The following is a 72,089-nucleotide window of genomic DNA, read 5'->3' as shown; positions in this document are numbered from 1 at the left end:
TTTCACAGCATCAGAAGTTTTTCTCTTATACAAGCCTCATTTTTAGCTGCACAGAGGAAAACTGCCCGGGCATTTTTCCCCTGATGCTGTGCAAAGCATGATGGGATTTCTGATGTTGTTCTCCTGCTGTTTTGGTGCAATTTTTTTTTTTTACATTTTGAATTTTACATTTGAAGCCTAGCATGTGCAGCTGGGAGGGGTAATCAGGACACAGGACAGTTGGAACTGTGTCTCCTGCTCCTTGCTTTCAACCAAAAAGATGGCTGCCCCCATGAATCACAAACATTTGCCTGTTCTTTTAAAACAGGGTGGGTAAAATATTATATTACCTATCTATTCTAATTAACATAACTAATGTAACTTAACAGTATGTTTGTTTAGGCTGAAGTTCCCCTTTAAGAAAGCCACAACTGTTGAGGCAGGAGCAGTCAGTATGTAATATCATTACACTCTATCTCCTCGATCATGAGATGAGTCCTGGTGAAAGTGCAGGGAGAAGGGAAAAATTCCATTCCTTACTTTTCAATTAGATCAAACAGTAAAGTGTTGTACCGTGTTAGCCATGAGTAAAAGCAAGAAGTTTTGAATCAGGATGATACCATTTATTGGCTAACTTAGAGATGGATAAACAGTAAGCTTTCGACTTATAAAAAGCCTTCGTCAGACTGGTTCCTACAATTAGATCAAAGACCCAGTTGAGTCATCAGGAGGTGGAAGATGAAGATACATTTTGGGTAAGCTGTACAGGACAGATACAACACAGGCCATGTTTGAACCCCCTCTTCCCCCGCATGTCTGCTGCCATTCCACAGGCATTGTGCTGCTGCTTGAGGAGGATGAGCTCCGGGGATACCCATTTCAAATGTCTATGCACATGTTGCAATGTGTACTCTGAGACACCCATATCTACAGTATCAAAGAGTACTATTGTGTTGGCCACCCTTCTTGATTAGGGATGCTCATTTGGATTCCACGGAATTTATATTTCCAAACTAAAATCTGCATTTTCATTCGGAAAATGGAAATCAGAAATCCGATTTACCACAACTTGGTAATTTTAGCCCAGTCACAGAACTTGGAAGCATTGGACCAATTCGAGTTCAGAATTTTTCTGCAAATTTTTTATTTGAGACCAGTTTTTTTTTTTATAATAGATTCTTGCCTTCTCCGACACAAAACAAATACTAACACTCAAAAATGGGAAAAAAGTAAAACTTGGTAAAACAGAAAATCAGAATTTCCACAGAATTGGCATTTCTAACCTCCCTATTCTTCATTCTGCTACAAAGGGAATTCACCCAGGAATTCAAACAGGATTCAACTTCCACAGGACTCTGCTGGAAACAACTACTCTGCATCCAGAACTACCTCCAATGCTGTTGCTCAAAATGCCACTGCTGGACATATGTTGCACAACCAAGTAGACTCTTTATGTACACAGGTTTGCTTGCACTAACTGCCTACTCATATAAACGGTTTAGGGGTTGGAAATTTCCTGCTGATAATCATTGACACTTACCATGTTTACTGCAATTTTTCTTATGTTCTGCCTTTCTGCAAACATCTACAAGTTGCATTGCAACATGCATTCTCCCAGTGCAGGGGTCAGCAACCCATGGCTCCAGAGCCGCATGCGGCTCTTTTTCACCTTTGCCGCGGCTCCGGTAGGCTGCGGCGCGCGTGTGACGTGTGCTACCGCTGGCCGGCAGCCTATCAGAGAGTCCGCCGGACCGGTGCAGTGCAGGGCTTTGGGCGGCCATTTTCCCGTAGCCCTGCAGTGTAATGCAAGCAGGACGTGACGTCGGGAAGGAAGAGGATCATGGGATTTGCGCGCCACAAGGAGGTCAGGACAGGAGGAGATTGTGACAGGAGGTCTTCTGACTAGGTGAGTAAATGGGTTTTCCTTTTCATATCTGCTGAAGGATTGTGCATATTGGGGCCAGCTCTGCTAACGATTTGTGCATATTGGGGTCAGATCTGATCCTGTATATAGCATTAAAGGTAAAAAATAATATCTGCCGTGTTAGATTTGTTTTATAATGGTTTTGCAGCTCCCAGTTTTTTTTCTCTTTTCGGAAGTCCAAGTAGCTCTTTATGTCGTAAAGGTTGCAAACCCCTGTCCTAGTGTATCACACTCCATATTAATTTCACCTGCTCTGCTTTCCTCACCTTATTCAGCTTCACATGAACTGTTAGCTCTCTTGAAATCTCTCTCCCTCCAGCAACTCAAAAACCACACAAACATTTAAATCTCATTCACATTTGCTTAGTGTCTCTCTCTCTCTCTCTCCCCCCCTCCCCTACTCTTACTTGCAGCTGGTGATATATCACCTAACCCTGAGCCACAGCCTGCTGCCAGACAAGCATCCCCTGCTGACCTGCTTCACTGCTCTCTGTCCACAAATAACTTCAACATCCATCCTTGGCCCCAACCTTATTTCCATCCATCCCACTCACAAACACATGCTCCCCCTACCCTGCGGTCTCTGGAATGCCAGATCCGTCCGCAATAAACTTACAGCGGTCCACGACCTCTTCCTCTACAAATCCTTCACCATCCTCCCACTCACTGAGACATGGCTCACCCCCTCTGACTGCCACAGAGGCTGCCCTCTTCAACGGGAAGCTTCACCTCAGTCACACCCCCAGACCAGTCAACAGGCCAGGAGGAGGGGTGGGTCTGCTCCTCTCCCCGTCCTGCACATTCCGTGACCTCACTCCACCTTCCTCCCTACAATTCACATCATTTGAGGCCCACACTATCCACCTCCACCACCCCCTCCCAGCCATTGTTGCAGTCTTATACCGCCCTCAGGGCTTCACACAATTTCTCGACAACCTTGCCTCCTGGCTCCCACACATCCTCTCCTCTGACCTCCCCACCATCATCCTCGGGGATTTCAATATTCCCATCGATGAACCCAAGAACTGTTATAAACCGGCTACTTACCATAGCCAACTCACATGGCCTAGTACAACACACCAACGCCCCCACTCACACTGCAGGTCACACTCTCGACCTTATATTCACTAAATCCACCACCATTTCCACCCTCAGACCATTACCTTCTCACCTTCAACCTCCTCACGGAAGGCACCTCCAAACTACCCGCCCACCCGGTCGATGGCAGCGAGACCTACACAAGCTCAACCCTGGCGTCCTTGCTGACTCCCTCCATTCCCTCTCCTCCACTCTCCCCACCCTAACCTATCCTAATCTTGCTGCAGCTCGGTATCACCAAACTCTCATCAGCCCTAGAGAAAGCTGCTCCGCCAATATTTCGCCGCAACCGACCCCCTAACCCCCAGCCCTGGTGCACTACCCATACTCGCAACCTCCAGAGGGAAACACGTGCCAATGAACGAAAATGGAGAAAAACTCAACTAAACCAGGATTTCCTACAGTACAAGACTAACCTGCTGCAGTTCCACACTGCCCTTGCTCATTCGAAACAGGAATACTTTACCAAGCTCAAGGGAGCACAAGCTTCCAATCCCCAACGTCTTTTTGGCACTTTCAACTCCCTGCTTAACCCCCCCCCCCCCCCCCCCCAACCTTCCGTTTCCTCCCTCTCTGCCACAGATTTAGCCACCCACTTCACCAACAAAATAGTCTCCATCCGTCAGGAAATATCCAATCTTCACCTCCCACCCGCTCACAACCAACTCCCCCTTCACCCTATCCTCCCCTCACCTCCTTCACTCCTACTACCATTGAGGAAGTCAACCACCTACTGCAGCCTTCCCATACCACTACCTCCTCCCTTGACCCTATCCCTTCTGATCTACTTCAGCCTCACTTCACGGATTTAGCCCCAGTCCTCACTACCCTGTTTAACCTCTTCCTATCCACAGGCATTTTCCCCTTAGACTTCAAGCAAGCCACAGTACTGCCCCTGCTCAAGAAACCCTCCCTCGACCCCTTGCTACCCTCCAACTCCCACCCGATCTTCCTCCTACCCTTTGCCTCAAAACTCCTTGAGCGTCTGGTTCACAAACGCCTGACCCAGTACCTCAATGCCAACTCACTACTAGACCCACTACAATCTTGATTTCGGCCTGCCCACTCAACCGAAACGGCTCTCAAAGTGGTCAATGACCTTGCCTTAGCTAAAGCTGAAGGTAAATACTCCATTCTCCTCCTCCTTGACCTTTCAGCAGCTTTTGATACAGTAGATCATCCCCTACTCCTCCAGTCTATGGGCATTCACGATCTCGCCCTGACCTGGCTTTCATCCAACCTCTCCTTCACGAACTCCTTCAATGAGTACTCGTCCACCCCCAACCACCTCTCAGTGGGAGTCCCCCAAGGCTCGGTCCTTGGCCCCTTCTGTTCTCCCTATACACATCCTCCATTAGCAAGGTTATCTCCTCCATGGGTTTTAACTATCATCTGTATGCAGATGACACCCAAATCTACCTCCACACCCCTGACATATCCACCACTACCATGGACAAGGTCTCCTCCTGCCTATCTGCCATCTCCTCCTGGATGTCCGCCAGGTTCCTGAAACTAAATCTAGACAAAACGGAATTTATGATCTTCCCGCCCCGGTCATCCCTGGACCTCCCAGATGTGCAGGTCACTGTTAACCACACTACCATTCGCCCTACCTCTAAAGCACGCTGTCTGGGTGTCACCCTGGACTCCGCACTCCCCACATCCAAAACCTTACTAAGTCCTGCAACTTCCACCTTCGTAACATCTGTAAGATTCGCCCTTTCCTGACCTCTGCCACCACCAAACTCCTCATCCATGCCCTCATAATTCCCACCTCGACTACTGCAATGCCCTTCTGTCTGGTCTCCCTATGACCCGAATAGCCCCACTGCAGTCCATCATGAATGCGGCAGCCAGAATTATCCACTCCTCCCACCAGAGCGGCTCCCCTCTGAATCCCTCCACTGTCTTCATATCCAGTCCAGAATCAGATTCAAGATAGTGTCTGACCTACAAATCCGTCCAACCTACATTTCTCATCTTACTCAAAGATACACACACCAAGCCGCTCACTTCACTCCTCCAATGAACTTCGCCTGACCGTCCCCCGCATCACCCAGTCCCATGCACGCCTCCAGGACTTCTCAAGAGCTGCTCCAACACTATGAAACTCTCTACCTCCACCCATTAGAGCAGCCCCCTCCAACACCTTCAAGAAGGCCCTCAAAACTCACCTTTTCACTCTGGCTTACCACCCCTCACAATTGCTCTAAACCCACAGCTGAACTCTAGTCCCCTACCTCTCCCTCTAGATTGTAAGCCTTTGGGTAGGGTCCTCCTTTTGTGTCCTACCTGATCATGCACCTCCATTACTGTAAACCCAGGCTATGCACTTGAGTGAACCTAACTTGCCTAATCTCCATGCTCCATCCAGTGACTGACTAAGCATTACCTTGTACTCATACTGTGCTGTGTGATCTGGTTTTCTTGTATTCCTATATTGTCATATTGCTGTATGTGACCCCTAAATATTGTCTGTAACCTAAATTAATGTCCAGCGCTGCATAATATGTTGGCGCTTTATAAATACAATAAATAATAATAATAATGGGAACATCTCTCAGGAAGAAGTAGAGCTCAGTCTCCTTAACAGTATTAAAAACAGCACAGTGCAGATCCCACCCTCCTCCACCACAATCCACACAGGGAGATCAGGCTGGCGCCACCACCACCTCCTCCTCCTCCTGGTTAGCAGATAAATCTGCTCATTTCTGGTCCTGTCAGTTTTCAATCAGTCTTACCTGACTGGACCAGAAACATACACCTTTTCTGTGTTAACACAGCCATAGAAACGCTCAGTGTAATTTGCCTTCTTAAAGAAAACCTGTACTAAAAAAAAAAAATTTCCCCTGGGGGGTACTCACCTCAGTAAGGGGAAGCCTCTGGACCCCATCGATGTTTCCCCCGTCCTCCTGTGTCCCACGGCGGTCTCGCTGCAGCCCCCGGAACGCACAGGCGACAAATCCGACAGCCTGTGCAATATTTACCTTTTCGGGCTCCAGCGGGGGCGCTGTTGCAGCTCTTCTGACGGAGATAGGTGAAAATAGACAATCTCCGTCGGGTCCGCTCTACTGCGCAGGAGACATGCGCCTGCGCAGTAGAGCGGCCTGACTGAGATCGGCTATTTCCGCCTATCTCCTGGGAAGAGTGGATACTGCGCTGGAGCCAAAAGGTAAATACTTACATCGCCGCCACTCCGGCGAACATGGTAAATCCAGCGCTGGAGACTTGGGCGCAGCAGCGTAGGAGACTTGGGCGCAGCCGGCGCCACCATAGGCCGTAATAGGAACTACGGCTATCGTAGGCACAGGGAGTAACTTCAGCGCCATCAGAAGACGGACCTGAAGTTGATTTTAAAACAATAATTCGGATTCCAGCGATTGCTGGAAGCCGAATCATTTCATTCCCCCACTATCCATGTCGGCCTGGAGGTGGAATAGTAATTAACACGGCCCGGACTTGTGCGGCAGCAGGATCAGCCATATACTGGCTGTGTCCTGCCCCCAAGTCTCCGGCGCCGTTCTCTCTCATACGCCGCTCCGGGAGGATTTTCTCCGCCGCTGTGGAACCGAGGAGGACGGGGGAAGCCTCAATAGGATCCGGAGGCTTTCCCCACCCGAGGTGAGTACCCCCCAGGGGAGTTTTTTTCACTACAGATTTTCTTTGATACAGAAGGTATTTGTGTTAATTCAGCTTTAAGTAGGCAGCTGTGGTTACCTACAATGCATCACAACTGAATATGCAAATAATCTTTATGCCCCTTAAGCCAGGCTTACATCCAGAACTGCTGGCATCTCGCAAGCCTATAGCTTATACATTTTACAGAGCCACATCAACCCAACATGGACACGGCCTGTTTTGGACTTTTAGTCATCAGTACGTGGCAGGGATTGATATGGGATAGGGATTGCACCAGTACAACAGCCATAGAACTGAAGCAACTGTCAAACACTGACAGGACGACACTTTTTAGTGTGAACTAAGCCTAAAGGTGGCCACTAACAATGCAATCCTTTTCATCCAATTTTACCAAATCTATGTACATCAGGCAATAACGTTGTTATTGCCTGATGAAGCGTGATCAAACCTGCGAAACGCGTTGCATATTTGGAGTTCATAAATAATATATTGACTGTCTTTACTACAGTCGTGTGTTTACTTGGAGGAGGCAAGTTTATCACTACCCTCTATTTACAAGAATTTGGTTTTTAAGCTCATTTAGCTTCCTTTTATCCTTTTGGCGCCACTGACAAAGCAACAAGTGTGGGTTGCTTGAGTCTGGCAAGAATAATCCAATGCAACCTCCAAAGGCAGGGAGATGGGCAAGGTGTGACAAATGCTACTTATCCAAAAGCCAACAGAAATCCTGCACTGGAAACAAAAGAGCTTCCTTCAAAGCTGGTGTGTTTAAAAAGGCAGAAGTTTCTTTCTGAACTGAAAATTCCAGGTCCCCTTACAAAGACGAGTGGGCAAAGCACTGATCACCAAATATGTGTTTATCCTTCTGTAGGGGGCAATAAACTCTTCCTGTATCCCCAAAAGAGTGGTTCTAGGGTTGTGGACAGCCAGTTGTGGGATTCGGAGTAGGGCGCAGCAGAAGTTACAGTGCAGCAGCAAGAAGAGCACTTAGATTTTGTCTTTGCTTTGTGACATTATATCATCATATGCGGAGAATAACTTCAGAGGATTGATATCAGGAGCTTTCATGATCGCAGGACGTGGAAGTTATTGATCGGTGGGGAGATTGACCACACGCTCAAGCCATATAATTTGGGTCTTTTAGGAAGCTGGTAAGCCTGCACTTTGAAGGGTGTTGGATTCCTAATATAAGAGACCTTGTAGCGCTGACGTTTTGGGGATACATGTTATAAAGTCATTCTGAGGACTTTTTAACTTCTGGGCAGCTCAAGGAACTTTTTATAACTCTTTGCGCGGAGATTGTTACACAATAAACTCTTCCTGCAGCAGAGCTAGCTGCCCGACAAGCTAGAGCCATCTACATCTTTTTTTTATACAGTGATCAGAGAGGAAAGAATAATCAAAAGCAGAGCTTGAGTCGTAAATCTCTTCCACTAACACCATGAAAAGAAGGACCAATGTTAGTGAAGGCATCTTCTCTTGGGTTACATAAAAAAAGATAATACAGTTATCAACCGCCCAGCAAGTTCATGGTGAACCTGAACTACAAATGTAAAGGGCAAGACCAAAAAGCCCTATAACTAAAATGCTATCTAAAGCAGAAAGTTCCCTCAAAGTGATACTGGAGAGGGGGGGGGGGGGGAATGAGTTGAAGTTAACCAGGGCTTTTAATGATCCCTTAGACATCCTGTGCCCCGGCAGCCGCTCACCGATGCCCCACCTCCGGTTCACTTCTGGAATTTGACTTTAAAGTCTGAAAACTATTGTGCCTGCGTTGCCGTATCCTCACTCCCGCTGATGTCACCAGGAGCGTACTGCGCAGGCCCAGTATAGTCTGTGCCTGCGCCGTATGCTCCTAGTGACAGGGGGAGTGAGGACACAGCAATGCAGGCGCAGTGGTTTTCAGACTTTAAAGTCAAATTCCAGAAGTGAACCAGAGGCGGGACATCGGTGAGTGGCTGCGCGGGCACAGGATGTCTGTGGGGGACCATTAGAAGCCCCAGGTAAGTTCAACTCATTTTCCCCCCCGACCCCCCTACAGTATCCCTTTAAAACAGAAGGTATTTGCAATTATTCAGGTTGGAGTGTGCATCTGGATGTGTGCCACAGTGCATCACTGCTGAAAATACAAATCACTCTTTTGCTGTACCTGTAAGCTCACCACACCTCCAGAACTGCTTGACTGCAACGATATGCCAGGTTGTCAACTACCTTACGACTGCCTAACACCGATTGGCAGCCACGAGGTGGCTCCCCCAGGACCAAACGCCAATTGGCATAAAGTCCCGGGGGAAGGTTTTGCAGGGGATTGTGCATGCCGCTAGCAGACTGTTAGACAGCAAAACCGCTGTCTATTTAGAATGTACAGCGCTGCAATCGAATGCATCGCTGTACTGGGGACAACCCTGTCACTCTGCCATCCACTGGAGACGCTCCAAACGCAATCTCCTCTCATAGGCTGATGCCTATGAGAGAGGTTCACTGATTGGCCGTCAGGGGAGGGAGGGAAAATTAAAAAATAAAAACCCGCAGCAGCGAGCAGAGCCCACCAACAGAAAGTTCTGTTGATGGGCAGAAAAAGGGGGGGAGGGGGGGGGAAATCTGTTTGTGTGCCGCTTTATATGGCTCTGCAGCAAGCTATTAAAGCTATATATCTATATCTTGGTCACTTGGGGGGGGGGGGGGGTGTAAGCCTATGGTCCTTAAAGTGAACCTCCAGACTAAAAATTGACTCAGCAGCACTGAAAAGGCTTGGTGTTTCTTTAACAGTTTCACAGCATCAGAACTTTGTTTCTCTTATATAAGCCTCATTTTTAGCTGCACAGAAGAAAACTGCCCGGGCTTTTTTTCCCCTGATGCTGTGCAAAGCATGATGGGATTTCTGATGTTCTCATTCTGGTGCAATTTTTGCGCATGCAGCTAGGAGAAGTGATCAGGACACAGGACAGTTGGAACTGTGTCTTATGCTCACTGTCACCTCCTTTCAACCAAAAAGATGGCTTCCCCCATGACAAAGATGGCAGCCCCCATGAATCACAAACATTTGCCTGTTCTTTTAAAACAGGGTGGGTAAAAAATGTTACCTCTATTCTAATTAACATAACTAATGTAACTTAATGACAGTATGTTTGTTTAGGCTGAAGTTCCCCTTTAAAGGGAACCTGAAGAGAGTAAAATTTAAAATAAACACATGCAGTAGCAACAAATTAATATTACATACTAACCTCACTGTTCGTTCCTCTCAGAAGCTCATCATTTTCTTCTTACAGTGAGCCCTTCCAGTTCTGACAAAATTTTGTCAGAGCTGAAATATCAGTTGCTGTCAGTTACAACGGAATATGCAAGGTAATATCCATGTTTCCCTATGGCTCAAGTTGGTGATATTACAGTTTAACAGTGTGCTGACCAGGAAGCTGTTATGGGGTAATATTCATTTTCGAAATGGTGGGCGGAGAATTCCATTGATCACAGTGCACAAATGGGATGCAGGAGAGGAGAAAGATTGAGGAGTAGACTACACAGGAGGTAAGTATGACCTGTGTATGGTTATTTTTACTTTTATTTTCAGTTCAGGTTCTCTTTAAGTGGTTAATATCAGAGCCACAATTCAACATGCATTCTGAAAGTGTGATTTTTTTTTATTTAGACAAAGAGGCAATTTGCATATTCAGCACCTCAGATGCACACTCCAAACTGAATATGCACAAATTCTTTCTGTTTTACGAAGGCAAGTTTCTGCTTTACATAGCATTTCAATAAGAGGGCCTTTTGGTTCATTTTGGCCCCTTACACACTCCTAGGAGTTCTGGTTCACCATGAGTTTGCTGGGCAATCTAACTCTGGGTGCTTCAAGTCCTACTCCATAGAGCCATATTATTCCATGCCATGCACTGGTGAGGATCAACCAATCCGAAAGTCTGTATGTATGTTGGATTATTGTGGCTCCATACAGTTAACAAGTTGACATTGCATTCTAGCAGTTCTGGATGTGTTAAGCTATCAGGAACAAAGATGATTTGCATATTTAGCAGTGATGCCCTGTGGGACAGAGCTCACTCCAACTCGATCACATAATACCTTCTGTTTTAAAGTGGATCCGAGATAAACTTTCTCATTGCATAATTATGTCCCTTTATATAGTTCATAGGGCATTCCTCAAGCCAAAGTACTTTTGTTTTAATACTCAAATTCCCTATAAACTAAAGAAGCCTTGCCCACAGCTCCTTTTGTGCCTTGGCACCGTAGCAAGGGGTTATGGGAGCTCAGTCTGGGCAGGAGGAGGTTACTAAGCATTGATTTCAGAGGAGAGGAGGAAAGGAGACTGAATTTACACACAGGCAAGCTGATAGCATTTCCAGCCCTCAGCCTCTGACAATGTGACAAACAGAACATGGTTGCCCTCGTATCACAGGAATAAATAATCATACACTTTTGAAGCAGTTTACAGCTACATATGCTGTCCTTTAGATAAGATATAGACAAGTTACTTGTTATAGTTTTAAATTTGGATTAATTTCTTAAATATGAAATGCAGTGGGATGCAAAAGTTTGGGCAATCTTGTTAATCGTCATGATTTTCCTGTATAAAATCGGTTGTTACGATAAAAAAAAAAGGGTCAGTTAAATATATCATATAGGAGACACACTGATATTTGAGAATGAAATTATATTGCATTTACAGAAAGTGCACAATAATTGTTTAAATAAAATTAGCCAGGTGCATACATTTGGCCACTGTTGTCATTTTATTGATTCCAAAACCTTTAGAATTAATTATTCGAACTCAAATTGGCTTGGTAAGCTCAGTGACACCCAACCTACATACACAGTGGAATCAAATGAGTGAGAGAGTGTATTTAAGGAGGTCAATTTTAAGTTTCCCTCTTAATTTTCTCTGAAGAGTAACAAAATGGGGGTGTCAAAACAACTCTCAAATTACCTGAAGACAAAGATTGTTTACCATCATGGTTTAGGGGAAGGATACAGAAAGCTGTCTGAGATTGCAGCTGTCTGTTTCCACAGTTAGGAAATGGAAGACCACAGGCTCAGTTAAAGTTAAAAAGGAGTTGTCAGGCATATTTTAATAAAATAAACGATACTTACCAGGGCTTCCTCCAGCCCCAAGCTCCCAGGACCTGCCTCGCCGCAGCTCTACCCGCAGCCTTTTGCTAGAGCTCCAACCCAGTCCCCAGCGATGACGTCAGAGCAAACTGGAGGTTGCTCTGTACTACGCCATCAATCACCGCCACATGGGCCGGAGCGGACTGTGCAGGCGCAGAACTACTGCGCCTGCGCAATCCGCTCAGGCCCACGTGGCGTTGATCGACAGCACCGATCGTGCAGGCACAGTACAGAGCAACCTCCAGGTCGCTCTGACGTCATTGCCAGGGAGCGGGTCGGAGCTCCGGCAAACGGCGGCGAGGGAGGTCCTGGGAGCTTGGGGCTGGAGGAAGCCCCCGGTAAGTATCGTTTATTTTATTAAAATATAACTGACAACTCCTTTAAGGCTCAAAGTGGCAGACCAAGAAAAATCTCAGATAAACAGAAGCAACAAATGGTGAGAACAGTCGAGTCAACCCACAAACCATCTGCAGCAAGATGATGTAGGTATTTGGTAGTGGAGTCACTCACTGAGCATCATTCAACCATTAGGCGCACTTTACACAAGGAGATACTGTATGCAGAGGAAGCCTTTTCTCCATCCACGGCACAAGGAAAGCTGCTTGAGGTATGCTTAAGCACATTTGGACAAGCCAGCATAATTTTGGAATAAGGTGCTGTGGACTGATGAAACTAAAATTTAGTTATTTGGGAACAAGTGGCTATATCCATGGAGGAAAAAACACAGCATTCCAAGAAACACACTTGCTACCTACAGTAAAATATAGTAGTGGTTCCATCATGCTGTGTGGCCAGTGCAGGGACTGGGAATCTTGTCAAAGTTGAGGGACGCATGGATTCCACTCAGTATCAGCAGATTCTGTAGACCAATGTCCAGCAATCAGTGACAAAGCAGAAGCTGCGCCTGGGCTGGATTTTTCAACAAGACAACGACCCTAAACACGGCTCAAAATCCACTAAGGCATTCATGCAGAGGAACAAGTACAACGTTCTTGAATGGCCATCTCAGTCCCCAGACCTGAATATAATAGAAATTCTGTGGTGTGAATTAAAGGGAGAGCTGTCCATGCTCGGAAACCATCAAACCTGAATGAACTAGAGATGTTTTGTAAAGAGGAATGGTCCAAAATACCTTCAACCAGCATCCAGACTCATTGGAACCTACATGAAGCATTTAGAGCAGTGATGGCTAACCTTGGCACTCCAGCTGTGACAAAACTACAAATCCCATCATGCCTCTGCCTCACCGAGTTATGCTTAGAGCTGTCAGAGTATTGCAATGCCTCACGGGACTTGTAGTTCCACCACAGCTGGAGTGCCAAGGTTAGCCATCACTGATTTAGAGGCTGTAATTTCTGCAAAAGGAGGATCTACTAAATATTGATTTCATTTCTTTTTTGTGGTGCCCAAATTTATGCACCTGCCTAATTGTGTTTAAACAATTATTGCACACTTTCTGTAAATCCAATAAACTTCATTTCACTTCTCAAATATCCCCGTGTGTCTCCTTATAAGATAAATTTAACTGACTTTTTTTATCGTAACAACCAACGATAAAAATCATGACGATTAACAATGTTGCCCAAAACTTTTTCATCCCACTGTAAAACTCACATTTATGATACCTGTGCACTCGGGTGACTTATGCTTCCGGTGTAAGCTGCTGCCAGATTACTGAGGGAATGGTGATCTGTGACTTGCTTGTGCACAGCTGCAATTCTACAGTATCTTCCAGGCTGCAGAGAAATGTGGACAGAGGAGCACACTATCAGTACTGTACCTGCATTAACTGGTGAGACCTATGCTTCCGGTGCATGCTGTTGCGCGATTATTGCATGCAAATCCCTGCATACTGAGCACTGTGCTTACTTGAAGCACTGAAAAAGGAAAAATGACTTCCAATTCTTGACGGAATTAAGATACAGCACTATAGTATACTTTTTTCTGCTATATGTATGACAATTTCTGATATAGTTAACTACTTTTCCTGGTGCTTTAGAGTTTACAATAAAGGGATTCTAGCGCATTGTTATATGGATATGCCTAGTGAGCTTGTCTGAAATAAACTTCTCTCCTACAAGAATATTTAGGTTATAGAGTCCTCACACTGTTGTGAACTGGTGGCAGTGACACCGAATAGCTCTCAGGCCTGGAACCCACTGCAGTCACAAATAGTTATCGGTTTGAATTAGCGCTTTGTAAGAGATTTCATGAGCGTTTTCTGGCATTGGTAGCGATTTTAATAAGTATAAGCTTTTAGTCAGCGATTTTTTTATTTTATTCTTCTACAGCTTGCAAGTAATTTAAAAATCGCACACAAAATGTGTAGCGATTCATGAGCTAGCGCTTTACAGTGAAGTGCAAATGCTCCCAAAATGCTGCATTTCTTGCGGTTGCGATTTTGCTAATCGTAATCGCTACTGTGGAATTTGTCCCATCCATTTACATTAGCTGAGCATTTAGGCAAATCATTAGCAATTTAAAGTGATGCCTAAATGCTCAAAAAAAGCTCTCTAGTGAGTTCCAGCCCTTAACAACATCACAGATTGTATTAAGCCTCATCTACACGGTACAATTTTCTGTCAGATTGGATTAGATCATTTCCAACCGGTCCAATCGGATTGCAATAAAATTTGCAATAGATTTTGGGTACTTACATGATGCAATTTCTTGGTACAATTTTACATCATATCGACTGGTGATCTGTGTAGATAAGGCTTTAGGTTGATCATACAACCAAAGATTGTATTGTGTAGGGAACTCCAATCAATCCAAAAATGTTACTTTGTACACTGAGAAAAGCATTCTAGGGACTCCTAGTGACTTGGGATGGAATTTCAGCTTTGACAAGGAACAGGATTGAGTGGAGCTGTCACATGGCTCCAGTCATCTAATCACCATTCATCAATCACCTGGGAGTAATGAACCAGACAACCATCCAATCATCTGGCGGCAGTAGAGAATATCACACAAATAGCAGCTCAGAATTGTGCACAAAAAGATACATTTATTGAAAGTTTTTTTTTTCCTTATTTTATACAAAAAGATTATGTACACAGTACTGTGTCTGACTTCCACAACTTCTCCTGGAAACAATCCCTGGAAAATTTCAATAATAAAAAAAAAAATGCACACAAGCACAACAAAAAAGATAAAATCAGATGAAGTCAAAAGCTGGAGAAGGAAGTGAAGCCACCTCACTAGGTCACGTCTCCCTGAGCACAGGAGCAGCAAAACGAGAGCCTTCCAACTCCCCCCCCCCCCCCCATCACCACCACCCCCCGTGTGCAATACTTTGGTTTCTTCCCTCTCTCTCCTCTATCGTACAGGCTTAGCGCACATCCTCAGCCTGATGGAGGCCGCAGCACCCAGCACAGCATATAACAGACTCGGGTAGCTAGTCCTTCCAAGAGGGGGCACAATCTTCCTGAGAACATTGAAAAGTGACATGGCTGGGCACCACTGAGAGGTACCTTGGCACATGACGCTGGCAGCCTTATTATGTACACCAACTATGGAGTTCTGGCAGCTTTCTCCTCGTCCTGGATCCTCGCAGGGAAGAACCAGACTCCGCACACATGTGAAGATCACATACCGCCCCAATCTGCAGATTACTTGAAGTGTGAGTATCAGAATTTATCCAAAAGGATAAGGCACCAATTACTTCATACTTATCCTGTATTGTACTGTCCAACTCCAGTCCTCAAGGTCAATAGCCATGTCAGGGTTTACGATGGACAGAGAAATGTGTTCAACTTGATGGACCACACCTTTCCTGATTCAGTCCTATCAATTTGAGCTGTGCCAAAAATGTGTGAGGACCTTGGCCCTAGAGGACTGGAATTGGCCAGCCCTCCTCTAGAAGACATGTGGCAAGGTAGAAGCTACTCTGAAACAGGGCTAGTAACACCACTTATCCACATCAGTAGCCCTGTAGTTTATATAAAAACACACACACAAAAAATACCTTTAGCTGCAAAAACTGAAATATTAGCAGCTGTGTAGTGAGCAAAGGGCAGATAAGTGGTGAATAGTTCCCTCCTTCCTCATCTGATTAAAAAATAGACAGACTACCTGGAGAACCCATGAAAACAAATGCTGGTCTTTAGACCAAGTGGTTTCCTCAGAATATAGAGGTGTAGCTTTGAGGGTAGGGTCACACTTGAGGCCACAGGAAAAATGGCAGCAGTCTGCAGTGGGGGGTAAGAAAATCGCACATGCCGTGCGATAAAAAGCAGCAGTGTCGGCTTTTTTTCCCCCGCTGCGGAAAGCCACATATTGCTCCCAGTGCACGGAGATTGTGCATTAAGAGGCACTATGAGTTTCCACCGGCATTGCGGAAAATGCCTGATTTTTGGCAACTGTGACCCTAACCTTAAGGGCCGGTTTACACGAGCTACTCCCGGGCTGGAAATATCAGCCACGGTGCTAGTCGTTATGCGCTGCTCATTCGAATGAATGGGCAGTGCCAGTACAGTTTAGTCGTTTGTGCAAACGCCACACTTTTATTCCTATTTTTCACGTTGCCTGCCAAATGCTTAAGCGATCCTGGAAGCAACATGAAGCTTTCAGAATCATTCCTCCATGTCCCCCTGCAGGGAGGAAGTGGTGGTGGTGGTGGGGGGGGGGGGGGGGGGGAACGATGCACACTGCCGAAAGCCGATGAATCCTTTTCTGTAAGCATGCTCAAAAGCATTTAGCCTGTGTGAATCAGTCCTTAGAAAACAAGAAGGTGACTGAAACAGAATTATTTTATTTTGGACGTAAGTGGAGGGCACAATCTCGTCCTTCAGAGCAGAACGCTATGCTAGGATTACAGTACAGCAGGAGTGGAACATCCAATCGTTATTGGATGTCACAAAATTCTTCAAATTAACACAGACTAAGGCCTTTATCACATGGGAGGCTGGAGGAAGAATTCATCAAGTCAGCTGCTGCCATGCGCCAAATGGACAAACATGGAGCCCCATCTGAGTGTGGCCATCTGTGTATGTTTATCAACACGTTTATCAACACATGCACAGGCTATATAGGGGGTTCTGTCTATCCCTAGTGTGTATGTATCCATACAGATCACACCCTTAGGCCCGGTTCACACTTGCATTGAAGTGGCAAACTGTTTCTGTTCCGTTTCCCACAACCCCCCACCCTCTAAGTGGAATTTGCCCCTTAGAACGGTTCGTTTCTTCATTACTGTGAGGAAACAATCAGTTTTCTCATTGCCCCAATGCAGTGCTTCAGCTTCTGTTATGCTGGAAAAATTGCTGCAGAACCAAAGTTCCATTCCGCACGATCCACTGAACGGACCGCATCAGTTTTAACGGCCGGATGTGAACGGATCCGTAGGTTAACATTAGATCCATTTGCATCTGTTCCGATCCATTCCCTTTCGCACTGGTAACAGTTGTTTTTTTTTTACCACCAGTGTGAACCAGGCTTTATGCACTGTGTGCCTCCATATACAGTCTCTGGATGGACAGAGGATCCCCTGTTATATAGCATGTGCATACATGTGTTAACAGAAACCACCACAATAGGGCGACTGAACCTATATGCTCTATATTCCAGTAGGGAGTCTAGGATGACGGAGTACAGAGATTGTATGGGGGTGTGCTAGGTCAATAAGATGCCAATAACTTTGCCTACAGATTAAATTTGCATGCAGCTTCCAATTGGCCCACTTCCAAGCCGCAATCAATTTACATCCTAAGTCACAATTACGAGCATCTCATCAACTATCTGTACTGTCCACGTCCACAGCAGACTTTGCTACAACATCCACGTCTATGGCCATATAATGTGTGACACGGAAAACAGCCCACCCTCTGCACACCTGGGGGAAATTGCAGTACATTCATAATGTACACTGCCAGGACTGCATACCCAAATACTGGGTACATTCAACCAGAGATAATGCCCAGAGAGGAGATCCAGCACTCTGCTATGATATCATACACTCAGAAGCAGGGGACGGCACACCAGGTCACATGTGAGGTCACATGACTGAGAAGAGGCTTCCGCTCACATCACGGTAACAGTGCTCCTCTAAAACGAGACTTTATATATGTGCACCCTTAAATGTGGACTGCCAGGGGTACAGTACGTGTGATCAGCAAAATACTGACTTCTCTGTAGTGCCAAACAGTTTACTCTTCACTGACAGGCAGGACGAGCATTCACCATACAGTGCACCAAGATAGACTGGCAAAGAAGGGTTAAGCCAATAAAAATATCACCCCTCTCCCCCCTTTATATGAGCAGAATCTGCCGCTTTACATAAATACTGAGAATCCACATTTAGAAAAATAAAATGATTTGTCTTTCTTCCTTCCTCGGTTTCCCTTAATAAAACTATGTGTGTTGCCACAACATTCAGTGCAATTCTCCAGCTCTCAGAGAGGGGGAGCCACGCCAGACCCCCAAGCTCTCAGAGAGGTCGCGCTATCGCTCAGCATGTTCGGGGGGAGCCACACCGGACCCCCATTTCTCCAGCTTGCACACAAGCAGAAGTCTTAAAGGGGAAATAAAAAAGTGAAAAGGCTTCAATAAATAAATGTCGCAGTCTTGTGTCACCATCTGGGGGTCCGTCTCAGGTTCCCCCAAAACATCGGTCAGTCGTTCTTGCTATTGTGTGCTGTGTCCAGATTAACAACTTGCAATTCTGTGAGGTTACTGCTGCCGCCAGACTGCTGTCCGATGACTGCCATCTGCAAGACAGAAGAAGAATTATAGCATTAACAACCTTCCCCCTCATGGCCACATCAAGAACTAAAGATCAAGGGAAGGAGGCCTACTGCTCAATTACTAATAGGAGTTGTCCAGAGGAGTTACTGCATTTTTCTTGTTACAGCTAAAACAGTTCGGCAGTGGAAAATAGGTTTGTAAGGTTGTTACTTCTGCTAGTATCCCTGTCAGAAAAATTACAATAATTTCTTTCTCCTAAAAACACAAAACAAGCAGGAAAAGTCTGACCCCAATAAAAAAAGAACAAGATTGCAAACATGCAGGGTGTTAGGCTTCCAAAATGGGACTACAGTATATTTTTTCTGGGCCCATTAACCAACGTTGTGGTTCCCACCTTAGAAATGGTCCTTAAAGTGGTATGAAACTCAGCATTTCTTGTAGAATTACACTGATTTCATTGGCTCCTGACCCGGTGATCAATGTGAGCCAATGAAATCAGTTCCTGACCAACTCACATCACCTGGCCATCCCTGCAGCAGGCTAATTGAAATCTACGTCCTGGCAAAGATAACAGCTCCCAAACAGGGCGTAGATTTCAATTAGCATGGTCCGGAAGCTGTTAGTTACCCAAATAGTAGGAAGCTTCTGGTTGGTCTATAATCTTTTCATATCCTTTTCAAGCCTCTGCCCCCACCCCCTGCTATGCAGGACCCTCCTTGTAGCTGATTATTAGCTTATCCAGATTGAGAGAATGATTATACAACAATACTGCAAGTGCAGTAAGAAAAGAAAAAAAAAAAAAAAAGCCAGTGCACAAGCTTTTTTTCTACTGAGCATGTACAGACTGTTCTTGTTGAATATGTTCAGAGGGACTCCGTACTAGAGAGGAGGGCTCCAGAATGAAAGGGGAAGCCTCTATACTATCTGGGAACTGCTTCAGGTACACTTTAAGCAACTGGAACACATGCATCAGTCTCATGTATCCAGAGAACGACAGGATCTACTACTCATACCATGAAATAAATGGGCAGTGTTCACATAGGGGCAAGAGAGCCAAAGCCTGCAGCCAGACCACTTTGGCGGCTAAAGTGCATACACAAGCAAGTCCATTTATTCCATGGTGTGGGTGGTGCAGGTAGAGTAAGGAGTGAACATTGATGCTGGTGAACTGGTCCAGTACACTGTAGTCCATTATGGAAACTAGTTAAAAAAAAAAAAAAAAAAGCCTTTCGTGAAATCTTTCTGAAGTGGGCTGGTTTGTCTCCGCCCACCAAGGCAACCAAAGACGTCAACAAAGCCCTTCCACTATATCATCTTGCGTACCCTAATAGGGGATAGGGAATGCTCAAATAAGTGACAAAATATGGTCTGGCTGGCTAGGCAGAGAAGAGCAGGTGGCAGCTAAAGAAAATATCTCCCTCACTCTAGCGCGTATCACACTTGGTAATGAATGATATTAGAACGATGGGTTAATGGAGTGCTATTAAACCTGGACTCTTAGATATCCATTTCCAAATTCCTACAACCTCCTTCTCCTAGAGTGTCAGTCCAGAACAATAAGATGCAAGATCCATGGTGCAATCACTTTCAACTACAAGGTGTACAGGGACCCTCCAGGTGGACCCAAGGGTCTTCTACATGCAACCCAAAAATCCGGTTATGCTCAAACGTTGTGGAACCTTGCTAAATGCCATTGTTGCTTGGATTTTTAATATTTGTATCTTCTGGATGGACTGTCTACCGGTTTTTCCTACTTTAAGTATGTTGCACCAGTTAGCTCAGATGCTAGCGAGCCATTACTGGATGTTTTGTTACTAACCAGTAAATCAAACAAAAATCTGTTATCACCCCCATATAATACCAGGCTTGCGTGTCATCACCCCTCTCCCCATATAACGCCGGCTGACGGATGGTGATGCACAGATGATTGGTAGTACGGGCACAGGATGCAGCTCTTGGTAACTGACAGAGAGAACATCTGCCGTGTGACACGAGAGGCAGTGGAGTACCTGGTGAAGTTGCACTGCAGATACCGGGATCTGGACGGTACCAGGAGGGCGCTGTGAGGAACACTTGCTGGACTCCACCTGCGAGACACAACTTGTATTAGGAGACGTGGTAGAGAAAACATGAAATTGGGAACAAGCTCCCCCAGTGGCTAGACGTGGAACAGTGCCAGGGCATAGCATGCAGTCATCACACAGGCCTTACCCTGCTCCTGGGAGTGGGACACCTGCATCTGGGGGGCCGAGGAGAAGGCATTGAGCACCGCCAGGCTCCCATCTGTCAAACCCTGAGTGGGAGCATACATGACAGCGTGCGGGCTGGGGTACATCATGTGACCACTCATTGTCGTGGGCACAGAGGAGGTCATGATAGCAGCGGGCAGGGTCACTATTGGAAGAGACAGACAGTACATTAGAGAGCCGTCTGTCTCATCAGGAGCGAAGCATCCAATTCCCTGAGCACCCCCTCCCCATAACAATGAGACATGCTACATATGCCCAACCCCCACCACACACTGTTCCCCAAAAAGGAACAAACATGCCCAACACCTGCCATACTCCAAACCACACGAGTCACTTCACCACAAGGGACATGATTATTGATTTATAAACCTATTCCATTGCATTTTACAAAGAAAGAAACAGTACAGAATAGACAATGGTGTGCACCATATATAAACACTAGTACAAAATACAGAAGTGGTAATTACAGTGACAAAGTGTAACATTATGAATAAAATGTATAACCAATTCCAGGACACAAAAGGGTGAAAGAGCCCCGCCCTTGCGAGTTTACAATCTAAAGGAATAGAGGGGAAGGTAGTAGAGGTGGGGTAGTATACAAAATGCATATACAATATGAATACCTAGAGGCAGTGTGTTTTAGGGTATCTAGTAAAGAGTTCCCCTTGGCCAGAGGTTGAAGGGGAATGGCCCAAGTTAGAGTGAATGTTTCTTGAAAAGGGAAAAAAAAAAAGAAAAAAAAAAAAAAAAAAGAAAAAGAAAAAAGTTGAGGGAACATTAAAAGATTTTAAAGGTTGGAGAGTGAGAGGTGTTGGGGAAGGGGATTCCAGAGGAGGGGTGAAGCACGTGAGAAATCTTATATATGTGAATGCAAGGAGGCAAATCTACAGGAGGACAAAAAGGTGGAGTGGGCCAAGGACAGAGCCTTGAGGTACCCTCACAAACAAAGGATGTGGAAATGAGATCTGATCCAAGTACAGTAAAAGAATGAAAAACCTTCCAGAGATAGGAAGATATCCAGGAGGAGAGAGCGGGGCCCTTTATTCCTACATATGAAAGCACCTGCAGAAGTAAGGTGTGTTTAACAGTTTCAAACGCTTATGACAAATCAGGAGGGGACAGAGCGGTAGCAAGAGTGTTTTTTTAAGGAGTGGTGTCACAACAATAACTCAAGGGGAGTGGAGCATTAGTAAAATCAGTGATAGAACCAGGGCTGTGGAATAGGAGTAAAGTCGTCGGAGCAATTTTGGGTACCTGGAGTCTGTAGTTTCATAAACTGAGGAGTCCGATGATTTTTGTACCGATTCCACAGCCCTGGATAGAACAGACAAGTGAATATGAGGTCAAGTGTATGGGCCATCAGTGTGGGTTGGAGCTGTGAACAACTAGGAGGTGGTAAGTGACAAAAAAAAAAAGTTTAGCGAAAGAATAGGAGTGAGTAGCTTAAAGGAGCATCTATCAGACAAAGGAATTCCACACATACATGCCCACCCCCTGCCATACTCCCAGCCACAGACTGTCTCTTCCCCACAAGGGACAGACATGCCCATTTCTCACCATACTACCAGCCACACGCCATCTCTTCACATTGTCACTTTACCAGAAGGGACATACAGATTTGAGAGTCTCTCACATGCTTGAAACCTTTATAAAATGTTGCTATAAGCAGTTGTGCCATTATACAAGTCAGCAGCTGGCACAACAAAGTCAGTTCTGCCACTTGTGTCAGAGGTTAGAGGATTTGGATGGGGGGGGGGGGGGGGGGGGGGGGTGTATGGAAGCACTGGACTGGGAAAGTAGTACTAGGTACTGGGAGTAATGGTACAGTGTGTAGGGAGGGACTAGACAGTGACGATGGCTAAAAATATGAGTTGACGTGTGCGCCTTACTCGCAGCATACCACTTGTCTCACCACACTACACATAGGACACAAGGGACGTGGGGATATATTTACTAAATTGCAGTAAGCAGCATAACATGCATAAAATCTTAGTGGTGGTTCCCACTGCAAGAGCTTTTTAGAAGTGCTTGCGATCTTAAAAAGCTCCTATGTGTGTTCTCACCTGAGCTATGTGATTTTATAAAATCACCCATAGCATTGCATTAGCAAGAGCTTTTTAAACCAACACAAAAAAAAAAAAAAAAAAAAAAAAATTCTCTTGCAGTGTGAACCAGTATACACACAATGAATTGAGCATTGCTAATGCCTACACACACAAACACACACACACACACACACACACACAGTGTACCAGCAGTGGAGAATACTAAACTCAATGAACCGTCAGTACTCCTAGGGTCAGTCAGATGGGCTCTCAGTCACCATCATACCAATAATACATATTTGTAGTATCACAGATATCACCACCATTACCCAAGGTGGGCAGATGTGACACAGAGGCATGTTCTCTGCCTCATAATATGCCTCTGTGTCCCCGCGCACCCCCCCCCCCCCCCCCAGGAGTTGGCAACATTATTTGTCACCATCTCAGAAGTAAACACATAGAGAGGGAGACCGTGTTCAAAACACCTGCCAGGGGCGTTCTTACAGGATTTCCAGAGCTGCCATTGGGTATATTTCTGGCCACGCCCCCTGCACGCTGAGATTCATCCTAGCGTTCGAACACGTGAAAGTGGGCCAACATGGCCCACAGGAGCGGCGGTTTTTGAGACCCACGGATCAGGTAACCTACTTTTTTTGAATTTTTTAGAGCCCACCTTGGATTTTTTTTTTTTTTTTTAAAGGTGGACACTAACGATACAATTTGCCAAACAAACAATTCTTTGTATGAAAAAATAAAAATAAATCTAACCAATCCGATTAGATTGACGGGAATCTATCCGAAAATCGTGTCTATTTCATTAATCTGATCGTATTACGTAAGAGATTTTTGTCCATTAGTCATGCCAAATGATTGTTCCAGATCTTTCATACGAAGAATCATGTGTAAGCGATTGTTTGGCAAATTGTATTGTTAGTGGCCACCTATAGGCCAGAGTACTTTTATATAAAAATGTATACACAAAGGATATCCAAAAATTGCATAGAAACAGGGTTATAACAAGTATTCTAATAACATGAAAATATGTAACAGCTTTGGCCATCTAAAGTACATACATAAAAAAAGTCATACTTTACCACCCTTTATTACTGGGGGCTTGAACCCATGACCCTAAAATTAAGTCTCATGCTGTAAGCCATATGATACAGGATGCGTGTCCTGAACTTTCTATGGCCAGATTTATACATAGGTATTTTGCTGGTACACGAGATACACACAAGGCTCACATCCATTGAGAAGACAAGTGCTTCCCAGCTGCAGATTTGACTTTTGACCTTGGGCGCCAATACAGAGTATGAAAGCTACATGGTGTGCCAGGTCTAGACTATATGCAAACGCTTGACTTCTAGGTAACCTCTTGTTTAAACATTTGGTATGCAAGATGTACCAAGTCTGTATTCTAAAAGTTCAAGAAAACATTCATGATTCTTACTTACTAGAAAGTATACAAGAATGAAAACTGAATACTTAGTTACCTAAAAAAATAAATAAATAAAAAAAACAAAAAAAACACGACAGCTCTATAACAAACATGTAGTATTTTTGACAGCATAATACATTGTGTAATGTTTTACACTCTACTCATTGTGTGTTAACACTTCACCCACATTATTCTGCTTACTGCAGCTTAGTGTATACACCCCATTATGGCAGTCCTGTCATCCACAATACTACCGGTAGTCACACCATTCAATACTCGGCACACACAGATTCCCCCAGACACTGCACCCACCTGTCCCACTGGATGACGTCTGGATCAGTTCTGAGCTGCTGTCACTGGACGGAGAGGCCTGTGTGGCCGAGTGAACTTGAATGGCTTGTACAGGAACCTGCTGAGCTACAGCTCCACCTGCTGGTCACAAAACAATCCTCATTTATCTATAATTATAGGAACACAGAATGCATTCAGCAAGGTAGGAGGGAAAGAAATTTACTGAGAACAAGATGGGATAATGGTTCAAAGGTGGGAATGTCACAGTACACTATTCCACAACTTAATATATAAGTGACATATAGGCCATCATCTCCACCAGATGCAATGTTCAACCTTCGGAATCTTCCAGGAGGCCTCTTCTGGACCCATCAGAAGTCATGCTTGGTCTTCTCAGAAGTAAAGACATCACCAGTGGCTCTGGAGCACGATTTATATCTTTAATCTTTCAAGAGGAGTCACCTTTTGGTATCAGATGACGTTTGGAAGTCCCATCAGATGAAGTTCTGATCTCCTTTATCTAAAACAATATTTAGCCTTCTAGAAAGGAGTAACCACCTTAAAGGGAAGGTTCAGGGAGGGAGATTAAAAAAATAAAAATAAATTTCCACTTACCTGGGGCTTCCTCCAGCCCGTGGCAGGCAGGAGGTGCCCTCGCCACGGAACTACTGCGCAGTACAGCCCGGCGGACGTCCGATGACGTCAGCGCGCCGGCTGGGGACGCAGAAGTGCCAGGAAATGGAGCGCAGAAGAGCCCGACCTGGCCAGGTCGGGTCGGGCACCGGAGACCACCGGGAGCCTGCGGAAGCGGCGGCGAGGGCACCTCCTGCCTGCCACGGGCTGGAGGAAGCCCCAGGTAAGTGGAAATTTATTTTTATTTTTTTAATCCCCTCCCTGAACCTTCCCTTTAAGGCTCCCTGCACACTGCAAATCCGTTTTCCGATTCATTTTCCGATTTTCCCTGAATACATTCAACAGAAAAACGGACCATAAAAAGCAGCATGCAGTTAAGATTAAAAATCTGAATCGGATGTAAAAAACGATTAAAAAGCGGAATCTGAATCGGAAATGTATGCAGTTTGCAAGAGGCCTAAGACATTAGGTGAGACTCTGGCCCTGCATACACTGGAAGCAATGTTTAGCCTTCTAGAGAAGGACACAGCCTGAGGCATCAGGTGTGGCTCAAGTCCAATAAGTAGTAAGGTTTACACACACTAATCTTTTGAGGGCAGAGGAAGGAGGGTCAGTCTAAAGGCATGAGAGACTTCATACATCCCATCAGAAGGGATGTTTAGCCTTTTAAGAGACATAAGGGGAGGCTCTGGACCATCGTCTGTCTTCTATTCTGATGAATGGGGAAAGGAATACCCCACCTTTAAAAGCATTGTTTAGCCTTCTAGATAAGAGGCCCTTTAACTGAGGCGTCTAGACCGCTCCCAAAAAGCAAGATTCAGCGCACCGAGGGGGAAGCAGATTAGGTTTGGTAAATCAAACTTCTAGAAGCATTATCTAGACTTTGAGAGAGAAGAAAGTAGCAGGAGCCTCAGGTCAGGCCTCATCTTACATAAGCAATTGATCAGAATATAAGAACCTTGTTGCCAATATTGTGACTCACCAGACATCAGTGTGAAACCATGAGGCAGCTGCATCAGGCCTCCAGAACTCATAGCACTGCCCTCAGTTTTCAGAACAGTTCCATTTGCACTACTAATGGGTGCCAGGTAGTTTGTGATGGGGAAGGAGTGCCCGCTGGTCACCTGCATGGAAGTGGATGTGGTGGGTGCTGTTTGGATGGTGGAGGTTCCTGGGAGGCTGGATACGGTGAATGCTGGCTTGAGAGAGTCCTGGCAGAGAAAACAGATAAAGCCAATGAGAACAGGCTGAGGAACACACAACAAAAAAAAAAAAAAAAAAAAAAAAAAATGTATTTCCTCCCCCCCCCCCCCAAGAAGTAAATCGGGCTGGATCAGCAATGACCTCATGTGAGACTTCTGGCTACATCACTATCATGCAAAGCCTCTGGTTACACCACCGCCACCCGGTGAGGCCTCCGGCTGCACCGCCACCCTACGAGAGTGGGCAGGAAGATCAGGAAACTGCTATAGTATGGATCTTTACCTTAAAGAGACTCTAACAAAATTTTCAGCCGTATTTCTTCTATCCTACAGGTTCCTAAACCTAATGTAATGTGATCTGGCTTACTGCAGCCCTTTGTAGTTGCAGAGTCAGTGTAATAAATCCACTTATCTGTCTTCTGTTGGACTTGTTGCCCTGTCTCTGGAAGGGTCTGGCTCTTCAGTGTTCATCTGTTAGGCAGGCCTCCCCTTCCCCGCCCCCTCCACACTTGCTCTGTGAGTTTAGTTACTTTACTTTAGTTACATTATGCAGTCTCTGCTCTCTGGCTGGGAGGGGTGCTGACCAGGGAGAGAGGTGATTACAATCTTTGCTGGTGAGATATCTTCCTCTGGCTTTAAGCCTCATCTACCCGCGTAGATGAGGCTGCGATCCGGCGGCTCGATTAGCCGCCGGATCGCCTCTTCTGCGTACCCGCCGCATTCGATTCCCCGCTCGTCCCCGCCACTTATCTTCCGCTCGATTCCCTGCCATTGTCCCCTCGCGGGGAGCGAGCAGGGAATCGGCGGAAGCAAGATCCGTCCTGTTGGATCTTATCAATCGAGCCGCTGGATAAGGAGCATCGTGGCCGCATCTACGTGTGTAGATGCGGCTTTAGAAGGAGCTGCCTGGGCTTTTGCATGGTGATTGATTCCTGACACAGGCAGAGGGCGCCAGTCTGCAGGCTCGGATGAAACAGCCTGTCATTCTGCAGTGCATCAGAGACGCTGGGAGAAAGGTAAACAAACTAATGACCTCTTGAGATTCAATCTCTTGCTGTTCAAAACCAAGGCTGTATACATTTTTTTTTAATGTGTTGGCATACTGTACAGCAACCTATACATCTTGTGCACACTGACTGAAAGCAGGCACGCTCTGCCCGACGTACTTCCTGCTTTGATGGCCATATTGGTTGTTTACAAAACACCTTGTAAAAGTGTTATTTTATGGCCAAAATAACGGCGGGGAGCAGCAAAAATGACGCAGAGGGGGAGAGGAGAGTGCTACAGACAGGGAGATATGTTTATTTTATTACCTTTTCTTAGGTACAGATTATCTTTAAAATGATATAGATTTACAGAACACACAGTTGCTTACTGGCTACAGTCACAAAGGAGGGGGCAGCAGGGCACTGAAACCCTACTAACTGTAGAAAGGTATAATTGGTCTTCAACTGGCAAAACAGTCTAGGTGTCACCTATACTGGGTGAAAATCAACACCTCATGTGTATGCGCACCAAATGACTGCGAGCCTTTAACCACTTGAGGACCTAGGGCTTTCTACCCCTTAAGGACCGGCCACTTTTTTTCCATTCAGACCACTGCAGCTTTCACGGTTTATTGCTCGCTCATACAACCTACCACCTAAATGAATTTTGGCTCCTTTTCTTGTCACTAATAAAGCTTTCTTTTGGTGCTATTTGATTGCTCCTGCGATTTTTACTTTTTATTATATTCATCAAAAAAAGACATGAATTTTGGCAAAAAAATGATTTTTTTAACTTTCTGTGCTGACATTTTTCAAATAAAGTAAAATTTCTGTATACATGCAGCGCGAAAAATGTGGACAAACATGTTTTTGATAAAAAAAAAAAAAACCATTCAGTGTATATTTATTGGTTTGGGTAAAAGTTATAGCGTTTACAAACTATGGTGCAAAAAGTGAATTTTCCCATTTTCAAGCATCTCTGACTTTTCTGACCCCCTGTCATGTTTCATGAGGGGCTAGAATTCCAGGATAGTATAAATACCCCCCAAATGACCCCATTTTGGAAAGAAGACATCCCAAAGTATTCACTGAGAGGCATAGTGAGTTCATAGAAGATATTATTTTTTGTCACAAGTAAGCGGAAAATGACACTTTGTGAGAAAAAAAAAAAAAAAAAAAAAAAAAAAGTTTCCATTTCTTCTAACTTGCGACAAAAAAAAAAAATGAAATCTGCCACGGACTCACCATGCCCCTCTCTGAATACCTTGAAGGGTCTACTTTCCAAAATGGGGTCATTTGTGGGGTGTGTTTACTGTCCTGACATTTTGGTGGGTGCTAAATTGTAAGCACCCCTGTAAAGCCTAAAGGTGCTCATTGGACTTTGGACCCCTTAGCGCAGTTAGGCTGCAAAAAAGTGCCACACATGTGGTATTGCCATACTCAGGAGAAGTAGTATAATGTGTTTTGGGGTGTATTTTTACACATACCCATGCTGGGTGGGAGAAATATCTCTGTAAATGACAATTTGTTAATTTTTATAACACACAATTGTCCATTTACAGAGATCTTTCTCCCACTCAGCATGGGTATGTGTAAAAATACACCCCAAAACACATTATACTACTTCTCCTGAGTACGGCGATACCACATGTGTGGCACTTTTTTGCACCCTAACTGCGCTAAAGGGCCCAAAGTCCAATGAGTACCTTTAGGATTTCACAGGTCATTTTGCGACATTTGGTTTCAAGACTACTCCTCACGGTTTAGGGCCCCTAAAATGCAGGGCAGTATAGGAACCCCACTAATGACCCCATTTTAGAAAGAAGACACCCCAAGGTATTCCGTTAGGAGTATGGTGAGTTCATAGAAGTTTTTATTTTTTTGTCACAAGTTAGCGGACATTGATTTTAATAGTTTTTTTTCACAAAGTGTCATTTTCCGCTAACTTGTGACAAAAAATAAAATCTTCTATGAACTCACCATACTCCGTACGGAATACCTTTGGGTGTCTTCTTTCTAGAATGGGGTCATTTGTGGGGTTCCTATACTGCCCTGGCATTTTAGGGGCCCTAAACCGTGAGGAGTAGTCTTGAAACCAAATGTCGCAAAATGACCTGTGAAATCCTAAAGGTACTCATTGGACTTTGGGCCCCTTAGCGTACTTAGTATGTAAAAAAGTGCCACACATGTGGTACCCGCCGTACTCAGGAGAAGTAGTATAATGCGTTTTGGGGTGTATTTTTACACATACCCATGCTAAGTGGGAGAAATATCTCTGTAAATGACAATTGTTTGATTTTTTTTACACACAATTGTCCATTTACATAGAAATTTCTCCCACCCAGCATGGGTATGTGTAAAAATACACCCCAAAACACATTATACTACTTTTCCTGAGTACGGCGGGTACCACATGTGTGACACTTTTTTGCAGCCTAGGTGCGCTAAGGGGCCCAACGTCCTATTCACAGATCATTTTGAAGCATTTGTTTTCTAGACTACTCCTCGCAGTTTAGGGGCCCTAAAATGCCAGGGCAGTATAGGAACCCCACAAGTGACCCCATTTTAGAAAGAAGACACCCCAAGGTATTCTGTTAGGTGTATGGCGAGTTCATAGAAGATTTTATTTTTTGTCACAAGTTAGTGAAAAATGACACTTTGGGAAAAAAAACCAATAAAAATTAATTTCCGCTAACTTTTGACAAAAAATAAAATCTTCTATGAACTCGTCATACACCTAACAAAATACCTTGGGGTGTCTTTCTAAAATGGGGTCACTTGTGGGGTTCCTATACCGCCCTGGCATTTTACAGGCCCAAAACCGTGAGTAGTCTGGAAACCAAATGTCTCAAAATGACTGTTCAGGGGTATAAGCATCTGCAAATTTTGATGACAGGTGGTCTATGAGGGGGCGAATTTTGTGGAACCGGTCATAAGCAGGGTGGCCTTTTAGATGACAGGTTGTATTTGGCCTGATCTGATGGATAGGAGTGCTAGGGGGGGGGGGGGGTGACAGGAGGTGATTGATGGGTGTCTCAGGGGGTGGTTAGAGGGGAAAATAGATGCAATCAATGCACTGGGGAGGTGATCGGAAGGGGGTCTGAGGGGGATCTGAGGGTTTGGCCGAGTGATCAGGAGCCCACACAGGGCAAATTGGGGCCTGATCTGATGGGTAGGTGTGCTAGGGGGTGACAGGAGGTGATTGATGGGTGTCTCAAGGTGTGATTAGAGGGGGGAATAGATGCAAGCAATGCACTGGCGAGGTGATCAGGGCTGGGGTCTGAGGGCATTCTGAGGGTGTGGGCGGGTGATTGAGTGCCCTAGGGGCAGATAGGGGTCTAATCTGATAGGTAGCATTGACAGGGGGTGATTGATGGGTAATTAGTGGGTGTTTAGAGGAGAGAATAGATGTAAACGCTGCGCTTGGGTGGTGATCTGATGTCGGATCTGCGGGCGATCTATTTGTGTGGGTGGGTGATCAGATTGCCCGCAAGGGGCAGGTTAGGGGCTGATTGTTGGGTGGCAGTGACAGGGGGTGATTGATGGGTGATAGGTGATTGGCAGGTGATTGACAGGTGATCAGTGGGTTATTACAGGGAAGGACAGATGTAATTAATGCACTGGCGAATTGATAAGGGGGGGTCTGAGGGCAATCTGAGCGTGTGGGCGGGTGATTGGGTGCCCGCAAGGGGCAGATTAGGGTCTGATCTGATAGGTAAAAGTGACAGGTGGTGATAGGGGGTTATTGATGGGTGATTGATGGGTAATTAGTGGGTGTTTAGAGGAGAGAATAGATGTAAACAATGGATTTGGGAGGTGATCTGATGTCGGATCTGCGGGCGATCTATTGGTGTGTGGGGGGTGATCAGATTGCCCGCAAGGGGCAGGTTAGGGGCTGATTGATGGGTGGCAGTGACAGGGGGTTATTGATGGGTGATTGACAGGTGATTGACAGGTGATTGACAGGTGATTGACAGGTGATTGACAGGTGATCAGGGGGGATAGATGCATACAGTACATGGGGGGGGGGGGTCTGGGGAGAATCTGAGGGGTGGGGGGTGATCAGGAGGGAGCAGTGGGCAGGGGGGGGGGGATAAAAAAAAAATAGCGTTGACAGATAGTGACAGGGAGTGATTGATGGGTGATTAGGGGGGGTGATTGGGTGCAAACAGGGGTCTGGGGGGTGGGCAGGGGGGGGTCTGATGGGTGCTGTGGGCGATCTGGGGCAGGGGGGGTAAAAAATCAGTGTGCTTGGTGCAGACTAGGGTGGCTGCAGCCTGCCCTGGTGGTCCCTCGGACACTGGGACCACCAGGGCAGGAGGCAGCCTGTATAATACACTTTGTAAACATTACAAAGTGTATTATACACTTTGTATGCGGCGATCGTCGGGTTAACATCCCGCCGGCGCTTCCGTATGGCCGGCGGGATGTTGCGGCGGGTGAGCGGCGCCAGGCGGAGGATCGCGTCACGGATGACGCGATCGCTCCGCCCATGCCCCTACAAGGACCGCCGCCAATTGTCAATACGGCGGTCCTTGCGGGTGCACTTCCTGGCCGCCAAATGTCAATACGGCGGTCGGGAAGTGGTTAACTCAAAATTACCTGAATGCATGGAAAAAAACCACAAAGAAAATTTAGCCCAGTTATTGGGCTATTAAAGTTATTGTGGACAATAGACCATAGACATGTGTCAAAATCACTACTACAAGAACCTCAGGAATAGCCCAGTGGTTCTTGGTGTTTTTAACCACTTAAGCCCGAAGGGTTGACATTTTTTTACATCCGAGCAACTTTCACCCCCCATTCATTTGCCAATAACTTTATCACTACTCATCACAATTAATTGATCTATATCTTGTTTTTTCCGCCACCAATTAGGCTTTCTGTGGGTGGTACATTTTGCTAAGAGACACTTTACTGTAAATGCATTTTAACAGGAAGAATAAGAAAAAAATGGAAAAAATTCATTATTTCTCAGTTTTCAGCCATTATAGTTTTAAAATAATACATGCCTCCATAATTAAAACTCACGTATTGTATTTGCCCATATGCCCCGGGTATTTCACCGTTAAAATTATGTCCCTATCACAATGTATGGCGACAATATTTTATTTGGAAATAAAGGTGCATTTTTTCCGTTTTGCATCCATCACTGTTTAGAAGCCCATAATTTATTAAATCATATTGATATACTCCTTTGACATGCATATTTAAAAAGTTCAGACCCTAGGTAACTTTTTTTTTTTTTTTTTTTTTTTATTATAGTAATTTTTTTTTTTTTTTTTTTTAATTTAAACTTGTATGTGGGTATTTTTTGGTGTGGGAGGTAAACAGGTTTTTTTTTTAATATATTTATATGTTTAATTTGAATTTTTTTTTTTTTACAGGTGTAATTTGCTATTTGGCCACAAGATGGCCAGAATCAAAAAGTCCTGGGAGCGATCGATCTCGCTCCCAGGCAGAAGAAAGGAGCCCAGAGCTCAGAAAAGCCGCAGCATCTGAAGAGACGCTGTCGGCTTTTCTCCGGGGGGGTCCGATCAGCGAAAGGGATTTATAATCCCTTTCACTGATCGGTAATCTAGCGGCCAGCAGCGGGGGCGCGCACGGGGGGGGCCCGCGGGAGCGCGCGCGACCCGCGGGAGTGCGCGCAGCCCAACTGGACGAGAAATCTCGTCCAGTTGGACTTAAGTGGTTAAAGTGGTATAAAACTGACAATATTCAATAAAAACATGTTTTCTTTTTATATACCATACAGTTATATTTGCTTTTGTGCATAAGTATTATTATTCATTTAGAAATTACAAGTTCCCAAAGTACAATGTTTTTGCTGAGAACTGACATTGCATTTTATTCATGACTGGTGTATTCACACTGTAATGTACCCAGAAATGCTTTCTGGAGTATCTGTTCTGGTGTGTCTGAATTGCCAGAGAATGTTTACATCCCTCATTTGATACAATTAACCACTTCACCACTGAGGGATTTTACCCCCTGACCACCAGAGCAATTTTCACCTTTCAGCGCTCCTTCCATTCGTCTATAACTTTATCATTACTTATCACAATGAAATGAACTATATCTTGTTTTTTCCGCCACCAATTAGGCTTTCTTTAGGTGGGACATTATGCCAAGAATTATTTTATTCTAAATGTGTTTTAATGGGAAAATAGGAAAAGTGTGGGAAAAAAAAAAATTTCAGTTGTCGGCCATTATAGTTTTTAAATAATGCATGCTACTGTAATTAAAACCCATGAAATTTGCCCTTTTGTCCCGGTTATAAAACAGTTTAAATTATGTCCCGATCACAATGTTTGGCGCCAATAATTTGGAAATAAAGGTGCATTTTTTTCGGTTTTGCGTCCATCCCTAATTACAAGCCCATAGTTTATAGAGTAACAGTGTTGTACCCTCCTGACAAATATTTAAAAAGTTCAGTCCCTAAGGTAACTATGTACTTTATTTAATTGTAAATTTAATTTAAAAAAAAAAAAAAAAAAAAAAAGGGGGAGTGTGGGAGGTAATGAGTTAATTTTTTGTGTATAACTAATTAGTATGTGAAAAATGTTTAGGGTGTAGTTTTACTATTTGGCCACAAGATGGCACCAGTAACTGTTTAATGCTGACGCTTCCGGGCGCTTGGAGGAAGTAGTAGGAGACTGGGTAAGTTTTTTTTTTCACAATGATCGCGCTGCTTAGCGGAAAAGCAGCGGATCATTGCGGGGCTTAGATCAACGAACGGGAATGGATTTTCCCGTTCATTGATCTCCGGGGCGAGCGGTCGGCGGCGCGTTTACCCACGGGAATGCGCGCTAGAGCGAGCGGGAGCGCGGGCAGCGGCAGGAGCGCGGAAAGTACGGATTTCTCCGTCCCTGGGGGTTAAAGGATGGAAAAAAGGGACGGAGAAATTCGTATGGGCGGGGGTAAAGTGGTTAGGTAAACACAAAATAATGTTATCTCCAGTTCAGATGTGTCCAGCTTTCCCTGCAGGGAGCTTGTAAGTCCTTTGTTCAACTAGTTGAATGCGGTTCTAGTACAAAATGGTGGTAGTATAATATGCTTTAAATCTTTTAGAGCAAAGAAGAAGTGCTGGGTTTCATACCACTTTAATGGTTTTAGTTTGTAGTGGATTTTGACACGTCTATGGGCTATTGTCCACAAAGTTATTTGATTTTTTTTGGTAAGCGAGACCTGGGCTAACTTTTCTCTTTGTGGTTTTTCCATGCACACTGGAACCCGATTACCACACAGCACAGCTAATCTGCCAAGGCAATCACAACCCCTTCCTGAGATGGACGACGGTCATGCACTGATGGAGGTCTGCACTAGCCAATCATATGCAGATTAAAAAAAATATAGGAGGTAGCAAGACTTCATCACAGCCAATCTCATGCATCCTATAACCAGCTCTACTTACAGCCCAAGCTTCTTATAGTACAGCACTGACAGAACGCAAATTGCGCCACTTCCCATTAGTCTGGCAATATAATCCAACACACAGGATGACACCTCAAAACACTGGAAGCGAGGGCTAAAGGGCACCTCAAATGTTGGACCAGATGGAGGGTACTTCAAATGTTGGCCCCAATGGAGAGAGTGAGGGTACCTCAATTGCAGAACATGAGGGAGGGAGGTCACCTCAAATGAAAGGAACACCAAAACCGTGAACAGGAGAGAGGATTGTTCAGTCCCCCCACCTTTCCCCCTCCCCGCAGACATGGCTGTCTGAGTGAAATTAGAAGCAGCATGTGATGAGAAGACGCTGTGTCCTCATTTCACTGGAGGCGTTGTGCCTACACATGCTTCATGCCACCCAATCTGTCCTCATCTTGTTACACACAAACTGAGCACCTCATCTACTACAGGAAGGGCAACACTGGCCAAGGCCTACAATGCCCCAGCCACCAGCAAAGAACTAGATAGGAACAGGTTGCACAGCATGCCCTGTAGATGGCATTGTATATACACACTCCCCATAAATTTAATCCAGCCGGGTGGCACAAAAAAAGTAGCCGGGTGGGGAAATCGACAAGAAAAATGCAGGACCGCTAACTCTGCTTATAGCATGAGGAGGGAAGCTGAGGACAGCCGGGTGCTCACCAAGAGTAGCCAGGTGGTGCACCCGGCTAAAAAAAAGCTTGAAACACACACACACACACACACACACACACACACACACACACACACACACACACACACACACACACACACACACACACACCTCAAAATTCAAAACATCAGAGACACGCCATAGTTACATCTGCTAAACACTTTACAAACACAATGCTTAAAGGGAAGGTTCAGGGTGGCTCCTAAAAAAATAAAAATGCCCATCCACTTACCTGGGGCTTCCTCCAGCCGTGGGCAGCCAGGATGTGCCCTCGGCGCCGCTCCGCAGGCTCCCGGTCCCCTCCGGTGGCCGACCCGACCTGGCCAGGCCGGCTGCCAGGTCGGGCTCTTCTGCGTTTCAAAATGCGCCTCACGGGGGCGCGCTGTCATCATCGGACGTCCTCCGGGCTGTACTGCGCAGTACAGCCCGGAGGACGTCCGATGACGTCAGCGCGCCCCCGTGAAGCGCATTTTGAAACGCAGAAGAGCCCGACCTGGCAGCCGGCCTGGCCAGGTCGGGTCGGCCACCGGGAGCCTGCGGAGCGGCGCCGAGGGCACGTCCTGGCTGCCCACGGCTGGAGGAAGCCCCAGGTAAGTGGATGGGCATTTTTTTTTTTTTTTTTTAAGAGCCACCCTGAACCTTCCCTTTAAGACGTCATAACGGATTATTAAGAAGAATGGCCTTAAAATGTATACATGGATGAGAGAGCTTTACTGCGGTGTAATCAGCTAGCCTGTATAGTGATAGAGCAGTTATTACAGAGAGGGGTCCTCTGGGAATTAGGACAGCACTTTACTGAGTACGCTCAATGATCTGACCCTCTTAAGCCTCTGATTTCACAGCACACACTGGTGATGTCAGGTGATGAGGGGTAGGTGTGCAGAGTGTACACACAGCACTGTGTTGAGGTCAGGTAATGAGGGGTAGGAGCACAGTGTACACACAGCGCGGTGTTATTGTGGTCAGGTGATGAGGGGTAGGTGCGCAGAATGTACACAGCACGGTGTTGTCAGGTAATGAGAAGTGCACTGTTTTTAACATGGCAAACGTCTGTTTGCATAGCATTTTAGTAAGGAGGCATTTTAGTAAGGAGGCCCCTTACACACTCCTGGGAGCTCTGGTTCACCATGAGCTTGCTGGGCAATCTGTAACACTGAGAAGTACACTGGTGATGTAAGGTGATGAGGGGTAGGTAGGCAGAGTGTACGCACAGAGCAGTGTTGTGGTCAGGTGACAGGCAGCATGCATTCCTCCATGTGTTGTATACAGCCTGCTACAGACACTCCCCCTGCCATACACAGACAGCTGCAGCATATAAGGAATGCGAGAGGCTCTGCCAGCTCCTCGCTGAAGGAAAACCTCTCCTTATATGGCCATGGAGGCCGAATCACAATTTTATCAATGAGAAGTGAGAGAGAGAGGCAGCACAGCTGTGCCTTGACAGGGGGAGAGGGCCGGGACCACCTGTCCCTTGTCTGTCCTACACAGCATTCCTGCATCACATGGAGGACACACAATGCCACTAACAGGCAGAGCTTCTGTGTATGACGGTAACACAGCAATTACTAAAGTTCTACAGGACAACTCCAACACCCTCCGTCTACAGTACACAGCTTCCCCCCTCGCACCATCCATCCCCCTGGTGCTGGGGAGGATTACAGGGCTACAGCCAGTTGGCTAATGTATATGTTAAAGAGCATTGGGTTTAGACTGCAGGCCTGTCCAATTCCTCAGCTCTGCTGGAACAACACTGTTCCCAGCCACTTTCCCTCTGCAGTACACAACATCCCCCTTCCCCACCTCCCCAATCCCTCTGCAGTGCACAACCCTCTCCCGCACTATCCAACCACAGCATGCAATCCTCCCCCCCCCCCCCATCCCTCTGCAGTACACAACAGCCCCCCCAATTCCTCTACAGTGCTCAATGCCCCTCAACCCCCCCATACCATAACGCTACAGTACACAATGCCTCTGCAGCATACCACGCAGTACACAACCCCCTCCAGTACACGACCCCCCCCCCCCCCCCCCCGGTACACAATCGTTTCCATTTACAGTTAATCCAGGTTACCCCTCACCACCACCTCTCCCCTCCCCCAACCATCCCGGTATGCAACCCCTCCAGCACAATATACACAACCCAACTCCACCCCCCCCCCTCTATTATCCCTGTACAGTACACAGTCCCCTCCAGCACCATCCCTGTACAGTACACAGTCCCCTCCAGCACCATCCCTGTACAGTACACAACCCCCTCCAGCACCATCCCTGTACAGTACACAAGTGGAGGTACTCTAGAAGAAGCTCAGAACTCTTATCCTCGTATAATTTACAACAATATTTAAAGTGCAATTTTCCATTACAGAACAAACAAGATAGAATAAAAACAAAGGAGACATGTACACATTGAAATACACTTGCCCCTCATACAATATTAGCTTAAAACTATCATAATACACCAGGTCAAATTTACCACTTCGTAATAGACAATTTTGGCCTCAATTCACTAAGATCATGCTGGAGATAAGGCAAGAGAAAACTTACCTCCACACAGTAAGGGCCCGTTTCCACTAGCGCGAATTCGCATGCAGACAACGCATGCGGATTCGCATAGGCAATACAAGTGGATGGGACTGTTTCCACTTGTCAGTTTTCATTTGCGTTTTTATGTGCAGGATTTTTCTGCACGGTAGACCCTGCAGAATTCGCCTGCGTGTGGAATGCAGGCGATTCGCAGGTAATGTATTTAATAGGGAAATCGCATGCGTTTTTTGCATGCGTTTTTTCCCGCGATTTCGCATTGAAAGTAATGTAAATTGACACAGGCAGTGACATGGTTAAAATCGCATATACCCTGCCTATGCGAAATCGCGGCAAAAAACGCATGCGGAATCGCACCCGCATGCGATTTTGTCAACGGTGATATGCGGCGATTCCGCACCGCACTAGTGGAAACGGGCCCTTAGAGAGTTATCTCTTCATTCCTTAAGTTACCGCCTCTGTAGTCAATTTCGTACACAGTTAATAAACAGCCTGTCTTTAACTGTGGAGTTATTTTAAGGATTGAAGAGTTAACTTAAAGACAGAAGAGTTAACTTTAGGTTTGCCTGAGGTAAAATGTTTCCTAAATACGACATGCCTCACCACCATGGTGACCACTCTAGAAACATTAAAGACAGGAGATAAGCTTAGTGAATTGAGGCCAATGGATGAAGACAATTTTCAACCTATTCAAAAATGTCTGCCAGACAACACGTCCTGATTGTAATAAGTCTTATAAATATCTTCTTAATGTTCCTAAAACAATAGGAAGTATGTAGTTCTAGTGAAAAAAAAAAAAATTAACAGACTATGCGCTGAAAAACCTTAAATGACTCCATGGAGCTCCTCCTGTGCTACTCCACAACTGGAAAACCACAGACAGTAGACCCAGACAATCTCCTCTGTACAGCGATAAATGGACACCAACAATTCTCAGGAATATTTTATCTAAGCACCCTCCAAAAGGTAGATTCACTTCTGTGCCTTCCTCACCATCTCAGCAATATGTGAACCATAGTTGAGGTCCTCTGATGGTAACTTCCAAATAAAAACCTCTCCACTAGGGGCATAGAAAAAGCCATAGCAGCTGCTATGTGGCCCTGGAGCATAGGGGGCCCAGTGGGTACTTAAAGGGAAATTGAACCGAATACAATTTAACCACTTAGAGACACTGAAGCGAAAAAATATATATGATATAATGAATTGGTTGTGTACTATGAATAATTACTAGAGGATTAGCAGCAAAGAAAATAGTCTCATATTTTTATTTTCAGGTATATAGTGTTTTTTCTAACATTGCATCATTCTCTAATATGTGCAGATTACACAACACTCAGCATTCAAAATGGATTCTTTCAGAGCAGTCTGAACTAATGACCTCTTCTCTGGCAGAGGAAAAGTAAAAAATTAACGAACAGTTGAGATAATAAAAGTCAGAAAACAGCCCTCTCCACCACTTTGAAAGTCTTAGAGCTTAATGGCTTTTTTGTATAGAGATAACTGGAGTTTCTTAAATCTTCCTGTACTGGAAACAATTAGACTGATGTATCTGATCTTAATGTTTTATTTCTTAGCTGTACTACACATACAAATCATATCATAATTTTTTTTCGCTTCAGTGTCTCTAACGACCAGCCAAAGCCGATAGGCAGCGGCTGGTCGCAGTGGCGTTTCCGCAGCGACCTTCTCCGTGAACAGCCTGCGAGCCTCCGATCGCGGCTCGCAGGCGAAATGTAAACACCCAGGGAAGAAATCCCCGGTGTTTACATCGTACGGCCGCTGTAAAGGAGATCGGCGATCCCCGGCCTCTGATTGGCCGGGGATCGCCGGAATCTGATAGGCTGAAGCCTATCTGAGGCGGTACAGGACAAATCGCCGTCTGTACTGCCTATCTTGGGCAGGAGAGGGAGGGAAGGAGAGGGGGGGGGGGGGGTGAGGGGCAGCTATCAGACCCCCCCCCCCCCCCCCAACAGGACTTCCCCTAAAAGGGGGGGGGGGAGGAGGGAAGTCTGATCACCCTGCCTGCCACACGATTTGTGCTGGGGGCTGAAGAGCCCACCCAGCACAAATCATTGAAAATTCCTGCGGTCCTTAAGTGGTTAAAATAAACACTTGATGTACCTGCAAATTAATATTACTTACCTCGCCATCAGTTCCTCTCAGGAGCTCACCATTTTCTTCTAACAAGGATTCCCTCCAGTTCTGACAAAATTTTGTCAGAACTGAAATATCAGTTGCTGTCAGTTATAGATCAGTTGCTGTCAGTGACAACTGATGTGCAAGGTAATGTCCATGTTTCCCAATGGCTCATGTGGGCAATATTGCAGTTTAACAGTGTGCTGACCCAGAAGTGGTTACCAGGTCATCGGCATTTTTAAAATGGAGGACTGAGAATTCCATCGATCACAGTGGATGCTGGAGAGGAGAAAGATTGATGAGTAGACTGCACGGGAGTCAAGTATAATGTGTTTATTTTGACTTTTAATTTTCGGTTCAGGTTTGCTTTAACATATTCACCATTAAAGTCATTGGGAACCGCCTTATAAATAAAAATAAACCAGATACTTACCTAAGGAGAGGGAGGGCTCTGGGTCCTAATGAGCCTTCCCTCTCCCAGTGCCACTCTGTCCTCGGGAGCAGTATTTGACTAAATTGGTCAAATACTGCTCCTTCAGTCAGCGAAGGGGACTTCGGAAAGTCTTCGGGAGCCCGAGTACATGCATGATTGTGCATGCGCAGTATGGAGCCGCCTGTCTTTAGGAGGACTCTGCTCTTGAAGCCTTCCAAGTCCCCCGCGGTGGGGGATTTGAACGGGGGAGCCAGCTCCTCACCGAGGGCCCCGGCAGAGGAGAGGGAAGGCTCATTAGGACCCAGAGCCTTCCCTCAAAGCGGTTCCCAATGACTAACTTTCTTGCGTTTCTCCACCTTCTGACTTGGTTTCAATGCTCAGGAACTATGTGCAGTGGTTATTACATGATAATGTAAATTGCCCAAATAACTCAGATCCATAGGGTAAGGGGCAGGTGGTATTGCTTAAGAGTGCCCACATTTTAGGGTCCCATGATCTCTGGCTACGCCACTGCTCTCCACACAATTTCCATTAATAACTGGCTTAAGGTTGTCAGCTTTCTGCCTACAATAAGCTCCATGGTCTTGGCTATATTTAGGAGCAGATTGTTGTCACTACACCACATTCCCATACGTTCCACCTCCCCATAGACAAGCATCAGCAAACTTAACAATGGTGTTTGTAGTATGGGTGGATGAACACCCTGTAGAAAAAGTCACAGGAGACAAAAAAACCGGGAGCCCAGAAGTGCAATATGTCAATGACCACAATAAAAGAAAATAAATTAGAAGCACTACTCACAAAGGGAGGTTGCTGGGGGCAACCAACCACAGGAAGCAGGTGGAGACAATAAACACGACTCCACTCGGGGTGGTCCTAGCCAGAACCGGAAGGATGGTCGCTCTCAGTGGAAAAAAGGGGGACAGAGTCCACTGTGGGGACTCCACTGGTGGTCTGCCACCTCCCCTCGGACAGGATATGTTCGGGGGTATACTTAGCACGTAAAAGGGAAAGAGGCGCCCTGGTGTAATAAAAGCATCTAAAATCAGCTTAAAAATCGAAAAGTGATATGAGGTAGCTTACCTCAATGACGAAACCTCTGTAGTTAATACAAGGAATTTTTATTAGCACAGGCAACGCGTTTCGCGGGTCTCAGCCCGCTTCATCAGGCCAGTAAAAGTGCCAAATAAAAAATATCATCTAGAGAGGCTCCCTATGCTAGATGATATTTTCTATTTGGCACTTTTACTGGCCTGATGAAGCGGGCCGAGACCCGCGAAACGCGTTGCCTGTGCTAATAAAAATCCCTTGTATTAACTACAAAGGTTTCGTCATTAAGGTAAGCTACCTCATATCACTTTTCGATTTTAAGCTGATTTTAGATGCTTTTATTACACCAGGGTGCCTCTTTCCCTTTTACGTGTTAACAATGGTGTAACTATGGTAGGCAAAAATACAATCATGAGTGTAGAGGGTATAGAGCAGGGGACTTCGCACACAGCCTTGAGGAGAGCCAGAGCTGAAGAAATACTCTATATAAGGCAGATGAATGCCCATTTTAAATTAGAGAATTTGGCCCATGCACATAGGGGGCATCCATTTAGCTTTAATAAAATATGGAAAAAGGGGGCTTTCAACACTGGAGGTTGTAGATCTGCACTTAGACAGGCTCCTGATAATGGTTTCTATTTGCTAGGAATGTTTGCTCTCCAGTTTCTCTATTTTTTTTTTGCAATATTTTTACTTTTAGTTTGAGTATTTACAATTATTTGTATATAAGGCCATCTTATCACTGAGGAGCTAAACATTCTTGTGTCAAGCAACTGTGCAGGTCTTATTGCTAAACTGTGCGGTTTTCTTTTTCGTTTGTGGTACGTTTTATGGCTGCTAAAGGCAGAAAACTAAACATTAGCTTACCTGGTAATTTAATTTTAAGTAACCCTCCAGGACAGGTATACATCGAGATTTGGCCCCTCCCAGGAAACAGGAAACATCCACAAGCCTCTCTATAAATAAAAAACTTTGTCAGGTATCCGGCAGTATTAAATAAAGAAACATTCCAACAGGTCTCAACTACCTGACACCTAACCATTCATAATAGTGTCTTATATACATTTATACATAATTTATACCTTTGCATTTTTAAACACTATGTATCATAAAAGGAAATGGGGTGGGTTACCCCACCTGTCCTGGAGGGTTACTTAAAATTAAATTACCAGGTAAGCTAATGTTTAGTTTTTTCCATTAACCCTCCAGGACAGGTATACATCGAGATGATTCTCAAGTAAACACTAACTTTAGGGTGGGCTGACCGCCTCCAAGACTTTTCTTCCAAAGTCTTGGTCTGATGAAGATATCCGATCCAATCTGTAATGCCGCATGAACGTTCCCAAGTTCTTCCACGTTGCTGCCTTACAGATCTCCATAGAAGAAGCAACAGCTCTGAAGGCTCAAGTTGCTGTCCCTCTAGTAGAATGAGCTCTTAGATCTTTCAGCGGAGTCGTTTCCATGACTTTATAGGCCTCCATAATACATAATTTGATCCGGTTAGCTATCGTTCTCTTCGAAGCCCTCTGTCCCACTAGTTTTCCGGTGAAATTTACAAAAAAAGGGCTTCAGTTTTCCTTAAACTCTACTCTCTCCAGATAATCTTTAAGAATTTGTCTTATGTCCAACAAATGTCGTTGTTTTTCATTATCATTTGTTGGATTAGGATAAAAGGTTGGTAGTATAATTTCCTGCGATCGATAGAAAATATCCCCAACTTTCGGAATAAATTCTGAACTGGTTCTAAGGACTACCCTATCGTTATAAAAAATACAATAAGGCTCCCTGCAGGATAAGGCCTCAAGTTCACTCACTCTCCTTGCTGAGGTGATTGCTACTAAAAATATTGTTTTGAACGTTAACAAACGTAAATTCATGTTACTGGCACAGTCAAAAAGGAGGCTTCGTCAAAGCCTTCAAAACCAAAGATAAATCCCAGTTCGGGAATGGTTTAACAGCAATTGGCCTATTTCTCTCTATTGATTTAACAAACCGAGCAATCAAGGGATGACCAGCCAATTGTCTGTCTAAAAAAACAGAAAGCGCTGAAATTTGCACCTTAATCGTACTTAAGGCCAATTTCTTATCAACTCCACTCTGGAGAAATTCTAAAACAGTAGCAACTTCATTAGATCTAAATCCTGACTGTTCCTTCCATAATTTATAAGTTTTCCAATATTTCAGGTATATTGTTCTAGTGTTCTTTTTCCGCCTCTTAATCAGAGTATCTACTACCTTATCTGATAGTCCATACGTCTTTAGAATGTGCTCTTCAGTAACCAGGCTGTTAACTTCCATTTGTTGATGTCTGGAACAACCTGCCTCTGAATCAAAATTAAATTGTCCAGACAAGGAAGTAGCATCGGCTCCGCCACTTTTAATTTCAGAAGCAGAGGATACCACGACCTTCGTGGTCAATTTGGAGCAATAAGAATCACCTTTGTCCTGGATGCTGCAATCTTTCTCAATACCCATGGTAACAGATTCAGCGGAGGGAATGCAAATGCTAGATTGAAATCTCATGTCTGTGACAAAGCATCCACTGCCGTTGGACCCTTTCAAGTGAATTACTGTAATTAACACCAGAATCTGTTCTGCTATGTCCAGTATTTTCAACGCCAGGGTCAATAGCTTGTGTGACCTTGTTCCCCCCTGGCGATTTATATACGCCACTACTGTGGAATTGTCCGTCCTTATTTGCACCTGCTTGACTGCTATCAAATGTTGAAATGCTATCAGAGCCAACTTCACCATCATCAATTCTCTGTGATTTGCAGACTGATTTTTCATATGATGCTGCCAAAGACCCTGTGTTTTGAAATCTTGAACAATGGCCCCCCAACCTAACAAGCTTGCATCTGTGGTCAAGACTACCTGAGTTGGAAATTGCCAAGGTCTGCCCTGAGATAACGAGTGGGAAATAGTCCACCAATCTAGACTTTCCTTTACCTGCACCAGAATCTGTACTAACTGATCCAAAGTTTCGATTGTCTTGCCCCAATTTTTCAAGACCCAACTCTGTAGGATTCGTGAATGCTTCATTGTCTACTGTACTGCTGGTGCCACTGAGTTTAACATTCTCAGGAGTCTCATTGCATCCCGTATCGAGATGACATCCAATCTTTTGAGATTTCCCACCTGCTGTATTACCTTCGCAGGCTTTTGCTTCGGTAAGAACATCTTTTGTTCTATTGAGTTCATTATGAATCCCAGAAAAAGAATTTTCTGAGTGGGCTCTAACTATGATTTTTCCAGGCTTACACTCCACCCTGCTTGCTGGAGTTCCTTTACAACTATCTCTGTAGAGCAAAAATGTTTGCCTTGATTCTGCCATAATTAGAAGATCGTCCAAATAGGGAACAATCATAATACCTCTTTTGTGCAGATGTGAGATCAGCTCGGGTGAAAATTCTCGGAGCGGACAGTATGCCCACGGGGAGGCAACCTGATGCTTTATGAAAGGCTTGAGTGGTTTGAGATTCAGAATTAGACGATACTTGCCCTACGGTTTTTTCACTAGGAAGATTTTTGAATAAAAAACCCCTTACCTGCTCCAGAACTGGCACCAGAGTGACCACCTCTCTTGTTAACATATCTTGTAGAATGCAAGATATGGCCCTCTGTTCTTGGTTTGACCTCAACTCTTTTGTCACTATGAACTTTGTTGAAGGTCTTTGTTGGAATACAATATGGTATCCCAACTCGATCAGATTGAGAATGAATGGGCTGGTCGCAAACTTCTGCCACTGCGGGAGGAAGGAGCCCAACCTTTCTCCCACAGCTTCTTCGCTGTCACTGCTGCTTTCTTGTAGTGGAGTCTGAACCGCCAAACCATGCATTTGGCTTGTTCTGCTCGCGAGAGAAGGACCAGGGTTTACGTCCGTCTTGGGGTTTGGTTTTATTCCCTTGTCCTTCCGAAAAAACTTTTCCCCCTGTCTAAATTGCCTTTTCTTTAGGGAAACCCTTCTTTTTATCTGATGTCCTTTCAAGGATTTCATCCAACTGGGGACCAAACAATAGGTCACCTGAGAAAGGAATGATACCTAACAGGTTTTTAGAAACATTACTACCCTCCCAGGTTTTAATCCAGATATTTCTTCTGGCCACGTTAGACAACGCCGCCGCTCTTGCGGTCAAACTGATAGATTCCGTTGCCACATCTATAATGAAGTTTATAGCCTTAAACATTACGGTAAATGAATTTAAAATAATGTATTTACTTGACCCCATCTTAATGCGACGCATTACTTGATGCATCCATAAATCTAGGGTACGGCCTACACATGTAGTAGCAGCAGCAGGACGGAAGTTTGCGCAGGTAGCTGACTAAGTTTTCTTTAAGGCAAACTCAGCTTTTTTATCTGATTGTTCTTTTAGAAAACCTAGATCTTCAAAGGATAATTCATTTTCCTAGTGGACCTGCGAAAAGACTGCATCCAACTTAGGGCATTTACCCCACTGTTTACAGTCCTCTTCTGCAAAAGGGAATCTTCTTTAAAAGCCTCTAGATAAAAAGACCTTCCTATCAGGGTTCTTCCACTGACTATTAATCAATTGTTTAGTAGATGAATGTACTGGAAAAACCATTGGTTTCTCTCCTTCCATGCCCGCATATAATGCATCATGCGTAGACACTGAAGAAAGAGCGTCATCCTTCAAACCTAAAGAATCATAAATTGCCTTTAACAATTCCTCTGTCTCGTTAGCAGAAAATCTAAATTTAGACATTTTATTCTGATCTTTTTCAGACAAGTCCTCATCAGAGTCACACTCAGAGATACCATCAGAGTATTCCTCTGGTTCAGAATCTGACAAGACAGGACAATTTGTTTTAGCAGATGCTTTCTTATGCCCTGTTGCCGATGGTGAGGATTCTTCCATAGGTCCACCAGCAGCTCCTGTCAGCAGGTACTGCTGTTTGATCTATAGGATAGTTAGGCATAACAGTAGGTGATTGAGCAATGACTACTGGTTGTTGTACAATTGGCTGTGGCACCGTAGCAGCTGAAGAAACAGATCCAGACGGCACTTGTGCAATAATAATAGGTGGAGGATTAACACCAGATTGAGCCGACATGGATTCTCTAAACACTTTCATTGACTGTCATTTCCTTGCGAACCATTTTAAGGAAATCTTTATAAGCCACAACAGACTCTTCATTCAAAACACAAGTTGCACACTGCTGACATAATAACTTATTCCAAGGCACCGGTAGCTTCCCATTACAAGAGGGACAGCGTTCTTTAGGCCTAGCAGTATCCAATGCTTCAATAGCAGTAGCAGATGGAGCAGAGGATGAAGCTGCTGTACTCTGTAATAAAATAAACTTAATACAGATATTGTTTAACTGCCATGCAGCCAGAGTAACCACAATCCGCCACAGTGTGAGGCAACTTCCCACAAGAAGCTATTCACCAACCAAAAAATTCCCCATAACACAGCCAGTCCAGTGAGCCACCTTAGAACAGCCTTCACACAAACAACTGTTTTACATGTGAAAAACGCGGTACCTTAGTATCCGGCTTAGGCTCATGTGCCCTGGGACCTCCTGAGCAGCCTACAGGCCTCCGCTCGTCCCAGGCGCTGGTTGTGCTCCATCTTGCGTCCTGCATGAGTGCCCAGACGCGGGGAATGCTGCGCATTCTTCAATCCGGCGGGCGGAAGTGACGACATAAGCGGAAACGGAAGTGTCCCGTCCGCCATCATGGATACTGGCACGCTGCGCCCGCTCGGCCTCCGCCTTCCCTGCAGCGTGCCCTCGTCCTTCCAGCCGGCGGCGCCTGCCAAGCAAGAAGCTACCACAGCCATCTCTCTCCCCAGACCCTCCACAGCGGCTATAGAGAGAGGTAAGCGGCTGACAGCAGATAACATTGCCTCATGATCCTCACCTGTCCCCGCAGCACCAACAGTCCCTAGCCCCCCAGGCTCTCCAGGACATGCAGCGCAGGTATAGAGAGACCTGTCCCTGGAACAGGAAACATCCATACTGCCGGATACCTGACAAAGTTTTTTATTTATAGAGAGGCTTGTGGATGTTTCCTGTTTCCTGGGAGGGGCCAAATCTCGATGTATACCTGTCCTGGAGGGTTAATGGAAAAATTATATTGCCTGTTGAGAGAGAGTGTGTGTGTACACACACACACACACACCATTAAACTTGTTTGATTGCAAAAATACTCTGAATACAATGACTACAAAAAAAAAAAAAAAAAAACACGTGCAAACAACCACAAATGCGAGTGGCACGCTCGCGCAGAAGATACCGGGCGAGATCGGCATCTGCAACGGAGGGGCCCCCGGGACACCGGTTGGAAGCGGAGCTGCGGCGAGGGACAGATAGGCTGCCAAGGGCTGGAGGAAACCTCAGGTAAGTAGATTTTTTTTTTTTTTTTTTTTTTTAACCCCGGACCTGTCCTTTAATCCAGAGGAAATGGAATATGGAAGCCCTACACCTAACAATTTAGTCACCAGCCTATGAGGAAGAAAAAAAAAAAAAAAACAACGATTAAAAGCAACTAAAATCAAAAAGCAATCGTGCACCACTCCCCTGCTGCTCCACATGGGACAGTACAGCATAGGGGACAGTAGCTACGGCATACTCTGTAGACTTATGTGCGCTATAGGCAACAATAAAGACTGCCTGCACTCACCTTGGTCTCCCCGCTGCTGTCAGACTCTGACACTTGGTAGGTGAGATCGGTCTCCTCAAAGCCTGTGGCGCTCATTCGCTGGTCGGTGGAAGGGTCGGAGCGTGGAGGGGAGTCTGGAGAGTTTAGACAAGTCTGTATTAATGCCTTTCCCGTCTCACTGGTTATCATTGGCTGAAGTTTGCGTGTGGCGAAGGTGTAGACATGGCCAGTCTCACTGGCCACCAGCAGCAGAACCTGCGTCCCAGTCAGCGTAGATAGCTCATAAGCCTGGAGAGAGGAGGAGGACACAAGCTGAAGTCTACAATGCAGGACAATATACCATACAGAGTACATGTGTAGGTCATTCCTACCCTCATCACAACCACCTCAGTACAGCCTCAGGTCACAGCAGCACGAGTTAAGATAGGCCTTCCAGGCTCACACATCATAAAGCTACTCTCTGGATGGGGACAGCTCACTGACCTGTCTCCATATTGAATCATACCAAAGAGCGGACACTGGGACACCTTTCAAAGCAACTCAACTGCCTGATTCTGGGGTTTGTGTAGAAAGAAGTCAATGTGAAGATACCAGGTCCTCTTTGGAGAGTAGACCTTTAATCTTCCCTATCTGACAGGCCATAATTTCCACACTTCAGCTTTTTGGCAGAAAACATGCTGTTTTTTTACATGCATTTTTCGCATTAAAAACACACGTTCGTGACCAGCGCCTGGCCCCGCCTCTCTCTCTCCCCAGAGAAAAACGCCAAGCTATTTACTGACGTAAATAACTTCGTTTTTCTGCGACCAGAGACCACTGGTACCAGAAACTGGCACATACGAATGATCGCCGCTACCACCACACACCTGTCCCCCTCAGACCGCCGACTCTGCTGTCTCTGACACCAGAGTTCTGTGAGCCAGTCAGAAGCAGATTTCATTGGCTCCTGATCCCGTGATCAATGTGAGCCAATGATATTGGCTCACATTGGTGACAGGTTCAGGAGCCAATGAATTCGGCTCCAGACTAGCTCACAAAGCTCTGCTGTCATACTGGCAGTAGGGAGAGTGTGCGTGCGATGGGATTGAGCGATTGAGCGCGTTGAGAGCATGCAGATGTGGTGAGTGAAATCTAAGCCCTGGCAGGAATAAAAGCCTCCAAAAAGGGCATAGGGATTCAATCACAGCCGTTTGAAAGTGATTAAAGTGAACCAGAAGTGAAAAAGTGATAAACAATTGTATTTATACTCAGATATTATTTAAACATTTACAAAGTAGATAGAATGTTTTCTTCTGCTCAGTAGCAGCCTAATAAGTGTCCCAGAGTTAGAAAAAGGTCAATAGCTTGTGTATTTTATCTCCCTCTGCTCTCAGAAGTTGTATTCTGCCAAGAAAACATATGGCTGTAGTTAACTTATCAGTGATGTTTACAATATTTCGACAAGGTACCAAGAAGACAAACTGTCGCTTCCATACCTAAAAATTAACTTTCAAGCCTGGTTCACATTGCAAGAGCTTTTTTATTTGTGCTAGCGATTTAAAAAGCTCTTCCTAATGCAATGCTTTGTTATTTTCTAAAAAATCCCTCATCGCTCAAGTGAGAGCAAACTCCTAGCATTACATTAGCAAGAGCTTTTAAAATCACAAGAGCTCACAATGCGAATGCCCTCAGACACCACAATAAAACAAGTAAAGCAGCCTGGTTATTAAAGTGGATACGAGATGAACTTTTACTCCTTGCATAATTGTGTTCCTTACATATAGTTTATAGGGCATTCCTCAAGCCAAATACTTGTTTTGTTTTAATACTCTAATTCCCTATAAACTAAACAAGCCACACCCACAGCTTCTCCAGAGTGCCTTGGCGCTTGCAAGGAATTGTGGGATTTCAGTCTGGGCAGGTGAAAAAGGTGTTACTAGCTATAGATTTCAGAGGCAGAGTTTTCACAATCTGAGAGCTGCAGTGCAGATACAGATCAGTTGCCTGTGTAATGGAGGAGAGAAGAGTGGAGTTTTCACAGAATATGCAGATTAGCATGCCTAGATACAGATAAGCTTGCCTGTGTGTGTAATTGTGTAATAGTGACAAGCAGAAAACATGTCTGCTCCCATTGTATCACAGGGAAAAATATTAATATACTGTTGAAGCTGTTTGAAGATAGATTTGCTGTGTAAACTATCCAAACCTTAGATAAGATATATAGACAAGTCACTTGTTATATTTAGTTTTTCATCTCGGATCCGCTTTAAGAGGTTTTGCACTATACATATACATGTATATCTCATGTCACCTCGGTCCTCAGGTACACTTTAAAATTGCTGGACGAGTCTGGCCTGTCCATACCCTTTTCATATATTTGTCCCCTGGATAAGTCAGGCTCATCCATACCACCAGGGAGGTTAACTGGTTCTGGAACTTGATGACTGAAGTCTATACTCTGTTTATGTCCTGTTATTCCTGCCAAGACGTAAATTTCAATCACACCCAACCCCCCATGTTATCTCGTTGCTCTTGCTGTTCACGCTGCTGAACCCGCTCACTCAGCTGTCACATTGACAGCAGAGTTTCCCCATATCAGTCAGGAGCCAATTTCATTTACTATTGATCCAGTGATTGCTGTGAACCAATCCCACCAATGATTGCCAAATAGAAAGAGGGCAGCTCTGGTCCTTAACCCCCTTGGCGGTATGAAAAATACCGCCAGGGGGAAGCGCAGTAGTTTTTTTTTTTTTTTAAATCATGTAGCGAGCCGAGGGCTCGCTACATGATAGCCGCTGCTCAGCGGCATCCCCCCGCCCTCTTCGATCGCCTTCGGCGATCTCCGATCAGGAAATCCCGTTCAAAGAACGGGATTTCCTGGAGGGCTGCACTGACGTCGGGACGTCATTGGGAGTCCCGGGCCACCCCTCGGCGCTGCCTGGCACTGATTGGCCAGGCAGCGCACGCTGTCTGGGGGGGGGGGCGCGCGCCGCACCGGATAGCGGCGATCGGGCGCGCGGCGGCGGCGATCGGGGTGCTGGCGCAGCTAGCAAAGTGCTAGCTGCGTCCAGCAAAAAAAAAAAATTATGTAAATCGGCCCAGCAGGGCCTGAGCGGCACCCTCCGGCGGCTTACCCCGTGTCTAGCACGGGGTTACCGCTAAGGAGGTTAAAGAGACACTGAAGCGAAAAAAAATTATGATATTATGATTTGTATGTGTAGTACAGCTAAGAAATAAAACATTAAGATCAGATACATCAGTCTAATTGTTTCCAGTACAGGAAGAGTTAAGAAACTCCAGTTATCTATACAAAAAAGCCATTAATCTCTACGACTTTCAAAGTGGTGGAGAGGTCTGTTTTCTGACTTTTATTATCTCAACTGTTCATTAACTATTCACTTTTTCTCTGCCAGAGGAGAGGTCATTAGTTCACAGACTGCTCTGAAAGAATCATTTTGAATGCTGAGTGTTGTGTAATCTGCACATATTAGAGAATGATGCAATGTTAGAAAAAAAAAACACTATATACCTGAAAATAAAAATATGAGAATATTTTCTTTGCTGCTAATCTTCTAGTAATTATTCATAGTACACAACCAATTCATTATATCATATTTTTTTTCGCTTCAGTGTCTCTTTAAAGAATAACTGTCAGGCTGCAAAAGCTAATTTAAACCTCTATTCTCTTGTGTTAAACAGTTTAGAAGGAAGCCAAAAAGGCAATACTGAAGTTAAAAATCTCTCTCACTTTAAAGTTTGCTGAATAGCAATCCTCTTTATTCCCAAGCTCCTAAGGAGGCCAGCAGGCCGCATAACAGATACTGCAGAGCATGCTGGGGCTGCTTCTCCCTACTGCACTCCCTTGGTCCACCCCTTTATTTCCCTATCCCGCCCTAAGGCTGCTTTCACAGTGGGAAGTTACAGGTTCATGTTACAGCAGCTTGTAACTTGCAGCCCAACTCACAGCACTGAAAAATCAATGTGCTGTTCACAGTGCACATGTTCAGTTAGAGTATACTGCATGAGTCTGCTATTGTTCCTAGTCACATGGCTAATTAATATTTACTGCACAGTAGTGTTGTCTGGATCATGAACCATTAGGATCTTTGATCCAGATCTTTTTTGTGAGTCAAATCATCGGAGATTCGGTTCACAGTGGATGTCTGGAAGAAACAGGAACTGCAGCTTCTTTCACTCTGCTGCAAATGATTCGGTTCAAAGATTCGGATCTTTTCAATGATCCGATTGGAATCAGAGTGACAGACAATATGCCCTGTTAGACCAGAGACTGGTGGGAGTATCTGAGGGCTGGAACTTGGGAGAGCTAAAGAATCATCAATCAGGAAGCAGGGTAAGGGAGGATAATACATCACAATTGGCTTCATACAAGACAGTCAAACATGGAACCTGCCATGAGCTATCAGGAGCATCAATCTCTGCAAATACTATATAAAAATTCTGTGAAATCCAAACGTGGACAGTGAAATGCATGTGTAATGCAAGTACAGCCAATATTTAGCTACTGATGTGTTTTTTTCTCTGAGACCCTATACCTAACAGCTCCTCTTTAAAGGGACCTAAACTGAGAAGGATATGGAATTTTCCTTTTAAAATAATACCAGTTGCCTGACTCTCCTGCTAATCCTGTGTGTCTAATACTTTTAGCCACAGCCCCTCAACAAGCATGAGATCAGGTGCTCTGACTGAAGTCAGACTGGATTAGCTGCATGCTTGTTTCAGGTGTGTGATTCAGCAACTACTGCAACCAAAGAGATCAGCAGGAGTGCCAGGCAACTGGTATTGTTTAAAGAAAACCTGTAATGAGAAAAACCTCCCCTGGGGGGTACTCACCTCGAGTGGGGGAAGCCTCCAGATCCTATTGAGGCTTCCCCCATCCTCGTTCCCACGGCAGTGGAAATAAAGCGCCCCAAACCGCGGGGATGTAAATATTTACCTTCCCGGCTCCAGCGCAGGCGCAGTATCGGCTCTCTGATCGCTGTCGGTCGACAGCTCTACTGCGCAGGCACAAGTCTCCTGGTCTCCTGCGCCTACGTAGTAGAGCAGACCGGACGGAGATCGGCTATTTTTGCCCATCTCCGTGCTGAGCCGCAACAGCACCCCCCGCTGGAGCCAGGAAAGGTAAATAAATCAACGCTTATCAGGCCTGTCGAGGGAGGATTCCGGGACACTTCGGGGGAGCCAGCTCTGGATTGCCTGCAGCTACAGGGGTGTGGGAAGCCTCATTGGGACCCTTAGGCTTCCCCCTCTGGAGGCGAGTACCCCCCAGAGGAACTTTTTGTTATCCATATCCCTTTCAGTTAAGGTCCCCTTTAAGGGGCCAGAGCCGGAGTGGCTGAAGGACTTTGTGATGGCTAGAATTGTGCTTCTTCATGGGTGCCCAGAGGAACAAATCCAGTTTTGTCCCTGATCGCGCGGCAGGGAGCACTCTGCGCATGTGCACTACGTAGTTTTGCTCAAGCACACGCACCGTTGAGCAGTGCCTGCGCAGTCTTCACCAACCCTCCGACCAGGAAGTAGCTTCGGAGTGTCGATACACAGTAATAGAGGATGACGGAGGAGAATGGGGGGGGGGGGGGGGAGCGATGGGAATGAGGAGAGCCCACTACATTTCGTTGTTGAGAGGAGGAGCAAGAAGGAGCAGCTGGACTTGTGACGGATAGACAGGTGAAATTTTAATGCACGGGCATCCGGCGCCCATCAGCATTTGAGGGGACAGCAAGAGGCGGCATGGGGCCGATTCATGAGAGATTTAATCGGGTATCAGTCTGCGGTGTATGGGCAAGCAACAGATCTCTCTCCAATCAGATTTGATTGGATCTAAGGATCTGTTTGCCATCTGGAGGCGAAAGGATTTTTTTACCCTTTTGGGGCTAATTGGACCATGCCTTGTAAGGGTTTTTCACCTTCCTTTGGATCAACAGGGATTTGTGAGGGTGCAGGCTACCGTTGTACTTTATTTTTTTGGTTGAACTCGATGGAACGCATGTCTTTTTCCACCCAAATAACTATGAAGCCTTGAATTTAATGGCACATAATTTACTTTTCACATGTATTATTTGCCTTTCCAAGTTTTCAGTCATACCACTCTTCTGGCTGCATTCATTACGGCTGCTGTATGGCTTGAAGTCATGCAGCAAGCGACCTCGTAGACCATTTACCCAGGCAACTGAGTTAGCAGGCACACCATTGGAAGAGACGGAGAGCCAGTCCATGGAGCATAGTATTTTCACCCACTGAATCCCCATAGCTGTACACACAAGACTTGTCTAGTGCACTGTGTTTAGAGAACCCCATCCCCCCCTGCAGCTGTTATCACCTTAAAGCCCTCAGAAACATCTGTTTTCTGTCTGCCTGGGGGGGGGGGGGGGGGGGGGGAGGGGGTGTTGCTGCAGTCACCCATGAGTCAAGAGAGGATGGACAATCTTGTAACACAAAGTCTGAAGATACAACACTTCATAGCAGTCAGTTCAGCATCCAAACCTCCACATCTCCTCCCCCCAACACAGGGGGTTGCCAGCTGCCACAAACCCCCAAATATACACAAGCCCACGGGTTTCTGCAAACTACCCCCTGGCAATGACACTGGCACATTCAGAGGGGCACACCAGCTGCTACAAACGACCTCCCTCCCACCCAAGTATACACCAGAGCCCACTGGCTGCCACAAACTACCCCACAGGCATACACAGGAGCCACCATTTGGCACAAACTAACCACTGGCACAGACTGTACACGCTGACCTGCATAGACAGGAGCCCACAGGCTGCCACTAACTACGCCCGGGTATACATGGGACCCAACCGTACAGAGGCCCGCCGACTGCAACAAGCTACTCCCTAGTACACACGAGCTTGCTGACTGCCAAAAACTACCCCCTGGCACCAGGGCTGTGGAGGCAGTACAAAAATCATCTGACTCCAACTCCACCGTTTATGAATCCATTGACTCCAGGTACCCAAAAATTGGTCTGACTCAGCCCTACCTGGGCACACACAGGGCCAGTTGACCGCCACATACCACCTGGGATACATGGGGCCCACCAGCTGTCACAAACTACCCCCTGACACACACAGGGTCTGTTGACTGCCACATACTACCACCTGGGACACACCGGCTGTAACTAACTACCCTCTGGCACACACAGGGTCTGCCAGCTGCCAAATGCTTCCCCCTGGGACACAGGGGGCTTGCTGGCTTCAACATAGTGCTCCCTGGCACACAGGGCCTGCTGACTGCCATAGCATCCCACACACAGTGAGGCACAAAAGTTTTCAGAAATCAAAGACCTGCATCGCTAGAATGCCAGAAGCATACAAATTGACAAGGCTTACATGAAGAGATATGGCAGTGGTCCTCAAACTAAGGCCCGTGGGCCGAATGTGGCCCCCTGAGGCTTTTTTACCAGCCCCCCCCACACAAAAATGTATTACTTATAGATGCGGTCAGTTACCTCTTTAAATATTGGTGGCCCGCATATTGAATAGCAGTGCTGGCACCACCCATCCACATGCCACATGGAAGCCAGAAAGCCTTAATTCGCTGGTTTCCAATCAAATTCCACATCAGGTAAAACTACTGTCCATTTGGACCGCAGGTTGTCACCTGGGTATGCTTTACTGTCTGGCCTGCAAAGACTTCTACATCATTTTATGTATACTCCGGCCCCCCAGCAGTCTGAAGTATGTTGACCCGGCCCTCGAACCAAAATGTTTGTGGGCCCCTGATATGATATTCCTCGGTGATCGCCCCAAATTCACACCTTGTGCTTGCCTGCAACATGCAGGTTAGCCTATATCCGCTCAAACTAAACTTGTGTGTTGGCTAATTAATCAGGTACCAGGTCAAAGCTATGAGACCCTGGCATACAGTCTGGGATATTGTGCAAGCTATCTAGAAACACTGGAATGGAGTTACAGATTGCCAGGAAGAGGAGAACTGGAATGGAATGACTTATGAATACCATCACAAACAACTCAATCTCAACGCTGCACTCACCAATGCTTTCTCTCACTACAGCTGGGGTGACCTTAAAACTGGAGCTGTCCAAAGATAAGAACAACCAGAGAACTGCAGAGAGGGCATCCCAGGGGATGACCTTCCTTATATGTGACCCCAAAATACTCAGTGGCCATCCCCAATCTACATGTTCCCAGCACACTGTAATCACTCTCCTAATCATCTGAGCACATATGCAGACACTCAGAAATTTACACAGTGCAAAACTCTCCCACCGCCACAACTGACCACGCAACACTCAATCTCATCAACACCACCTGCGCAATGTTGGCTATCCAGCCATACGGAACCCCGGTAAACTTCTCTATGCAAAGAGGACTATCCATCCCCATAACCATGCAGCCAAGACTGTAAATCTGGGAGTTTATAGAGCACTGCAAGTATGATGCCAACATTATCCTAAAGCTCCACTAATTCTATGGCAGTTCCCAGTCTAAACAGTGTGACTTCTGGTCATAGAACATTACAAACTCCCTCTTCTAAATCCACTGCCAGACATCTACGGCACCTTTATACTCCAGTAACCCTAACCCTCTTTCTTAAACACACCAGCACCTGATCACCTCCCAGAATATGCCTTTCCATCTTCTGTCCACCCCCTCAGATATAACTTTCCCTGGCTTCTACCGCCAGTTCATGCAACCAACCTTCCAAGATCCTCGTTATAAAAAAAACCTATAACTTTAAAAAGTGCCCATGGGGGGGTACTTACCTCAGAAGGGGGAAGCCTCTGGATCCTATCAAGGCTTTAACCGTCAGCTGTCCCACGGTGGCAGCGCAAGAGGCCCCCAAATGGCAGCCATGTAAATATTTACCTTCCCGGCTCCAGCGCAGTTGCAGTAGCGGCTCTCAGCTAGGGCTGAGGTGAAAATAGCCAATCCCAATCAGGTCCACTCTACTGCACATGCGCTTAGAGCAGACCCAATTTGGATCAGTTATTTCCGCCTTAGCCCATTGGGGAGCTACTATTGCATCTGCGCTGGAGCCAGGGAAGGTAAGTATTGCAGGCGCTACTGCACCACAGAACAACAAATTGTCGACTGTGGTTTTGGAGGGGCCCAGCAAGACCACTGTGGGACAGAGGCGGATGGGGAAGCCTCCATAGGATCCAGAGGCTTCCAGCTCCTGAGGTAAGTGTCCCCCAGGGGCACTTTATGTCACAGAGTCTCTTTAAACACTTACAAAGCACTAACATCTTCTGCAGCACTTCACAGAGTACACAGTTATGTCACTGACTGTTCTCAGGAGGAGCTCACCATCTAAACCTACCACAGTCATAACTTAAGAGTACATGAGGCTAAAATAGACAGCACCTGTAATGACAGGCTGAGTGAATGTTTGAGGGTGGGGGAAATCAAGGGTTAAATACTGACCCGAACACTGTTAATCCAGCGCAGGAGATGAGGGCCCAACCATAGGCCCTCAAGTACCCTTCAATATCCTACCACATTACTATTATGTATTTATATAGCACTGATGACATCTTCTGCACCACTTTGCAGAGGACATAGTCATGTCCTTGTCTTTCTTTAAAGGAGCTCACAATCAAATATGTCTAGTTATATCACCCCACACACACACACACACTAAGCCCCACTCCCCCACATACGATCTCCCCTCTCACCTTCTTCATGATGCCAGTTTTCCTCTTGCTGAATGTTGTGTACCTCCTCAGCTTGTTATCAATAAATTCCATCTTGATCTTCACCCTCCCTCGGGTCTTCTTGCCGGGTTTTGCCCCAGTCACCCCTCCACTGGCTCCTGGATACCCCACAGAAACCCCTCCCCCACTACTTCCAGCTCCCCCTGGATCTGGTAACTCCAGCTCTGCCAGTCCTCTCTTCACCCCCCGAGCTGGTACCTCATCCTCCTCCCCTGATTCTGAGGTAGCCTCACTGCCGCTGTACATGGCTGCCCCAGTCACTGGAGGACCCCTCAACCCCCTACCTTGCGAGCGAGACAATCCCAGCCCAGGACCTCGGCCTATACCGTTCCCAGGAGAGGAGCCGGCCTGGCTGGGCAGCATCTCCACCTGGAGCCCTCCCAGATACGTCGGCGCTGCTCACCCACCGATCATAAGATAGAGGTACTGTGCTACTCTCCCCTGACCCTAACTCTGTGAGAGCTCTGTGCTCAGCTACCTGGATTCCTCTCCTCTCACAGAGAAACACTGTGCTCGGCTATCCAGACTGCCTCTTCTCAGCTGCTGCTCTCCTCTCACAAAAATTCTGTGTTCAGCTACCCAGCCTGCCCCTACTCACAACCAAACTTTGCCTGCCTCAACTCTCACAACCAGACTCTGTGTTCAGCTACTTGACCTGCCTCCCCTCTCACAGCTAAACTCTGTACTCAGCTACCTGGCCTGCCTATGCTCTCATAGGCAGACTCTGTACTCCGCTACCTGGCCTGCCTCCCCGCACTATGCCTGAAGTCTGCACTCAGACACCCAGGCCTAACGGAATGTCTGGGAAAAGAGCTCAGCCCGGTGGTACACAGCTGTGCCGCGCGCTCCTCAGCTCGGCGCTCCCACCACTAACCCTGAGGTACAGCTGTGCTGCGTCCTCCACTGGCCGGCCCTGTCCTCGCGCCGTCTCACAGCTCGCACTCGAGCCCAGAGGTTGAGCAATGCTGCGCACTCCTTAGCTCGGCGCTCCGCTGGCCGGCCCTAGTCTCGCGCTCCGCTGCTAGCTGCGGCCAGCCGGGCTGTGTTGGGCTCTCCCGGCTTCCCCGCGCGCACCTCCCAGCAGCCAATCACAAGCCGAGCCGCCTCACTCCCACTCTGCCTCAGCACCGCCGCCAGCACATCCCTCCGCGCGCGCCGGCGCTATTTCCCCTCTGCTACACATAGCTGCTCTGCGCGGAGGGAGACGCGGGACTATTTTCAGCCATATAAAGCGAGAAGATGTTTCCTTATATGGAGAAGCCGCTCCTTATATGGTGACACCCCGCGCCGCATTATCATTGGCTGCTACCCCGAGCCTGCTCTAGCGCTGGTTGGCGGCCATACTGCGGCTGTCATGTGTGACGTCACCGAGCCATGACATTGCGGAGCTCCTCCCCTGGTGACTGTCACCAGGAGAACCACAAGGCTCAGCACTGCTCATTATCTTATACCGTCACTGAATATAGGATGCTAACTTCACACGTAGTATGTATATTACAAAAGAATATGTGTGCACAGATCTTGCTCTCACGTGACCGGATATGCATCACTATGTGGGCGGGGCACAGACTTATCTCAGAGAGAGGATTGAAGCACAGTCTGTGTTGTATCTGCACACGGAGATTAATATAAAGCAGGTTTGGACTTTGTGCTGCTATCCTGTCCCATTATGGATTACCGGAGCGAAGCCAAGGATTGGCTGGTATAACTGGAGCCTCAAAGCAAACCTGAACTGAGAATTATAAAACAAAATAAACATACACAGTTCATACTCACCTCTCCTGTATTCTACTCTTCGATCACTTTCTCCTCTCCAGCGTCCTGTTTGACCACTGTGATCAATGGAATTCTCTGTCCTCCATTTTAAAAATGGCAATGACCCTGTAACAGCTTCTGGGTCAGCACACTGTTTAAAGTGTAGCAGAGATGAAAAATCGTTGTCTACAAAATTTGCAGAGAATAGAAAACGTTTTCTCTCTGTGCCCGGACTCCTCAAGCAACACTAGGACACAACACTTGGGGAGGGGTAGAGAGGTTGGGGGTCGGGTGCTGTACACAAGAGCCTGCTGAGAAGTGAATAGGGACTGTCTACAAATCTTTGTCTTCAAAACTTTATATGATTCCTTATCAGTGGCTGAGCAGATGCAGTCATTAGCACAATTGTGCAGAGAGCAGAAAGTTTTCTCTCTCTTTGCCTTTAGTTGTCAGTCTCTCAGGACTGCCCCCCCCCCCCTCCCCCCCATGGCTTCTGCCCCCACTGCAGCTGCATCCTTTGCAGGGTCTATTGTTATGCCCCTGCTCCCTAGCAACAGGGACGATTTTTATTGGTCCACCACAGTGATCTGCAAACTTGGCTCTCCAGTTGTTAAGGAACTACAAGTCCCACAATGCATTGCAGATCACTGGTCCAACCATGAACCAATGAGAATCCTCCCTGTTGCTGAGGATTTCCATTGGTCTTTTGTGATCCAGTGTGGTTCACCATGTTTCTGCCAGCCACCGATCTGTTTACCGTCATCAGGACCAAGCAGAGGAGTCAGCAGTAGCAGAACCAGGAAACGAGTATTTGCATGGTGGTGGGCGGTGGATGGTAGAGCAGATGCGGACCAGCTTAATGAGAACAAACACTGTCCGTTCTCAGGCTTTCCTTGGGTCGGTGCCATACCTCCCAACTTTTTGAGCTAAGAAAAAGGGGCGCTTAAAGTGAACCTGAACCGAGTAAAATTGTTTAAAATAAACACACAATGTACATGCAAATTAATATGACATACTTACCTCGCCATCAGTTCCTCTCAGAGCTCACCATTTACTTCTTATAACTATTCCTTCCAGTTCTGACAAGATTTTGTCAGAACTGAAGTTTATCAGTTGCTGTCAGTTATAATTGAAATGAAAATTGATGAACAAGGTAATGTCCATGTTTCCCTATGCCTCAAGTGGGTAATATTACAGTTTAAAGCGGTATTGTCACCATAAAAAATCAAATTTCAACAGCAACTGGTCTGAGTGTATTAAGTGATAAAGATGGTAATCCTGCATTCAAAACTTGCAAAACTTTTTCTGATGTTATGGTTTGTTGTTATCACATACTTTAGGAGCACTGGCCCTAGTGCCAAACAGTGCCAAAGAGTTGAATGCTGGGAGTTCTTTTTATCTATAATATATTCATCCTCTTCCATTTATTTCCCTGCCTAGCTGCTTATCAGAAACACCCTCTGATTACTTGTGTTTACAAGCAAGGCTGAGGTGACTCAGTGATTGGATGTGTAAATAAAAAAAAGACAGTGCAGTTGTTAGTATACACCTCAGTGGGAGTGTCTGAAGCCTCTGGGAGGAGGGCAGCTAATGAATACACAATGAGCAAGCGAAGGGAGGGGGGGGGGGGGGAACAAGAGTCAGGGAGGATATGATATCAGCATTAGCTTGGCAAGATGGCCACTGCCTAAAATAGGATTTTCTGCTTTTCCTTTATAAAATTCACAAGAATTATTACGTGGGTAGCACAATACATCTGTTATGTAAGTAGAAGTAGTACATATCTACTTTTCCTAATGCCTCCATGGCAGCACCTACGGGTTGTTGCCCAGCCCACAATCCCCATAGGACAAGTGAATAGATAAGTTAAACCCCACCCTACTACTCCGTCTTTGCTTTTCGTCCTCCCCTCGGACAAGTTGGATTGCTGCTGCACTCTTACCGGCCATCCCTGCGGGTGGTTCTCATTTTTGCCAGGTTCAGCCTCTCCTGGTGGGCCCTGTACACTCCAATGGTGTGTCTAGCGGCAGGATCCCATTCTACTGGTCTTGGGGATCGCCTTGTCCACGCATGGGCTGTCAGGTAGGAGGCTAATAGCCACCTTTTTTGCGGGACAGAATATGTTTCTATTTACCGGCTAATAGCCGGCTCTGGCATGGGTCTCTACCTCCTAGGGGTTTCCATGTGACATGCACCACTTCCAGGTGCGCTCCAACCAGCCTCAGCCTGTCATTGGTTCCCGGCCGATCGTCACTTCCGGTTTCGCGGCGTAACCGGAAGTGGGGCGGCCGCCGGCGCAGCTACACTATTTAGTCAGCGGCTGAGCGGGGAGTCGGCGTCCATATGTGGAGAATCGCCTGCAAAGCTCCAGGGCACCGACTCCCAAGCCAGCAAGTTCTTCACAGGTTAGTTCATCTATTTTAGTATACTATCCTTTGCCATGCTATATTTATCTTTTGGGGAGCATTATTTTGGCTCAAGAAGCCTCCTGACACGGAGCTATATGTTTGTTTGCAGTATTTATCTATGGCTGAACAGGCTGAGGGAGTGGACAAGGTCACTTTGGATACAGAGACCACGCATATAGACCAGCAAGGACATGTTAGGTAAGGGTGCAGAAGGTGAGTATTTTACTGCTAATCAATTAAAGGAGCGCAGAAGATTAATGGACATTTATTTGTCCCCTGACAGCCCAGGAAGACAGAAGAATTATGAATATTACGATTACTACTACAATAGAAGGCCAAGATCACCATGGAGATCGGATCATTCATCACTACTATGAAAGATCACGAAGCAGATCTCCAAGAGATTATAGACGTTCTCATAGACACAGACATTCTAAACCCTGTTGGGCTTGTGGAAGAACACCTCTACCCGGAAAGTTAGTCTGCCAGGATTGCTTTACACAGATGTCCGTTGAGCAACAACAGCCAGTGGAAGTATCGGAATTAATTAAAAAAGCTGTTCAGGATTCCATGGCGAAATACGTAGCTAAGCTTCCTCAAGTAAATGACTCTGATATCCCTTCTACTGCGTCCCAGCATGAGGAGGATGAGGATTTCGAAGAGGGTCAGTCAGGGTTTGACTTTGCTCTGGTTGAACCCTTGGTCAATGCAGTTAAGCAGGCTATAGAATGGGATGAAGTAGAAGAACAGGAGGAAAAACAGAAGAAAGTTTATTATTATTTAAGAAATCCTCGACGGCTTTTCCCTTTATGGAGGAAATCGCGGAGATTATTCAGGAAGAATGGACTAAAATCGAAAAGAAAGCAACCTTAAACAACAGGCTCGCTAAATTATATCCTCTACCAGAGAAAAAAACAAAATCCTTAGACGAGGTTCCGTCAGTGGACGCTTCGGTTATGAGATTAGCTAGAGTGACCAGATTTTTGTGGGTCCAACCTGGGACGAGGAGGGGGGGGGCGCGGAGGGGGGGGGAGGGGGGGAGGACTGAGGAGCGCGCAGCGACGAAGACTGGGGGGGGCTGCGGGGCGCACGGAAAATGGGCGTGGCCATGACATTGTATGGGCGGAGCTAACGTAATGATATAACAGCGAGGCATAAGAAAGCAGTGTTTACGCCATGATGTGGACAAACGAGACTTTGCATCATGGGTGTGCAGAAACTGTGTAATGCTAATAGTATACCGTAACCACAAAGCAGCAAACATAGCCATCTATGACCATTAAATAATAAATGCAGTAACAGTTACCCCGGACACCAGAAAATAAACACAATGGGCAACATGTCAGCACAAAATAAACGCAATGCGGGCAACATGTCAGTATAAAATAAATGCAATGCAGGCAACATGTCAGTACAAAATAAACGCAATGCGGGCAAACATGTCAGTACAAAATAAACGCAATGCGGGCAAACATGTCAGTGCAAAATAAACGCAATGCGGGCAAACATTTCACCAGAAAATTAACGCAATGCGGGCAAACATTTCACCAGAAAATAAACGCAATGCGGGCAAACATTTAACCAGAAAATTAACGCAATGCGGGCAAACATTTCACCAGAAAATAAACGCAATGCGGGCAAACATGTCAGTACAAAATAAACGCAATGCGGGAAAACATGTCAGTACAAAATAAACGCAATGCGGGCAAACATGTCAGTACAAAATAAACGCAATGCGGGCAACATGTCAGTACAAAATTAACGCAATGCGGGCAACATGTCAGTACAAAATTGACGCAATGCGGGCAACATGTCAGTACAAAATAAACGCAATGCGGGCAAACATTTCACCAGAAAATTAACGCAATGCGGGCAAACATTTCACCAGAAAATAAACGCAATGCGGGCAAACATTTCACCAGAAAATTAACGCAATGCGGGCAAACATTTCACCAGAAAATTAACGCAATGCGGGCAAACATTTCACCAGAAAATAAACGCAATGCGGGCAAACATGTCAGTACAAAATAAATGCAATGCGGGCAAACATGTCAGTACAAAATAAACGCAATGCGGGCAAACATGTCAGTACAAAATAAACGCAATGCGGGCAACAGGTCAGTACAAAATTAACGCAATGCGGGCAACATGTCAGTACAAAATTAACGCAATGCGGGCAACATGTCAGTACAAAATAAACGCAATGCGGGCAAACATTTCACCAGAAAATTAACGCAATGCGGGCAAACATTTCACCAGAAAATTAACGCAATGCGGGCAAACATTTCACCAGAAAATTAACGCAATGCGGGCAAACATTTCACCAGAAAATTAACGCAATGCGGGCAAACATTTCACCAGAAAATAAACGCAATGCGGGAAAACATTTCACCAGAAAAGAAACGCAATGCGGGCAAATATTTCACCAGAAAATTAACGCAATGCGGGCAAACATTTCACCAGAAAATAAACGCAATGCGGGAAAACATTTCACCAGAAAATAAACGCAATGCGGGCAAACATTTCACCAGAAAAGAAACGCAATGCGGGCAAACATTTCACCAGAAAATTAACGCAATGCGGGCAAACATTTCACCAGAAAATAAACGCAATGCGGGAAAACATTTCACCAGAAAATAAACGCAATGCGGGCAAACATTTCACCAGAAAAGAAACGCAATGCGGGCAAACATTTCACCAGAAAATAAACGCAATGTGGGCAAACATTTCACCAGAAAAGAAACGCAATGCGGTCAAACATTTCACCTGGAAAAGAAACGCAATGCGGGCAAACATTTCACCTGGAAAAAAAACGCAATGCGGGCAAACATTTCACCTGGAAAAAAAAACGCAAGGCGGGCAAACATTTCACCTGGAAAAGAAAGCATTTACTCACCTGGCAGAAGTCTCCGGCCTCTGGCGCGCTGCTCCCGGGACCATCTTGCTCCTGATCTTCTCTCTCCCGCACTGACAGGGCTACGGCAAGATGGCGCCCGAAGACCTGTACTGGTGCAAGCAAACATTTCACCAGAAAATAAACGCAATGCGGGCAAACATTTCACCAGAAAATTAACGCAATGCGGGCAAACATTTCACCAGAAAATAAACGCAATGCGGGCAAACATGTCAGTACAAAATAAACGCAATGCGGGAAAACATGTCAGTACAAAATTAACGCAATGCGGGCAACATGTCAGTACAAAATTAACGCAATGCGGGCAACATGTCAGTACAAAATAAACGCAATGCGGGCAAACATTTCACCAGAAAATTAACGCAATGCGGGCAAACATTTCACCAGAAAATTAACGCAATGCGGGCAAACATTTCACCAGAAAATTAACGCAATGCGGGCAAACATTTCACCAGAAAATTAACGCAATGCGGGCAAACATTTCACCAGAAAATAAACGCAATGCGGGAAAACATTTCACCAGAAAAGAAACGCAATGCGGGCAAATATTTCACCAGAAAATTAACGCAATGCGGGCAAACATTTCACCAGAAAATTTACGCAATGCGGGCAAACATTTCACCAGAAAATAAACGCAATGTGGGAAAACATTTCACCAGAAAATAAACGCAATGCGGGCAAACATTTCACCAGAAAATTAACGCAATGCAAGCAAACTATTCACCAGAAAATAAACGCAATGCGGGCAAACATTTCACCAGAAAATTAACGCAATGCGGGCAAACATTTCACCAGAAAAGAAACGCAATGCGGGCACACATTTCACCAGAAAATTAACGCAATGCAAGCAAACATTTCACCAGAAAATAAACGCAATGCGGGCAAACATTTCACCAGAAAATAAACGCAATGCGGGCAAACATTTCACCAGAAAATTAACGCAATGCAAGCAAACATTTCACCAGAAAATAAACGCAATGCGGGCAAACATTTCACCAGAAAAGAAACGCAATGCGGGCAAACATTTCACCAGAAAATAAACGCAATGTGGGCAAACATTTCACCAGAAAAGAAACGCAATGCGGTCAAACATTTCACCTGGAAAAGAAACGCAATGCGGGCAAACATTTCACCTGGAAAAAAAACGCAATGCGGGCAAACATTTCACCTGGAAAAAAAAAACGCAATGCGGGCAAACATTTCACCTGGAAAAGAAAGCATTTACTCACCTGGCAGAAGTCTCCGGCCTCTGGCGCGCTGCTCCCGTGACCATCTTGCTCCTGATCTTCTCTCTCCCGCACTGACAGGGCTACGGCAAGATGGCGCCCGAAGACCTGTACTGGAGACACAAATAGTCTCCAGTACAGGGCTCCGGCAGCCATCTTGCCGTAGCCCTGCTCGCCTGCCGGTGTCGGAACACCGGAAGACAGTTAGGCTGGAGCAGGGCTGCGGGAAATGAACTGGCACGGCGTCTATAGACGCCGCTGCCAGTTCATGAGTATAGAGTGGCCAGAGTCCGAGGCCGGGATGTCCCGCTGCTGAAACCGGGACGTTTCCCGGGACCTCATGCTGCCTGGGACAGCGGACCCCGAATTAGGGACGCGTCCCGGATTGTCTGGTCACTCTAGATTAGCCAAACATGTGACACTCCCAATTGACGACGCAGTATCCTTCAAGGAGCCTAGCGATAGGAAGATTGATGCAGATCTTAAAAAATTATATACAGTTATGGGAGGAGCCATGAGGCCAGCAGTCGCCCTAACCTCAGTGAGTAGAGCGATTAGAGCGTGGACGGAAAACCTTCAGACTGCGATCGCCACCGACGCAGACAAAGAGACACTAATTAACGGCTTGCAGGAATTTCAACTGACAGCGGATTTTGTCGGGGAAGCGGCTATAGACCTCGTCAGATCGATTGCAAGATCAATGTTATACGGAGTGACAGCCAGGAGGGCTCTGTGGCTCAGGTCGTGGTTTGCGGACCCCATGTCAAAGCAAAACTGGTGCAAAATTCCGTTTGACGGAAAGTCTCTCTTCGTTGACAGAATGGATTCAGCAATTTCCAAGGTCACCGGAGGGAAATCAGGTTTAATACCACAAGATCGCAAGACAAAAAGACCATTCACTTCCCAGTCAGGCTGTTTTCAACAAACAAGATATCGTAATGCAAGATCATACAGGCCCGGCAAAGAATTTCGCAAGAACTGGCAGGGGGGTCAGTCAACCCTTCAGCGACTGAATAAACAAAAGGCAACACCGGCTGTCCCTTGTACTTCAAAGGGATTTTGATGGTGTGTCCGCCCAGGTGTGCCCAGTGGGGGGAAGGCTCCAGATGTTCGGACACATTTGGGCGGAGCATATTCGGAATCCCTGGGTGCTGGAAACAATTACTCAGGGACATCGTTGGAGTTTCATAAACAAACCTCCCTCGAATATTTTCATGTCAACAAAAATTCCAACATCAAACGACAAAAAACAGATCTTAGAAACATACATTCAGGAATTGGTCTCAAAGAAGGCCGTGAGGGAAGTACCAATAAAAGAAAGAGGGAAGGGTGTTTACTCGCCCCTGTTCCTGGTGGAGAAGAAGTCGGGGAAGTTGAGACCAGTTCTGGACCTCAGAATACTGAACAGGCACATAAGGTCACATCATTTCAAAATGGAATCTTTGCAGTCTATAATCCTATCAGTGGAGCAGGGAGACTGGATGTTATCCGCGGACCTAGAAGACGCGTATCTTCATATCCCTATACATCAGGATTTCCAAGGCTATCTACGGTTCTGCGTGGGAGAGTTACACCTACAATTTACGTGTCTCCCTTTCGGGATAAGTACTGCCCCTAGGACATTTTCCAAAGTATGAGTCCAGTTGATAGCCCTACTTCGTCTGAAAGGACTGAGAACACACCATTACCTGGACGATATACTTCTTCTATCCCAGGACATACAGGTGATTCAGTCTCAGAGGACTCTTCTGTTGACTACTCTCCAAAGATTCGGCTGGCTGGTGAGCTGGGAGAAAAGTCAGCTTACTCCTGTGCAAGAGATGGTGTTCTTAGGAGCAAAATTCCAAACCGTACACAACTCGGTAGGTCTACCGGAAGCCAAAATACACACCATAATACAAAGAATACAGCAGGTGAAACCTATTCAAAGGTGGAGAGCGAGACAATGCCTCAGCCTCCTCAGAGTCTTAACGTCAACGATACCCATGGTCCCATGGGCGCAGTGGCACATGAGGATGTTTCAGTGAGAATTCCTCGCCCAATGGGATGGTATCAATATGAATCAAGACATCTTCCTAACAGAATCAGTCAAGGAAAGTCTCCTTTGGTGGGAGGACACGACAAATCTGTCAAAGACCCAGAGTATAGTCAAACAAGAACCATTAGTATTAACAACGGATGCAAGCAACAAAGGTTGGGGAGCTTTCCTTGCATCAGCAACAGTACAGGGGACATGGCACAGGAGGGAATCAGAGGAACCACTCAACATCTTAGAACTGAGGGCAGCTTACTATGCTCTTTGTCATTTCCTGCCGGCCTTATCCAACAAGTCAATCCTGCTAAGAATGGACAACAGGACGGCAGTAGCTTATGTGAACAGACAGGGGGGGCACCAGGAGCCGGAAATTATTAATGGAGACGGCACGCATCATGAATCTAGCAGAGAACAAACTAACAGACCTGAAAGCCTTATACATTCCAGGAATACAGAACACGAAGGCGGATTTTCTGAGTCGCAGCAGGTTATGCAACAACGAGTGGTCCTTGAATCAAAAGATCTTCGAGGACATCTGCAAGAGATATGGGAGGCCACAGATAGATCTAATGGCAACCCCCCAAAATACAAAATGCCAGAGGTTCTTCTCCCGCTGGAAGACGCACTCTGCGGAGGCGACGGATGCGATTTCTGCACCTTGGAATTTCGATCAGGGATACGTCTTTCCGCCTGTCCCCATGGTGAGCAGTCTACTCAGGAGAATATCCCGGGAGACAATGGTAGTGATAGCGGTGATTCCGTACTGGCCGCATCGACCATGGTTTTCCTAACTATGGAGATTGAAGATACAGGCCCCGTGGAGAATACCAATAGAGACGGACATGATACAACAGGGACCGTTTGTGCACCCCAATCCGCACATATTAGCTTTGACGGTATGGCTGTTGAAGGGAAAAAACTAAGGGATGCAGGATGTTCAGATGAAGTGATTGAAACACTGTTAAAAGCTAGGAAATCTACAACAAACCGGACTTATCATGCAATCTGGAATAAATTCACAAGTTTTGCTAACCAGCAACAGTTTGACCTATTACATCCAGAAGTACATCAAATCCTACAGTTTCTACAGACGAGATTGGATAAACAACTAGGCTATTCGACTCTTAGGTGCCAAGTAACAGCTATATCAGCGCTAACAGGACAAAGATGGGCGGCCAACCCGTTATTGGCCCAATTCTTGAAAGCAGTTATGAAGATCAAACCACCAATACGAAATATATTTCCGAAATGGGACCTTCCTATAGTTTTGGAGGCACTTGCAGGGCCACCTTTCGAGCCCCTGGAAAAAAGCTCAGTATGGCATCTCACCCTAAAGACCGTGTTTCTGCTAGCCATTGCTTCAGCTAAGAGGGTATCTGAACTTCAGGCCATCGGCATAAAAGAACCCTCCCTGAACTTCTTTCCAGATAGGGTAATCATACGCCCGGTACAGCAATTTATTCCCAAAGTATCTACTGTGTTTCATTTCAACCAGGAATGGACACTACCTACATTCCAAATGACAGATTGAGAGGAGCCTCACAGCCTGGACGTGTCACGTGTACTTAAACAGTACCTAAAGGTGACAGAAATCTTTAGAAAATCAGAGAGACTGTTTGTCATCTCGACAGGATATAGGAAAGGGGAGGCAGCATCATCTAGATCTATAGCATCCTAGATTGTAAAAGCAATTGAAACTGCTTACAGAATCAGTAATCTAGAGCCTCCACAGGAGTTGAAAGCCCACTCCACCAGGTCCATGTCTACATCATGGGCAGCATATTCTAGATCTAGAGTCTCAGTGGAAAAGATCTGCCAGGCAGCTAGCTGCAGTTCTGTGCATACATTTATGCAACACTACAGAGTAGATCCAGCAGCTAATTCGACTATTGACTTTGGTCAGGGCCGGTTTAAGCAACAATGGGGCCCCAGGGCAAAATAAACCTGGGGGGCCCCCCCAACATATACCCCGGAACAAAAATCGGCATTAGGGGACCTTTTTTGCAGCTGGTATAACAGGGTGTGAAGTCCCAATCAGTCGGAGCTCCACATTCTGGCTATCCCAGCCTGCATTGGGGGACAGGGGTTTAAAAAGTTTCAGGAGGGGGAAGCCCACATAATTTAAAAAAAAAAAAATTCCCACACTCTAAACATAAAAAAAAAAATTGGGAAAATAGGAAAAAATGCCAGGGATCTTCATACATCCATATTGCGGCTGTATAGCGATCCCTGGCCAAAGGGCTGCGGCTGCGTATGGACCCCCTGAAAACCCCATCAGGAAATTTATTGCGCTTTCGTTTGATGCATGTAAAATTACACTACCGTTAGGTTTGCTACTAAAAGTGACATTAACCCCATTTAAAAGTATACTTTTTTCCTTCTAAACTTTAAAATCGATTTTCTCAAAAACTATAAGGTCTTTTTGAAAAATTGTTTTTTCCTCTTATTCCTAGTGATCTCCTTAACATATCCTGCAAATTTAGGGTTTCTAGCATTTAAGGTGGATTTGCTATTAACCATTAAAGTCGGCAGGTTTTTAAATGTGTATTTTTTTTCCTTTGAAACTTTAAAATCGATTTTCTCAAAAACTATAAGGCCGATTTGAAAAAAATTTTTTTCCTCTTGTAGCCACTGGGGGCCCCTACAAGCTCTGGGGCCCTGGGGCAGCTGCCTCCATTGCCTTAATGGTAGCGCCGGCCCTGACTTTGGTAGAGCGGTTCTATCTGTTCTCAAACCTGTGTCAGTCACGTAATACTTATACTTACCTGTTTGACAATCTTTGTTTTTGCACTGTAATAAAATAATATTTTTTTTGTGCACCAGCAATAGTTGCCCTCCCTTGTTCTTATCATTTCGCTAGTTATATCCCGTAGGTGCTGCCATGGAGGCATTAGGAAAACGGAAAATTGTATACTTACCTATCGGTAATTTTCCTTTCCTGATGCATCCATGGCAGCACATAGGACCCACCCTATTGCTCGGTGAGGTCGAAAAGAGAATAGATAGGGAGTAGTAGGGTGGGGTTTAACGTATCTATTCACTTGTCCTATGGGGATTGTGGGCGGGGCAAGAACCCGTAGGTGCTGCCATGGATGCATCAGGAAAGGAAAATTACCGATAGGTAAGTATACAATTTTCCGTTATATATGTGTTTTTTTATTTCTAGGTTAGCATGGGCGTCGCTTGTTCTTTAACAGTGTGCTGACCAGGAAGCTGTTATGGGGTAACGTCCATTTTCAAAATGGAGGACGGTGAATTCCATTAATAACAGTGGAAAAACAGGATGGCGGGGGGGTTAGAAAGAGATTGGTTAGTAGACTACACAGGAGGCAAGTATGACGCATGTATGTTTATTTTGACTTTTAATTTTCAGTTTAGGTTTGCTTAAAGGAATACTTAAGTCTAAAAAAAAAATGATATTTACTCACCCGGGGCATCCCTCAGCCCCCTGAAGCTGGATGGTGCCCTCGCAGCCCTGCTCCGATCATCCTGTCCCCGCCGACGGCTACTTCCGGGTTCGGCGACAGCCGCTGACAGGCTGTGAACACGAGTGATTTTCCGCGTTCCCAGCCGCTATACCACCCTCTATGCTGCTATAGCGTATAACATATACGCTATAGCAGCATAGAGGGTGATATAGCGGCTGGGAACGCGGAAAATCACTCGCGTTCCCAGCCTGTCGGGGGCTGTCGCCGAACCCGGAAGTAGCCGCCGGCGGGGACAGGACGATCGGAGTGGGGCTTCGAGGGCACCATCCAGCTTCAGGGGGCTGAGGGATGCCCCGGGTGAGTAAATATTTTTTTTTAATTCCTTTAAAGCTATGCCCCTGCCATACTCTTAACCTCCTTGCCGGTTATCCCGAGCTCAGCTCGGGGTAACCTGCGCA

The 72,089-nt window shown here is 45.8% G+C and overlaps 1 protein-coding gene across 1 annotated transcript; it reads right to left on the bottom strand.

Annotated features, from left to right (window-relative positions):
• Positions 1–14,748: 14,748 nt before the first annotated feature.
• On the bottom strand, positions 14,749–59,001 carry SRF (serum response factor). Its single transcript, XM_068232594.1, is given in 8 exon segments — positions 14,749–18,468; positions 20,455–20,496; positions 20,498–20,532; positions 20,657–20,839; positions 24,490–24,606; positions 26,084–26,312; positions 48,208–48,474; positions 57,827–59,001. Coding segments are annotated over 8 exon segments (1,371 nt in total). The 5' UTR covers positions 58,229–59,001; the 3' UTR covers positions 14,749–18,372.
• Positions 59,002–72,089: the final 13,088 nt, after the last annotated feature.

The sequence above is a fragment of the Hyperolius riggenbachi genome, chromosome 4 (assembly GCF_040937935.1).
Source record: "Hyperolius riggenbachi isolate aHypRig1 chromosome 4, aHypRig1.pri, whole genome shotgun sequence".
NCBI lineage: Eukaryota > Metazoa > Chordata > Amphibia > Anura > Hyperoliidae > Hyperolius > Hyperolius riggenbachi.
The sequence above is the reverse complement of the archived record's forward strand: the minus strand, read 5'-3'. Positions and strand labels throughout refer to the sequence as shown.